The 72,089-nt window shown below is 39.7% G+C and overlaps 1 protein-coding gene and 1 pseudogene across 1 annotated transcript; both read left to right on the top strand.

Annotated features, from left to right (window-relative positions):
- Positions 1-28,069: 28,069 nt before the first annotated feature.
- On the top strand, positions 28,070-28,165 carry LOC123841019 (small nucleolar RNA U3; annotated as a pseudogene).
- A 20,848-nt stretch (positions 28,166-49,013) lies between these two features.
- Positions 49,014-58,221, top strand: OTOL1 (otolin 1). Its single transcript, XM_045863694.1, has 4 exons — positions 49,014-49,377; positions 53,263-53,352; positions 56,617-56,688; positions 57,323-58,221. The coding sequence occupies exons 1-4, from the start codon at positions 49,014-49,016 to the stop codon at positions 58,219-58,221; spliced, it is 1,425 nt and encodes a 474-aa protein (XP_045719650.1).
- The last annotated feature ends 13,868 nt before the right edge of the window (positions 58,222-72,089 follow it).

The following is a 72,089-nucleotide window of genomic DNA, read 5'->3' as shown; positions in this document are numbered from 1 at the left end:
ACTGAATGGTGGTAAAGGGGAGGGGAGGCCTGTCCATCAAACCACCCTCAGCCTCTAGGGAGGAGAGGGCTTTAACCTTTCCAGGGGATTATGTCAGGGTTTTGTGGGGGTGGGTGGAGGAATCACAAGAACCAAGGAGAGCCCACCCCAAAGCCACAGCAGTCAGTGTCAGACCGTCCCATGGTGCTTGGAAAGTCTGGAGAGGATTATGGGAGATATCACCAACAGTAAATATCCTAAGTAACCCTGATGACATCTAGAGGGGCAGGGGTCAGTGCCAACTCCTCTGTGACTTTAGTAAGGGAGGAAGGTGGGGGAGTGCTAGAGAGAGACTGTGAGTGTGCATAACCATAGTCTTTCTCACATCTTTAGGAAGATCGAAATTTCATCTGCTTCTAATGATTAAACTTTGTTAGTTGTTTTATAAATGGAAACAAAGGATTCTTCAATAAAGGAGATAGTGGTAATTTTTTTTTAAATTTAAATTTTACTGGGCACCTGGGTGGCTCAGTTGGTTAAGCAACTGCCTTCGGCTCAGGTCATGATCCTGGAGTCCCGGGATCGAGTCCCGCATCGGGCTCCCTGCTCAGTGGGGAGTCTGCTTCTCCCTCTGACCCTCCCCCCTCTCGTGCTCTCTCTATCTCATTCTCTCTCTCAAATAAATAAATAAAATCTTTAGAAAAAAAAATTTTACTTTAATCTCTTCTTACAAACTAGGCAGTCATATAGGCCTTTGGTCAGTTCCTAGAACTTTCCTGCCTCAAGGTCTTTGCTCAGGACATTTGCCCTACTTGGAACACTCTTTCCCCCACTTGGCAGAACTGGCTCTTTTTCATCCATTATGATGATATAAACGGTATATCATCAGACAGTATCTCCTTAACTACCTTATCTGATTAAGATCTTTGCGTCTGTTGTCGTTCTCCTATTCATCTCCTTTCCAGCATTTCTCAAAATCTGTAATTATTGTATCTATGTATTTCTTTTTTTTTTTAGTTTTTTTTTTTATTCTTATGTTAATCCCCATACATTACATCATTAGTTTTAGATGAAGTGTTCCATGATTCATTGTTTGTGCATAATACCCAGTGCTCCATGCAGAATGTGCCCTCCTCAATACCCACCACCAGGCTAACCCATCCTCCCTGTATCTATGTATTTCTTTTCTTCCTGTCTGTCCCATTGGAATGTAATATTCATGAGGGCAAGGATCTTGTCTGTCTTGTTTAACTTTTGTCTTTACTACTTAGCACAATGCTTGGCATGCGGAAAAAGAAAAATTGTTAATCAATGAACAAATGTAAGTCTGATACATTTACAACATTTAGTTGTGTTATAAGTGTTGGCAGGAAATTTTTGGAAAGGCAGCATCTCACTGGTTTCAAGAAACCTACCTCTTACCTGAATAGACATTTTTCTAAAGAAGACATAGAGATGCTCAACATCACTAATCATCAGGGAGATACAAATCAAAACCATAATGAGATATCACCTTATACCTGTCAGAATGGCAAAATAAAAAAGAAGAAATAACAAGTGTTGACGAGGAGGTGGAGAAAATGGAACTCTTGTGCACTATTGGTGGGAATGTAAATTGGTACAGGTATTATGGAAAACAGTATGGAGGTTTCTCAAAAAAATTAGAAATAGAAATACCATATATATGATCCAGTAATTCCACTACTGGGTGTTTGCCCAAAGGAAAAAAAAAAACAATTCAAAAAAATATTTACTCCCCTATATTTATTGCAGCATGATTTACAATAGCCAAGATATGGCAGCAACCTGTGTCCATTGATAGATAAAGAAGATGTGGTATATATGTACAATGGAATATTACACAGCCATACAAAAGGATGAGATCTTGCCATTTGCAACAACATGGATGGACTGTGAGGGTATTATACTAAGTGAAATAAGTCAGACTGAGAAGACAAATACCATATGGTTTCATTCCTATGTGGAATCTAAAAAACAAAACAAATGAATAAACAAACAGCAGAATCAGACTTATAAATACAGAGAACAAATTGATGATTGCCAGAGGGAAGTAGCTTGTGAGGATAGGCAAACGGGGTGAAGGGGAGTGGAAAATACAGGCTTCTAGTTATGGAATGAATAAGTCACAGGAATAGAAGGCACAGCGTAGGGAATATAGTCAATGATACTGTAATAGCGTTGTATGGTGATAGATGATAGCTACACTTGTCGTGAGTATAGCATAATGTATGAAGATGTTAAATCATTACGTTGTACACCTGAAACTAACATTGTGTGTCAACTATACAAAAAAACCCCACAGAACCTACCTCTTAATACAAAATTGTTGGAGAGATTTTGAAGTCATTCTTCTGGTGTACTCCCTTGTAAAAAAAATGAATCAATTATCAAGAGAAATCTCATTTTTGTCCAGACATTTTTTTTTATTGCCCTTCCTTCTTGACTATTTGCTAATGATTTTAAAAAGATGCTGCACTGTAGGATAATTCGACTAAGAAAAGAAGGTAGTATGTTTTAACATCTGCTACCCTAATGATCATTAGCATTGACCTCTTGATTTGGCCAGAGGGAGGATAGTACACTCAGTAAAGGGGCAACTTTCACAGGTGAAGGAAAGTCTTTCTTTGGTATAGGTATTGCTTCCCTAATATTTTTCCTAGTGTTGTTTCAAAAATCTAATGGCTGACTTTGTGGGAGACAATTCTTCATCAGTTTCTTGTGTTTCTGCGTGTTTTACATGAACTTTTGTTGCCAACTATTTTTTCAAGGATGTTTGTATGGCAAAGTCTTGGAAGATAGTGATGGTGTCTATCTTAAGGCAGGGGGCAGATTTGTTTGCTGTTCAGTATGATAAAGATGATCTCTCCCTCTGGAACAAAGGTTGAGCAGGTTTGCTTGCAGTGCCCTTTAAACTTTGGGATTTCCAAAAGTGTGGGGCTCCGAAGCTGGGATACAAACCCATTGTGTATGTAGTATCTAACGCTGGCTACTGGACCTTGACCTGTAGCACTTGAGGGGGAGGTAAGGAGAACTGAGGTCAACATGAACGTCATGCTCCCTGCTGTGCTGCAAGTAATGAAGTCCTTTGTCTTTGACTCACACGACACACGTCTTCTTATCTGGGAGTCCTCAGCCCCATGCTTGTCCTGTCCCCCTGAGTGGAAAGCTTGGGAGCTACGATTCCCAGACTTCCTTACAGTTGGCTTCCAGTGAGATCTTCTAATGGGAGGGAGTCTTATGTGATGAGAAGGTGGATGCCAGCGGAAGCCCTTGGACTTCTGGCTCTAGCAGCAGTGCGGAAGTGCAGTGGGACTGCCTGCTGGGTGTCAGCGTCAGAGCCAGCAGCTGCTGCAAATGTTGTCCCTCGGCTTTGGGCAGAACAGCATGGCCCCTTGGGGTTCCTGATGTGCTAATACCTCCTTCCCTTCTGATCGCCCCTCGGCCTTCCAACGATGTTACAGCCCCATTCCCTGCGTTTATGTCTTTTCTGTTCTAAGTAACCAGAGTGCTTTCTATTTTTCTGCTTGAATCCTGACTCCTCCCCCCCCCCCCCCCCCCCCATTTAGGGCTCTTCTGGCAAGCTCGTGTGGAGGACAGCAGAACTACCAAGGCCTAAAGGTCTCAGCAAACTTTTTTGAAACTAAGATGGGTGGATCTGAGGAGAAGATTTTGGCCAGACTTACCTTTCCAGTCTCAGGAGTAGCTGCTGGAACACAGAGACTGTTGTGGGGTTGCTCCAAAGACCCAGGGTCACATACATGTGCTAATTAGATGAGAGAAGCAAAATGGAAGGGAAGCATTGGAAAGTGGTTGCAAGCCTTTTGAGAAAAAGCAGCCTCGTCTGCTAATAAAACGTGGGCCAATGACCAGGTCTTCATTATCTTCCCCTCCTTATTGGAGGAAAAAGTGAGGGGAATGCATGGGAGCCCCCAGACTGCCTGGGGAGCTGGACACGTCTGCTTCTCAGTGAGCAGTGGTGGAAAGGGAGGCGGGAGAAGCTGTCCCCACTCTACAACCTAACACTCAACTCACTCTGTCAAGTCAAAGAGGAATGAGAAGGAGAAGCCCATATTTTGTAATTGAGACACTCACATGGGTAAAATGATGATGTGTATTTCATTTGCTTTCCCTTTTATCACCAACACAAAAGTTGGTGTGCTTCTTGTGCAGCTGAGTTCTTGCCAGTGAGATCCCAAATCCAGTAAAACCAGGGGATGCTTTGTGTTTATCCATTCCAAAACTCACTGGAAGTTTTCAGGAAGAAATCTTGATTTGAAAAGGTTAGGGGTTTATGAACGCTTGGATTTGACCTCAGACAAAACGCTTAAATCCTACTAGATTTATACTGGAAAAGGAAAGAAGCCACACACATCCAGAGAGGTCTTGATGAAAGTTTATGCCCTGGGAATGGTCAAGTTGGGAGTAGCTTGGAGCAGTGGAAGGTAATGGAAGCAGTATCTCTCCTCAATTATGTGATTCACTATGTAGCTGCTGACATTTCTCCCGATATTTCACAGCTGATCATGGAGCTGACACACCGGTTTCTTCAATAAAGCTAATGATGTTTTTCAGTGCAGCCAGCTCCTGTGTTTTGCCTGGTATGTGCATGCTGATGCCATCAAAGAAAAAGTCCCATTTCTTTTTTGGAAACTGGAAAGGTTGTCAGCAGCTTCAAAATGATGCCGTGCTTCTTAGCCAAGTAAAACTTGGCCTGAAAGAAAAATTGTGATACTCTGGGTACAGATGGGGTCTCTGGATGCTTGGCACCACACTTGACTTTACTGCCTGGTGACATGTCAGAGTGACTCACTGTTTTTGACATGGGCATGTGCTGGCATCGAGAATTCTGAAAGAAGTCGTGCTTACTGCTATGAAAAGTGTTAAATTCACAACTAGCTTCTTTTCAAGAGGTTTCGTTAAGAAAATGGGAGCTAGATACAAAGTTCTTCTCTATTCCACAATTTACTGGTTTTCCGAAAGCAAATCTTGGAACAAGTGGTTGGATAGCTGTTGGAAGTTTCCCTTTGTTGAGAGAAAAAGAAAGGAAATCTATTTTTAGGATAGTTTTGACATGGGAATAGCTCATTCATGGCCTGACTTATCTGGCAGATATTTTTAGTCACATACCTGAGTGAATCTTTCGATTCAAGGTTCTGCAGTGACAATTGGGGGTGCTATTGGAAAATCACAAGCTCTTTGGCCAAACTGCTGCTGGAGTTGGCCAAGTACGTATGTGAATTTTTTGTTGCTAGATAAAGATGTGTGGAAATGGGGATGCTGAAGAAGTAGCATTGTACAGATTCCTGGCAATATGGTAGAGTTTATTTGAAAGTTATTTTGCTTAGATAACCTTAAATAGGAATTTGTATTTGAAATGCCTTCCCTACTGACAAAGATGGCATCAATGATTCAGACTTTGCTAAAGATACTATGATGGTTAATTTTATGTGTCAATGTGACTGGACCATGGTGTGCCCAGGTATTTAGCCAGATATCATTCTGGGTGCTTCTGTGAGGGTATTTCTGGATGAGTTTAACATTTAAGTTGGTAGATTAATTAAAACAGATTGCCCTCCCTAATGTAGGTGGGCATTCAATCAGTTTGAAGGCCTGAATGGAATAAAAAGGCTGACCCTCCCTTGAGGAAGACAGAATTCTTCCTACTGCCTTTGAACTGGGATATTGGCCTTTTCCTGCCTTTGAACTTGAATGGAAACATTGTTACTTCCTGGGTCTCAAACCTGCTAGCCTTTGAATTGGAACTATACCACTGGACCTCCTGGAACACGCCAGCCTTCACAATCATGTGAGCCAATTTCTTACTCTCTCTCTCTATCTCTGTGTCTGTCTCTATGACTATATCCTTTTGGTTTTGTTTCTCTGGAGAAACTTGACTAACATAGATACCTTTGCTGATGTGAGGATAAAAGAGAGAATTTGACTTAGAGTCAGTTCAGAGTCCTAGAGAATCCTGGTGTTGTTTGATACAAGCTTAATTTGGCCAATCACATGATGGTAGTTTTGATTCCATTTACTGCAGAAAAATACTGTAACATTAAGGGCTGCCTCCAAATTCCTCTTAGAACTGTCTTTGTTGGGAATCGTACCTTGATAAATGTGTAACAGGGGTGGATTTTGTCAGTACTAAATTTTGCCTAGGTGCTGGAACCGGTGACTTGCACCTCCAGACTTTGGCAAATCCTGGGCTTTTGTGAAATGAAGAGTCTATATGACACATTTTGGATGTGGGGGAAGTCTAGATAGAAGTCCTCCTGGTGGACGATCCACGGGTAACAAGTCTTATGCCATCAGCAATGGGAGGATTGCTAACATACCCCTGTGGGATAGTTACTGAGCCAGCTGTGATTGTCACTGGAATAGCTGGGGATGGTGGGTGAGCATCAGCATAGCTTCCATCAGGCTCCCTGCAGAGGGTGCTTTAGAGATCTAGCTGCCCTTGATGGTGACTTTGCTCTTTCACTTGCTGTCCCCCGACTCCCCTTTGTGATTCAGCCCTTCCTCCCGCCTCCTCTCAGGTGATGCTCCAGTACACACTCTTGTCCCTGTCACCTCCTTACCCAAGGAACCCTCATTTAATTCCCATGGAGCTTTGAGGGTGGAATTGTCTCCTTCAGTTTTCTTTTTAACAAATTATTATAAATAAATTCCATGCTCTGTTTCCCTCAAGGCTTTCCTGTTCCCCACTTAACAGCCCATTGCAGATATAAACCAGAAATCCAAAGGTGAACAAAGAGCAGAAATCCAGCAAAAAGTGAAACCCTACATTAGGTTTTTTTTGCTTTTTGTATGCCTGCTTTTATGATTCTAATTCTTTTCAAGGCACATGGCTGCCTCTTACTGACTGGGTCAGTACAAAGAAGTGGTATAAGAACAACAAAAACAAGGTACAGTGATTATCACTGGGTCAAAGGGGAGCCCCCTTGAGGCCTGGACAGCAACGAGTCTCAAAGCTTCAGAGAATGGCCATAACTGCTTTGTCTAATAGAAAGATAAACATTTAGAGTCAGTAAAATAGTACAACATTGTTTGATGTGACCTTTCTGCACCCCCCTCCCTGAAAAAAGATGCAGTCAAATCTATTAATGTCACAAAACCTTGTGTGTGAGAAGGGCCTATGGTGGAATCAGTGTTGGGTGAGATAAGGCAGAATGTAAGGACTTCAGGGCTTAGAAGTGAGGTCGGGCAGATGCCAGATGGTACAGGATTAGCAGAAATCTTGAGATAGAGCTTTGGATTTCATGAGCTGTAGAATTATTGATTACAAGGAAATTTTACCTCAAGACCAAGGGGGCAGCGAGGCCTCCAGCTGCCTTGAGGGGTTATAATAATTCACATCTTTGCGATTAAGTACTTATTAGGAACCAGCAATGGAAATAAGGTGGATCTTAAAGCCGACAAGTGTGTTAGGTCAAAGAGCACTGTCATATGAACTTCTTATTCTTGCCAGATAACTTCAGAATTCTCATTTCTGAGCAGTCATCAAGCTTATTTTCATTTCATCTGAACAATTTTAATTTAGTTCACATTTTCAGGAAGTTGCCATGAATTTCTGTAAGAAAAAAAAAGAAAGTGCACCAGCCAGGGCTGATAAGACAGAAAAGGATTTTTCAGAAAGGCTATGGGATTGTTCCCAGAGTTTCCAGGAGGGCTGGCGAGGGAGCCTGGTGACGGTGGCAGGAACAGTTGCAGACTAGGAGAGCCGTGGCTGGGATGGCACCACAGAACCAAACTCAGGGAGGACCACTGCCGCTATTAGGGGCCCCGTATGTCTCAGTTTTTATCACTGTCACAGAAGGCGCTGAACAGTACACCTAGCTGCCACTTCCCCCAACACCATAACGGATTTGCTACTGTTACCTGCTTCTTTGTCCAAATTGAGAATGCCAGGCTGCTGCATTTAATGAACCCAATCTGTGCCAGGAGTCCATGTCCCAACTGTCAGAGGAGATGGGGAACAAGCTTCTGGGTTTTGTGGCTCCCATGGTGGGAAGTAAGTTTGAGCAGTGAACGGGGTTAATATGCCAGGAAGTCAAAAGAGAAATAGAAATTACAATCCTATGCAATATTGAGAGAAATGATTTTTTTTTTTAAGAATTTATTTTTAGGGGGGCTCCGGCAGGCTCCATTGGTAGAACATGTCACTCTTGATCTCAGGGTCATCTCTTTGTTCCCCACGTTGGGTGTGGAGCCTACTTAAAAAAATAAAATAAAATCCTTAAAAAATTTTTTTATTTTTAAGGAATCTCTACACCCAATGTGGGGATTGAACTCATAACCCTGAAAGCAAGAGCCGCAAGCTCCACTGACTGAGCTAGCTGGGTGCCCTGAGAGAAATGATTTTTTTTTAATAAAAATGGTTTCTTTTTCTGTGTTGCCTAGGTGAAAGCAGGAAACATTCAAAGCAATAATATAAATTGCATATAAAAATGAACTCAGTTTTTTTTTTTTTTTTTTTTACTTGAAGTAGAGTTGACATACAATGTTGTATCTGTTTCAGGTTTACAACATAGTGATTTGACAACTTAGTATATTACCCAGTGCTCACCAGGTAAGTGTAGTTACCATCTGTTACCATCTGTCACCATACAAAGTTATTATATTATTGACTATATTCCCTATGCTGTACTTTTCATCCGTGTGACTTATTTATTTTAAAGATTTTATTTTTATTTATTTGAGAGAGAGAGAATGAGAGAGAGAAAGCACATGAGAGGGGGGAGGGTCAGAGGGAGAAGCAGACTCCATGCCGAGCAGGGAGCCCGATGCGGGACTCGATCCGGGACTCCAGGATCATGACCTGAGCTGAAGGCAGTCGCTTAACCAACTGAGCCACCCAGGCACCCCTGACTTATTTATTTTATAACTGAAGGTTTGTACCTCTCAATCCGCTTCACTTATTTTGCCTATCCTCCCACCCTCTTTCCTCTGGCAACCATTGTTTTTTTCTGTGTATTAATGAGTTTGTTTCTATTTTGTTAGTTTCTTTTGCTTCTTAGATTCCACATATAAGTGAAATCATATGGTATTTGTCTTTCTCTGTCTAACTTAATTCACTTGGCATAATACCCTCTAGGTCCATTCATGTTGTCTCACATGACAAGATTTCAGTCTTTTTTATAGCTGGGAAATATTCCATTGTATATAGAGTTGATCCTTGAGCAACATGGGTTTGAACTGCATGTGTTCACTTGTAAGTTAATTTTTTTCAATGAATACAGTACTGTAAGTATATTTTCTCTTTTTTATGACTTTCTTAAAACCATTTTCTTTTCTCTGGCTTACTTTATTTTAAGAATACAGTATGTAATACATATAACATACTAAATATGTTTTCATTGACTATGTCATCACTAAATTTTCTGGTGAAGAGTAGGCTATTAGTAGCTAAGTTTTTCGGGAGTCAAAAGTTCTATGTGGATTTTAGACTGGACAAATGTCGGTCTCCCAACCCCCTCTGTTGTTTAAGGTCTACTATATATACCACTTCTTCTTTGTCCATTCGTCTACCATGACATAGGTTGCTTCCATATCTTGGCTATTGTAAATAATGCTTCAATAAACATAGGGGAACACATATTTTTTTGAATTAATGTTCTCGTTCTCTTTGGGTAAATACCCAGAAGTGGAATTACTGGGTTGTGTGGTATTTCTATTTTTAATTTTTTTGAGAAAACTCCACACTATTTTTCATGGTGGCTGCACCAATTTACTTTCCCACCAACGGTGCCCATGGGTCCCCTTTCTCCACATCCTCATCAGCACTTGTTATTTCTTGTCTTTTTGCTACTAGCCATTCTGACTGGTGTGAGGGGATACCTCATCGTAGTTTTAATTTGCATTTCCCTGATGATGACTGATGTTGAACATCTTTTCATGTGTCTTTTGGCCATCTGTGTGTCTTCTTTGGAAAAATGTCTATTCAGGTCTTCTGCTCATCTTTAATTGGATTATTATTATTTGGTGTTAAATTGTATGAGTTCTTTATAGATTTTGGATTTATATTGGATAATTTATTTGCAAATATCTTCTCTTACTCAGTAGGTTGCCTTTTCATTTTGTTGATGGTTTCCTTTGCTGTGCAAAAGATTCAGGTATTTTTAGATAAAAATTTTTTTGGAGTAGATCCATAGGTTTTATGAACTTTTCAAAAAGCCAATGTCTTCTCATACTTTTCCCCAGTGCCAAATTTTCTTTTTCAGCTTGAAAAGCTTGAATACATCATGCTCAAAGCTCAAAATGTCCCTTAAGTATATGAGAACTATGCTTAAATTATCTCATAATAAAAAAATACAAATTTAAATTACAGTAAAATACCATTTGTTGCCAATCAGATTGGCAAAACCTAGAAGTTTGATGTATAGTCTGTTAGTGAAGCTGTTTGGAAACTCTTTCTTACATTGCTAATGGGAATATAAAATTGTCTGACCTCTGTGGAGGAAACTTTGTGGCAATACATAGCAAAATTACACATGCATAATTCTTATAGGAATTTTTCTCAAATATAACCAGCAAAAATATAAAATAAAATAACATATACACAGAGCTTTCATTGTAGCATTGTTTTTTGTTTTGTTTTTAAAGTTTCATTAATTTATTTGAGTAATCTCCACACCCAACATGGGGTTCGAACTTACCACCCCAAGATCAAGAGTCACATGTTCCCACTGACTGAGCCAGCCAGGCATTATTTGTAATGCTAAATGTGGTAGACAGAATTCTAAGATAGACCTAAGATTCTCACCCCTACTCCATGTATACCTTGTATAATCCCCTCCTCTTGAGTGCAAGTAGAATTTGTGAATATGATAGGATAGCAATCTCAGGATTAGGCTACATTGTATGGCAAAGGTAAAGGAATCTTTCAGTCATAATTAAGGTCCCTAATCAGCTGACTTAGAGCTAGTCTAAAGGAAGATCATTCTGAGTAGGTCTGACCTAATCAGGTGAATCCTTAAAAAAGATTGTCTTGATGGCTTTGGAGAAGTAAACTCCCATATGTGAGAGGACCTCTGGAAAGGGTCTTGAGTACTATCATCCCAGCTGACAGCTAGCAAGAAAATGGGAACTTCACTTTAAAACCACAAATAACTGAATTCTGCTAACAACCAGTAAACTTGGAAGAGGACTCCAAGCTTCACGTGAGATCACAGACTTGGATAATACTTTGATTTCAGCCTGGTGTGATGCAGAGCAGTAGACCCAGATAACCTGTGTTCAGACTCTCAACCCACGGAAACTGTGAGATAATAATTTTTTTTATTAGGTTACTGAATTTGTGATAATTTGCTATACAGCAATAGAAAACTAATACACTGAAAAAATACTACCAAAATGTCCACCAACAGGGGACAGATTGAATAGACTATGGTACATCCACACAATGGAGTACTGTGTAGTTTAAAAAGGAATAAAGAAGATATAGGTGAGGAATGTTTTGTCCAAGTGCTATCTTTTATATAAGAAAAGGGGACTATGAATACTTATATGCCTATTCTTATATTTAAAAAAATGGCAGGATGATTAACCACAATAAGCAAAAATGGTTACTTAGAAGGAACTTTGGGGGGGGGCAAGGAGGAGGAGACAGGACCGATGATAGTCTTTTGTGAATATACCTTCTTATATTTTTTGACTTTGCTATGTTGGTTTACATAATTAAAAACAAAAATAAAAAAGAACCCTTAAACATTAAAAACTAATAGAAATAAATAAATCTATCTGCATGCATATTAATTTGATAGCATAATCACACACATGAATGAATGAATGAATGAGTGAATGAATGAATGAATGGAGTTTTTTAGGGGGAGGAGGGGCAGCGAGAGAGGGAGAGAGAGAACCCCAACCAGGCTCCATGCCCAGCACAGAGTCTGACCCAGGCCCGATCCCACAACCTTGAGATCATGACGGGAGCAGAAATCAAGAGTTAGATACTTAACCAACTGAGCTACCCAGGCACCCCAGAAATGAATTATTTAAAGATACTTTAGAACACAGTATTTTGACTGTTCCTTTCTAGTGAGATGGATTTTATCCTACTCAAGTAGGATAAACACAAAGAGGTCCACACCCAGACAAATCTTAGTAAAAATGGTGAAAGCCAAAACAGAGAAAAGTCTTGAAACAAGTGAGAGAAAAATGACTTTTCACATACAAGGAAACTCCAGTAGGATTAATGAATGACTTCTAATCAGAGACAATGTAGGCTGGAACATATTGGGATGACATATTCAAAGCTGAAAGAAAAAAATTACCAACTAATAATCTTACATTCTGCAAGAAAGTGAAGTAAAGACGTTCTCAGATAAACAAAAACTGAGACAATTCATTGCTAGGAGATCCACCTTACCTGAAATACTAAAGGAAGTGCTTCAGGCTGAAAGCAAATGATCCCAGACCTTAATTCAGTTGTACACTAGAAAACACAAAGCAGTGGTAAAGGTAAGTATGTAATTATAAGAGATAATATAAATGCACATTTCTTTTAAAAAAAATTTTTTTTAAAGATTTTATTTATTTATTTGAGAGAGTGAGCAAGAGACAGAGAGACAGGACAAAGGAGCAGGGGGAGGGGCAGAGGGAGAAGGAGAAGTGGACTCCTCACTGAGCAGGGAGCCTGACGTGGGGAATGAAAATGTTCTAAGAGTCATTGTGGTGATGGTTGCACAATTCTGGTGAATATAATAAAAATTGAATGGTATACCTTAAAAGGGTGAATTGTGTAATATGTGTTATATCTTAAAAAAATTTTTTTTAAGATTTTATTTATTTATTTGACAGAGAGAGACACAGCGAGAGAGGGAACACAAGCAGGGTGAGTGGGAGAGGGAGAAGCAAGCTTCCCACTGAGCAGGGAGCCCAATGCGGGGCTTGATCCCAGGACCCTGAGATCATGACCTGAGCCGAAGGCAGATGCTTAACCGACTGAGCCACCCAGGCGCCCCTTCCAAGGACTTTATTGTGTTTCTCCTTCTCCTAGTGGTAATGGAAACTTCTGTTTGGACCCATTATTGTTTTTCATCCCTATGGCAACAATCATCACTCCAAGATGTGAACATCTGATCTAAGGCAGACCACTTAGAATTTTTCCCCTCAGATTTTTTTTTTTTTCCCAAAGTAAAGCTGGGAGAGAAAAGCTCTCTTTTCTCTCTGGTGTGGGAGTATAAGGATGCAAGCCCCAGATGATTCTGGTCAGAGTTTCAGGTTTGAGTAGCCATTGATCTTTAGAAAATGAAGCCGATGTGAAAGGAGAAGGAAAAATGTGAGTGAGTGAGTGAGTGAAAGAGAGAGAGAGAGAGACAGATGGGAAAGGAGGAGAAGGAAGAGATGTTATTTGAGTTCTATTTAATATGCTCATCTTAAATAATTTTTTAAAAGAATTTATTTATTTATTTATTTAGAGAGTGAGCTGGGGGAGGGGCAGAGAGAGCGATTCCAAGCAGATTCTATACTGAGCACTGAGCCTGAAGCAGGGCTCAATTCCATGACCCTGTGTCCATGACCTGAGCAGAAAGAGTCAGACACTTAAGAAACTGAGCCACCCAGGTCCCCCTCATCTTAAATAGTTTTTGAGAGGATTAGACATAATATGTGTAAAACGGCTGACTTTTTAGAATTTTAATAAATGGCATTGTTTTTACTAAATAACAAATTACTTATTAAATCTCCTGCATTATTTAATTTCCTATATTTATATGACTTCTCTTACAACCAGATTGTCAATTACCTGAAGGCAAGAAACATGCATATTATACTTCCTTGTGTTCCAGAAAGCCTAGCATGGGCTAAGGTAATTTCTGTAAAAATGATATAGTTCATTGATAAGAACATGAAATTGAATTATTTGAGTATAGCACTAGAATGACCTTAGTACCTTCTAATGAAGGTAGACTTGTTTTCTGTCAATTTATCCCATGTTAGAAGTGGCATTTTAATGTAAGCTCTTCTGAGGAGTATTATTTTTTCAGTTAGTGGAAGAAGTATGGTTAGTCAGTTAAATTCTAAAAAGGGTTTTTCTTGGAAATTCATGGATGAGATGTTATTGCCCATGTAATTTAAGTTCTAATGTTGAATATTTAAGGCACATTTTTAGCTTAATTGCTGGAAAGCAATATTACCACAAGTTGAAATAGTTTTAAAATAGGGAAGACTTAAAATTATAGTGAACATGTCATTTAGAATAATTGGCATTCTAAACAAAATCTGAAAGAAGTCATTAGAGGTATTCAGAGCAATTAGCTGATGATTCTTAAAAGGCCCATGTAAGTTGAATTTATTTATTCTATACATTTAGAGGCTTTAGATATAAATTGCTGTCCTAGTTTTTAATAAGTAAAACTCTTTTATTTTTTTTCAAAACCAAATTGTTTAGAACCCTAAAAATATCTATTGCTATTTTGAATATAAAGCTTACTTACTTATAAAATATGATGTCTGGTCCATATTTCAAAATTTTAAAAATAAGAGTATGTCTTATTACAACATCTAGGTGACACATATCTTATAGCTTCCTCTTTTTAGCTAATGATAATTTTTAACAACTACTTCATTCTCAGGAAATGGTACAATTAAATAAAAAATTTGTTAGGGCACCTGGGTGGTTCATTCCGTTAAGCATCTTGGTTTTGGCTCAGGTTATGATCTCAGGGTCGTAAGACTGAGCCCCATGTTGGGCTCTGGGAGTCTACTTCCTCTCTCCCTCTCCTTCTATCTCTCTCCCCTGCCCCTGTTTGTGTGCACTCTCTCCAAAACTTATGAATGAATAAATAAATCTTTAGAAAAAAAATTGAAAATTTTTCATCTTAATATTTCCTTAGTTTTTCTTACATTAGTTTCAAAGGTAGAGTTCAGTGATTCATCAGTTGTATATAATACCCAGTGCTCATTACATCACATGCCCTCCTTAATGCCCATCACCTAGTTACCCCACCCCCCACCCACCTCTCCTCTAACAACCCTCAGTTTGTTTCCTAGAGTTAAGAATCTCTTACAGTTTATCTCCCTCTCTGATTTCATCTTATTTTATTTTTCCCTCCCCTCCCCTATGATCCTCTGTTTTGTTTCTTAAATTCCAAATATGAGTGAAATCATATGATAATTATCTTTCTCTGATTGACTTATTTTACTTAGCATCATAACCTCTAGTTCCATCCACATCACTGCAAATGGTAAGATATAATTTTTTTGATGGCTGAATAAGATTCCATTGTGTGTGTGTGTGTGTGTCTACATGCCACATCTTCTTTATCCATTCATCTGTCAGTGGACATCTGGGCTCTTTCCATAGTTTGGCTATTGTGGACATTGCTGCTATAAACATTGAGATGTAGATGCCCCTTTGCATCGCTATGTTTGTTTTCTTTGGGTGAATACCTAGTAGTGCAATTGCTGGGTCATAGGGGAAAATAGTTTCTTCTTGTGGTTTATGTAATATGTGAGCATAATTTTAATTATATAAGTCATAGAAAAAAACTGATGCTTTTGCTTGAGCTTAATATTTAATTTTATGTAAATATTTTAAAATTATATATATATTTTTAAATTTTATTATGTTATGTTAGTCACCATACAATACATCATTAGTTTTTGATGTAGTGATCCACGATCCATTGTTTTCATATAACACCCAGTGCTCCATGCAGTATGTGCCCTCCTTAATACCCATCACTGGGCTAACCAATCCCCCCTCCCCTCTAAAACCCTGTTTGTTTCTCAGGCCCATAGTCTCTCATGGTTCATCTCTCCCTCCAATTCCCCCCCCTCCATTTTTCCCTTCCTTCTCCTAATGTCCTCCATGTTATTCCTTATGTTCCATAAATAAGTGAAACCATATGATAATTGACTTTCTCTGCTTGACTTATTTCACTTAGCATAATCTCCTCCAGTCCCATGCATGTTGATGTAAAAGTTGGGTATTCATCTTTTCTGATGGCTGAGTAATATTCCATTGTATATATGGACCACATCTTCTTTATCCATTCATGTGTTGAAAGGCATCTTGGCTCTTTCCACAGTTTGGCTATTGTGGACATTGCTGCTATGAACATTGGGGTGCATATGGCCCTTCTTTTCACTACATCTGTGTCTTTGGGGTAAATACCCAGTAGTGCAATTGGTGGGTCATAGAGTAACTCTATTTTTAAATTTTTGAGGAACCTTCACACTGTTTTCCAAAGTGGCTGTACCAACTTGCATTCCCACCAACAGTGTAAGAGGGTTCCCCTTTCTCCACAACCTCTCCAACATTTGTTGTTTCTTTCCCTGTCCATTTTTGCCATTCTAACTGGTGTAAGGTGGTATCTCAGTGTGGTTTTGATTTGGATTTCCCTGATGGCTAATGATGATGAACACTTTTTCATATGTCTGTTAGCCATTTGTATGTCTTCTTCAGAGAAGTGTCTTTTCATATCTTCTGCCCACTTTTTGACTTGATTATTTGTTTTTTGGGTGTTGATTCTGAGAAGTTCTTTATAGATTTTGGATACCAGCCCTTTATCTGTAGTGTCATTTGCAAATATCTTCTCCCATTCTGTGGCTTGCCTCTTTGTTTTGTTGACTGTTTCCTTTGCTGTGCAGAAGCTTTTTATCTTGATGAAGTCCCAAAAGTTCATTTTTGCTTTTGTTTCACTAGCTTTTGGAGATGTATCTTGAAAGAAGTTGCTGTGGCTGATGTCAAAGAAGTTACTGCCTATGTTGTCCTCTAGGATTTTGATGGATTCCTGTCTCACATTGAGGTCTTTCATCCACTTTGAGTTTATTTTTGTGAATGGTGTTAGAGAATGGTCGAGTTTCATTCTTCTGCATGTGGCTGTCCAATTTTCCCAGCACCATTTATTGAAGAGACTTTTTTTCCATTGCATGTTTTTTTCTGCTTTGTCAAAGATTATTTGACCATAGAGTTGAGGGTCCATATCTGGGTTCTCTATTCTGTTCCATTGGTCTGTATGTCTGTTTTTGTGCCAGTACCATGCTGTCTTGGTGATCACAGCTTTGTAATATAGCTTAAAATCGGGCAACGTGTTGCCTCCAGCTTTATTTTTCTTTTTCAACATTTCCTTGGTGATTCGGGGTCTTTTCTGATTCCATACAAATTTTAGGATTGTTTGTTCCAGCACTTTGAAAAATGTCATTGGAATTTTGATTGGGATAGCATTGAAGGTATAGATTGCTCTGGGTAACATAGACATTTTAACAATGTTTATTCTTCTGATCCATGAGCATGGAATATTTTTCCATCTTTTTGTGTCTTCTTCAATTTCTAAAATTATATTCTTGACTGCCATTTTTGTTCATGATGAATTAACCACGGATGAGATTTATCTTAAACAACTAAATAACCAGACAAAAGATATGAAACAATGGTTTTCAGATATTGGGCAACAGGCAGTATAGAAAAGTGATCGTTGAGAGAAGGGCACAAGCCAGGTGAGCCCAATGATTATCCAAGCTACAGGCTAATGGGAGTTTCTAGGCTTCAGTGCAGGGAGGAGAGCCCAACCAGAAACTGGCACTCTCTCTTGATTGAGGAGATAGAGTGCAGAATTCATGGAGGCCAAGGCACTTAAAATGGAAAAGGCAGAGTACTGGAGAGAAGACAGTGCCCAGTGAGAGAGTTCTGGAGACGTGGCTCTCAGATATTTATTCAGAAAGGATCAGGCAGAACATCCCATGGAACTCACATGATGCCAGAAACGGCTTTTGTTTCCACCAGTAAGAGTGGAAAGGCCTTTTTATTCCCAAGGAATTTAGTGAAGAGTCAAATTAGCCCTGGATGAAGGGTAGAAAACTATGGCATGCAGGTCAAATCTGGCCTTTTTTGTGCAACTAGGGATGGTTTTACTTTTTTATTTTTATTTAAATTCCAGTTAACATATGGTGTAATATTAGTTTCAGGTGTACAATTTAGTGATTCAACACTTACATATAACACCTGATGCTCATCACAAGTGCAATCCTTAATCCCCGTCATCTATTTAAACTGTCCCCCCACCACCCAGCTCCCTGGTTTTACTTTTTAAAAGGGTTGTTGAAGGCAAGTAAAGAAGAGTATGCAACAGGTTATATGTGGCCCACAAAGCCTAGCTATTAACGATGTGGTCTTTACAAAAAGTTTTCTGAGCCCTGCCCTAGACTAATGGCTGTTTAAACCTGCCTAATAAAGCTTAGAAGAAAATCTCAAAATATCTGTTTTCAAGTAAATTAACCACATCTTGGAACAGAGCCTAAAAATATGTAAAGAGAAAAAACTAGTATTCATTTCCAAGAAAATTTCTGCATCCCTGAAAAATGTCCAAAAATATTTAAAGGAATACAAAGCACCCAGTATCCAACAGTGTAAAAACCACAATGCTGGCATCTGATAAAAAATTACTAGGCATTCAAAGAGATAGTAAAATATCCATAATGAAGACAAAAGTCAATTAATAGAAACATAAATGGTGGAATTAGATAGATGATAGAATTAGTAGAAAAGGACAATAAGTCAGCTATTATACTCCATATTTTGAAAAAGGCAGAGAAAGGCATGAGCATGATGAAGAGAGAGATGAAAGATATAAATAGACCTAAATTGAATTTCTAGAGATGAAACATATGATGTTTGAGATAAAAATACACTGAATGGAATTAAACAGTTGATCATACACTATAGAAGGAAAAATTAGAGAACTTGAAGACACAGTAATGGAAACTATCCTAAATGAAACACTGAGAGAAAAAAAAGAACAGTGAACAGAACCCTAGTAAAGTGTGGGAGACCGTCAGTATCTTTACATGCATGCCGTTGGAGTCTCAGAAGGAAAAAAGAGAGATGGGAGGAAGGCGGAAAAAAATGTCTGAAGAAATAATGGCTGAAATATTACCCAACTTGAGAAAACAGTAAACCCCATCAATATAAAAAGCTTAACAAACCCCAGTCAGAGGACACATGAAGAAAACCATACAAAGGAGATAATTAAATTGCTTAAAAGCAGGAATAACAGAACATAATTAAATCAGTCAAAGGAAAATGACATATTACATACAGAAAAACAAAAATACATATGACAGAGTGCAAACCAGAAAGTAGTAGAGCATCAAGTTTAAAGTACCAAATGATATAATCCCTATTATTTTAGAAATCTACACCCAGCTGAAATATATTTGAAAAATGGAGGTAAAATCAAAGTATTTTCCAGACATACAAAAGTTGCTAGAATTTATTACCGGCAGAGCAGTACTACAAGAAATGTCATAGGGGCACCTGAGTGACTCAGTTAGGTGTCTGACTCTTGATTTTGGCTCAGGCTATGCTCTCAGGGTTGTGAGATCAAGTCATGTGTTGGGCTCTGTGCTGGGCATGGAACCTGCTTAAGATTCTCTCTCTCTCTCCCTCTGCCCCCCCACCCATGCTCTCTCTCTCTCTCTAAAAAAAATAATAATGATAAAAAAATAAAAAGAAAAAGCATTTGACAAAATTCAGCATAGCTTCCTGATACAACTCTCAGAAAACTAAGAACACAAGGGATTTTCCCACCTGATAAAGAATAGCTATTAAAAACTTACAGCCGGGGCGCCTGGGTGGCTCAGTTGTTAAGCATCTGCCTTCGGCTCGGGTCATGATCCCAGGGTCCTGGGATGGAGTCCCACATCGGGCTCCCTGCTCCGCGGGAAGCCTGCTTCTCCCTCTCCCACTCCCCTTGCTTGTGTTCCCTCTCTCGCTGTGTCTCTCTCTCAAATAAAGAAATAAAATCTTTAAAAAAAAAAAAAACTTACAGCCAACATCGTATCTAATGATTAAAGACTGATGATGTCCTTTTAACATTGGAATCAAGGCAAAATGTTTACTGTCACTACTTTATTTAGCCTTAGAATAAATGCCCTAGCCAGCAAAATAAGGTAAGAAAAATAAAAGTCATACAGATTGGAAAAAAATGTAAAACTGTCTTTATTCACAGAAAACATAATAGTCTATGTAGAAAATCCCAGTGAATCTATAAAAAGCAACTAGAAGTGATAAGTGAGCTTAGCAACTTATAGGATACTAAATCAATATACAAAATACAAGAATTTAAATTAAATAAACAATACTCTTCACATTTGCACCAGCATATGAGATATTTAGGGATATATTTGACAAAAGATGTTCAAGACCTGTATACTAAATACAACAAAACATTGTTGAGAAAATTATAAAGAAGACATAAATAAGTGGAGGGATATATGCCAGGCTCATAGATTGGAAGAGTCAATATTGTTAAAATGTCAATTCTACACAAATAAATTGACGTTTAACTCAATCCCAATCCAAATCCTTGAAGAAATTTTTAGTAGAAATTGATAAGCTGATTCTAAAATTTATGTGAAAATACAATGATCCCAGATAGCCAAAACAATTTTAAAAAGGAATAAAGCTTTTTTGTGCTACTGGATTTCAAGAATTTTTATATGGCTTCAGTAATAGTGTCTAAAACTGTCTTGTTAAATAAAGGCACTATGCTGTCCAGTAAATCTCTAGGATTTATTCATCTTGAAAAACTGAAATTTTGTATTCTTTGACTAATCCTCTTGTTTCCCCCTCTTCCCAGGCCCTGGCAACCATTCATCTATTCTCTGCTTCTATTAGTATGACTATGTTAGATTCCTCATTAATAATATTGTATTATATACTTAAAATTTTGCTGAGAGGATAGATCTTATATTAAATGTTCTAATCACACACACAATAAATAAAGACAACAGGAGGAAACTTTTGTAGGTGATGGATTAAAAAAAAATTTATAGACGGATATGTGTAAAGCATAGATTGTGGTTATGGTATTATGGATATATACTTATCTCTAAACTCTTCAAGTTGTATACATTAAATATGCACAGATTTTTTTCCCCCAAACACCAGCCTTTTAAAAAAATTTTCACGGAATTCTCGAATTATAGTTTTACTCCCAGGTTTATTGAGGTATAATTGGCAAATAAAACTATAAGATATTTAAAGTAAAATATGTACAGAGTTTTGTATGCCAATCATACCTTCCTTGATAAAATACTTAAAAAGAAGGACAGTGTCATTTGGCATAATGATAGATACACTTATAGATCAATGGGACACACTGGAGAGTCCAGAAATAGATCTACCCATACATATAATTGGATTTTTTCTCTTTATCCTTTAACCCTGGTTTTTATTTTTCTTCATAGCATTCATCCTTGCCTAACATTTCAGATATTTTTTTGATAATTGTCCCTCCCAGCTAAATATTTTTTATTGTGGTAAAAAAATCACATGAAGTCTCTCTTTTTCAAAAATTTTAAGTGTACAGCACAGTATTGTTAACTAGCAGCATACTGTTGTATGGCAGATCTCTAGAACTTTTTCATCCTGCATGAATGTGGCTCTCTATGCATTGAACAACAGCTTTCCATTTTCCCCTCACTTCAGCTCCTGACAACCAACCTTCTACATTCTGTTTCTATGACTTTGATTACAACTTTAGATACCTCATATAACTGGAATCATACCACATTTGTCCTTTTGTTATTGACTTATTTCATTTAGCATAATAAAATTGTATCCTCGCAGTTCATTTTTGTAGCATTAACAGGATTTCTTTCTTTTTTATGGTTGAATAGTATTCCTCTGTGTGTGTGTGTGTGTGTGTACACACTACATTTTCTTTATTTATTAATCTGTTGATGCACATTTAGGTTGCTTCCACCTCTTGGCTATTGTGAATAATGCTGTCATGAACATGGGTATGCAAATATCTCTTTGAGATCCAGATAAAGGATAAAGAGAAAAAATCCAATTATATGTATGGGTAGATCTATTTCTGGGAAGAGGAAGAAAAGTGAAAGAGCCTACTTGATGGTAAGGTAGCAGATCAAAATAATTATAAGGACTAGACAAAAATACAGAAACTGCCACACCACAGAATCTCAACATGTGGAAAGTTGTAAATGAAGGAGAAGAAGTTGACTCAAGAGACTTCCAAAGAAGTATTATGCTGGCATTGATTCTTCTACAACCTCTAGAGGGAATTATAAAATATTGCAAAGAGTGGTTGTTTTTGAGAAGTCAAATGGGGTGGGAGAGAAATCTACTTTGGATATTTTGAATTTTAGATCATCTGCAGGTAGTACTTTTCAAAAAATACATGTATAAAACAATTTAAAAAGGCTTTAAAATGATTTTTTTAGGTAAGAAAGCATTGTTTTTAGTTGTTTTTAGATTAAAAAAACTACCCAGAAGGATTTTACCTTTTAAAAGATTTACTGAGGAAACTATTCTTTTCAAGGTGGCTGGCAATTTGGCTTTATGGAGGTAAAAATGTCTTTACCTTTGGAATGGACTCTCTTTGTTAAGGAAGTTCTTCAGAATAGGCTCTTTCATTCTGGGTCAGTAAGATCAGGGAACACCCACCCATTGCTCTCAGATAAAGGTATGAGGTTACCTTGAATCTGAGAATGCACACATTGTGTTCTATTTAGTAAATATCAATTAGATGTACATATTTTACTTCTAAAAGAGGGGATAGAAATAGTTTTCCTAAAAGATATTCAATCAGGACTATTAGTGTCCTTGATTGGATTTGTTAAGGATTGAATACCTAAGAATTTGAGATGGGTCTCTTCCGGAGCATAGAGTTTGCTTTTTAGTTATCCTTCTGAAAAGTCAACAAGGTGAGTCTGGCCGGGCTTAGAGCAATCCTAAGAGAGGCTGGTTCTGGGTGCAAAATGTGGCTCATACTTGAACATCTCTGGCCTAGCACTGACAGAACTACAATAACAACAGCAGATGGGCCATTTGTATGGGTGGTCCTTTTGTTTTGTTTTGTTTTTAAAGATTTATTTATTTATTTGTCAGAGAGAGAGAGAGAGCACAAGCAGGGGAAGAAGCAGAGGGAGAGGGAAAAGCAGGCTCCCCATTGAGCAAGGAGCCTGATGCGGGGCTCGATCCCAGGACCATGGGATCATGACCTGAGCCAAAGGCAGACGCTTAACCAACTGAACGACCCAGGTGCCCTGTCTGGGTGGTTGTGACTCCTATTGGAAGAAACTGCCAGGGCTGTTGGGCTGTCTGACGAGGCTCAGATAATTATAAATGGGAATTAACTCTTTAAGTAAACAATACTGGAGGTCCTTGGGAATCTCAGTAGAACCTGGAGAAAAAGATGGGGGACCTCTTGCAATTGTAGGATGGGGCTTGGAATTGTTCTAGTAGTGAAAAGACCTTTTTTTGTGATTCTAAAATGTTGAAATGGAATGTTTTCATTATTTGATTATTTGCTTAAACATGTTTAAACTTGTTAGAATATGCTCATTCGTTGGTAATTTAATCATTAAGATATTAATAAAGTAGGGACTCAGGCTTGAGTCTAAGTGGGGTTTGAGTGTGACTAGAGTGAAATTATGGGGTAGGCCCACCACATACCTATATGTAGGAGCCTTGAGGGATCTTATTTGGGGAAGAATAAGCCAGTTTTGCTGAAAATACCCAATGGAAAAAACTTAGTCATCAATCAGGAAGACATACTCTGAATAGAGTGTAGTCACTATTGGGTTCATGTTTGAGTCCCGGGTAACTCGGAAAGGCTGTGAGAAACATAGGAAGAGCTGTTGCAGTGAAAGCTTCGTAGAATATTGAGGCTGCTACTAGGAGCACTCTGGAATCCTGCTAACAAAGGCGAACAGAAATAAGAGACTCTTTGTCTCTCACTTTGATCTCTTCATAGATTAAGTCTCTGAGAAAGCCGTACAGTTCTGCTGTAAGCCTTGCCACCACGTTGCGTTGTGTGCAGAACTCTTTTCTCAAGTTGCTCACTTCCAAATTGAAGTCTCACTGTAAACAACATATTGGTAAAATCTAGGTCACATGTTCGAGCCTTAGCTACAAGGGAGGCTGAGTTTCCTGGGTTCTACCTTGAAGATACAAGACTCTGAAGCTTAAAAACTTGCCAAAAAAAGAAAGTTTTCAGTCAGAAAACACACAAATGTCTACTACAACATGCATCTCGAAAGCTAAGTTATGAAAGTTGGAAGTTTTTATTTTAATATGCAAATAGTAGTTTTGAAAATGTTTTGGTCAAATGTACATAGTACTTTATTTATTTATTTTTAAAATGTTTTATTTTTAAGTCATCTCTATACCCAACATGGGGCTTGAACTTACAGCCCCACAATCAAGAGTGGCATGCTCTACTGACTGAGCCAGCCAGGTGCCCCTATGTATTACTTTGGATGCAGGTAATCACTGGGTCTTATATTTAAAGTGGGATCCAGATATTTCTGGAGTCAAGTGGAAAATGTTGGGTTAGCCCTAAGGGATGGGAAGCTGATAAGCATAAGGACTAAGAACTCCTCCAGGAGAAGAATTCATTCTTGCCATATAAGTTGCCACTTGGAAAGGGGAATTCTAATGCAACCTGTCTGTGTTATTTAGATTTATCTCACAGGCTATCCCTCTTTGGTCTCATGTGTAAGTTCTATGTGGGCCAGGAGAAACAGGAAAGGATTTTCACTTAAATTTCTCTAAGACATCAAGAGAATAAGCAAACATCCAAGTGGGTGTATACAGTGGGGAGAGGTATCCCCCAGCTTCACAATGTACCGTCACCCTCCATTGCTGGAGGAGGAGCAGATGTAGAGTCCAGTAGAGCCTTGAGGAGAAGTGGGGCACAGTGGATTATGCAGAGCTTGTGGGCTATCTGGCAAACACCCATGGGGAATCCTAGAAATACTTAGGGGAGGGTCTTAGATGAAAAAGTCAGTAAAGTTTGAGTAATTACTTTTTAGGTGACCTGGAACTTGGAGAAAGATCAGGTCATACACGTATTTCAGTTTTAATTTATCAGTATATTGTTGGGGTTGTTTTGCGGCTAACTAGGACTGTTCCCATATGCATAGAGTCACTGCTCTGACAGAATTCAAAGAACTGAAAAAGGATTTAATTTTAATTGGCACCTTACTGTGTATTTAAAACAAACACTGAGATATTAGTGTATATTAGTAATGGATGCCTATTAGCAAAAATTAATTGGTTTTATAGAGGGAAGTATAAATCTATCAGACCTTAAGAAAATGTATAGTAGGGCGCCTGGGTGGCTCAGTTGGTTAAGCGACTGCCTTTGGCTCAGGTCATGATCCTGGAGTCCCGGGATCGAGTCCCGCATCGGGCTCCCTGCTCGGCGGGGAGTCTGCTTCTCCCTCTGACCCTCCTCCCTCATGCTCTCTGCCTCTCATTCTCTCTGTCTCAAATAAATAAATAAAATCTTTAAAAAAAATGTATAGTATAAAAGAAACTATTTTTAGTTTAAATTGAATTGCTGATATATTGCAATATTTCAAAAGTCCCTGGTGAGAGATTTGCCTATATTCTTGAACTCCACTTTATTGAAAAAAAGTCCTAATGTTATAAAACTTGAATATTTTCAGGAAGCAAAAAGCATTTTCAAATATAAGATGTTCAAGGAACATCAGGTCTCTTATTGCTTGAATCAATGGGAACAAAGTTAAATGGTTTTATAAAAAGGTTTGAAGCAAACAAAAAGATAATCTTTCTTTTCTTCTGGTAGTCAATTTGAATGATGAACAAGTGTAGTGAAATGACTAGTTGTTAAGATTTGACTTTATTTACACATTAAATTACAAAATAGAAGGAAGCTCTCTGCCATTTAAATTTTCCACTATAAGGTTTAGCATTTTACCAGAGCTGAAAACAAATGAATATTTTTGCAATAAGATTCTCAATAAGAGGAAGGATGAAACAAAACTTCATAGCAATTAAAATCTTAATTTTAAAGTATAAAATTAATTTCAAACTGGAACTTTCAGAACTCCATGCTACTGGTGAAACTAATTTTTCAATAGGTAAGTTTAAGGGAAATATTATTAAAAACAAAAGGCTCTGAAATATGAGGATTTCCTGTTGTTTGCTTAGTAAGGGAAGCTTTCTCCTTTAACTCCTTTCTCTTCTGTGTTTGATCAAAGTGGTCAGGGCCAAGTGCACAGACATGTTACATGAGATACACATCTGGGGAGTAAAGGTCAGTAAAAGATGAGGTGAGCTAAAGCAGAGAGGCTTTCTGGACTGAAGCCCAGCAGGGCTGATGTACTGGGAAAGTAAGCTGACAAACTCCTTCAATTCAGGGTCAGGAATATAATCTGCTTGGTGATGTAGCTGTTTTATAAAAGGAGCTTTATTCTGGGCCTTCATTGTTTTCCTCTTAATAAGTTATTTTGATTATAAATGCTACCCTGAAGAGGAACACAAAATTTTTTATGAATTCGTTTGGCTTTTTTTTTTTAAAGATTATTTATTTATTTATTTATTTGAGAGAGAGAGAATGAGAGAGAGCACATGAGGGGGGGAGGGTCAGAGGGAGAAGCAGACTCCCCGCCGAGCAGGGAGCCCGATGCGGGACTCGATCCCGGGACTCCAGGATCATGACCTGAGCCGAAGGCAGTCGCTCAACCGACTGAGCCACCCAGGCACCCTCGTTTGGTTTTTAATATATATATTTATAAATATATTTATATTGACATATGAAATATATGCTATGATATATATCATATGTAAGTATATATCAATATCAATGTTTATATATTTGATTTTATACTGCTCATAATTTAAATTTCACCTGGACACATCGCTGTTTCAAAATTTAATATACAGAAAAGACCCCTTTAAGTGATCGTGATGGCCATTAAGAAAAAGTTAGTACTTAGAGACTGCATTAGTACAAGAAATGCTGATTTTCAGGGTAATTTGTTCAGTGTCGGGGAAGTACAATTAATTGTGAAAGAAGTCGAAGTCCAAAGCACAGCTCAAGGTTGAATTTTATCCCAGAGTTCCTCCTGGGTATCTGGCTGCAGAGACAGTGAATCAGGGCAGTTGTCTGGGATCTGGCTGGTGGTATTCAAAAAGCCACCCCCTTGTTAAAATCACTTCACATACCCCATTATCAAGCAAAGTGAAAAAAGCGTTTATCCACCTTTATGACTCCATGTGCTTTGTAACATGACTTCTTCAGTGAGGCCTCCTTTGATCTTTCAAAATTGACTTTAAAAAAAAAAATCATGTTGTATTAGGTATAAATACCCTCTTCCTCTTCTTTTTTTTTTTTTTTTTTAAAGATTTTATTTATTTATTTGAGAGAGAGAGAATGAGAGACAGAGAGCATGAGAGGGAGGAGGGTCAGAGGGAGAAGCAGACTCCCTGCTGAGCAGGGAGCCCGATGCGGGACTTGATCCCGGGACTCCAGGATCATGACCTGAGCCGAAGGCAGTCGCTTAACCAACTGAGCCACCCAGGCGCCCCTTCCTCTTCTTTCTCTGATATTTGTCCCCATTGAGCTTTTTGATATTTCAGAAATGTTTCCTCTGTGCTAGATTGTATTACTTGTCATCAATTCTTTCTTTTCTCCCCATACTTGCTATGTTCATGTGAGTATAATATGCTTTCTAGACCTATTGAGGTTGGGCTTGACCATGTCTTGATATGACTAGTGGGATATGGGAAGAAATGGCTATTGTGATTCCAATCTGAAGAAACACGGTATGTTTCTCTTAACTGCTTGGACTCTTTCATCTGCTACAAGATGAGCATATGCTGGGTAGCTACCTGTCTCACTACAGGGGTCTGTAGAGCAGAAATAAACTCGACCTACATCTTAAAGCGGAGCTGACTAGCCAATTTGTAAGCCTGTGGATGAGAAATCAATGAAAGCTTTTTGTTGTAAACTGCTGAGATTCTGGAGCTGTTTGTTATACAACAATGGCACAGCAGAATCTGACTGATACACTTCCAACTTTTCCTTTTTCAAACTGAAATCTACAGAAAAATACAAGAAGAATGGAATGAGTACCTGTATGCTCTTCACTGAAATTCAACAATTGTTAACATTTTATAAATTTATCTCTCTATAAGTTTTTCAGGGACCATTGAAATTAAGTTGTAGGCATCCCGATACTTCACTAAAACTAAATGCTTAAGCTTTTCATTCTAAGAATAAGGACATTCTTCCATTCAACTAAATTTGAACTAAGTTACAAATAAAAAAATTTTTGTGTGTTAAAGACTATACTTTCAGGGATCATTTCTATAGTTTGTTAATTTTATCTTCAAAGAAATTCATAAAATGACCAAAACAAAGTGATCTAATGCTATTGTCTTAGTCAACTTAGGCTGCCATAACAGAATATTAGAGCCTGTGTGGCTTAAACAAAAGAAATTTATTTTCTTATGGTTCTGGAGGTTGGTGGACTGACATCCGGGTGCCAGAGCTTGGCAGGGTTCTGGTGAGAACTCTTCCTGGTTTGCAAATGGCTGCCTTCTTGCTATGTCTTCCCATGACAGACAGCTCTCTGGTCCTGTCATGAGGGCTCCACCCTTATGAACTCATCTGAGGCTAATTAATTACCTCCCAAAGTTCCCAGATATCATCACATTACGGGGTAGGGCTTCAACATATGAATTTTGAGGGGAGGGCACAATTCAGTCCATGGTAACTATGTAAAAGGTGATCTAGTATAGAGATACAGGGCATAGAAAGCAACTATAGCCCGTCCATTTTAGTGAGTTGCAACTGTCCAACAACCTCTTGGAAAACATTATTTTCAATTTCTAAAATGTAAGTAAAGGTAATGATTTATAAGTGCAGCTACATATATTTTATCAGCATTACCGAGGGCTTAGGCAGTGAGGTGTTTTAAGCTATCTAAGTTTAGTGGTACATAAATCCATCTGGTGCTAGCATGCCAGAGAGTGTAAAGAATTATAGGCTGGCATGAATTCCTAATGTGACTCAGCATAATGTGTGATGCCTGCTGAACACTTCCAAATGAATTGATGAAGATTTCTGTAGGCCACACTCCTTTAAACTTCATGCTCAAGGTTGTTTCTTATACTTCGGCAATGAAGTCCTCCATAACTGTCCAGAAAGGGGGCAGGATAAAAGTCACAGACACATGGATTAGAGATGAAAAACAGTATAAAGCAGGCTTGTGAGTTGCGCTTTGGCAGCAGTCAGACCTGGGTTTGAATGCTGGGTCTACCTTTCCCTGGTTAGTGATCTTGGGTAAATTTCTTCACATTTCTGTGCTCAGTTTTCTTATCTATAAAATGCAGATAACAGTACCTACCTTTCAAGGTTAATGGGAAAGTCTTAACTGAATATAATTATTAATATATTAATATTTATGGCTTTTTCTGCTCTGTGATCTTCTAAGCACAATGGACATGGGTCTTTGCTCATTTAGCTTCCCTTTCCTCTCCTGTTGTCTAAGGAGAAAGGCTTTTCTGGAAGATTTGGTAGTGACAGAGGGAAAATAAGAGGAAAACCGAACTGTTGGAGCAGCAAGCCAGTCTCCCTCTGGCACGATCCAGAGCTCATCAGAGCACACGCTGGGAGGGAGCAGTGGTGGAAACAGACCTGGATGGAAGGGATAGTCACAGGGGTGGGAAGTGGAGGTGAAAGGTAACTCTTCTGGGGGTGTACTGGGTGTGAAGCACTGTGTCCATGGGTTCTCATGTATTTTCTTACACTTAACTCTGGATTGGAATCCAGATGTAACTGCCACCCAGCTCTGGTCCTGGATGGTGGGAGTTACGATTCAACAAGATCATATGTGTCAAGCTCCTAATGCGGTGCCTTGCACATGGAAGTGGTTGGTAGGTGAGCATGTTAGTACATTTTTGGAGACAGCATCAGAGCCGCATGGTCTAGGAGTTCTCCCACTTTACTGTGCAAACCACCTAAAGGGTTTAAAGCATAGCTTCTGGCTCCCACATCCATGAATTCTGGCTCGGAAGGTCTGAGATGGGACCAAGAAAGCTGCCTTCTTTTTTTCTTATGTATTTCTTTCTCTATTTTTAATAAACACTCTTTTTTTTTTTTTAAGATTTATTATATTATTTTTTTTGACAGAGAGAGAGACAGTGAGAGCGGGAACACAAGCAAGGAGGTGGGAGAGGGAGAAGCAAGCTTCCCGCGGAGCAGGGGGCCTGATCCGGGGCTCGATCCCAGGACTCTGGGATCATGACCTGAGCTGAAGGCAGATGCTTAACAACTGAGCCACCCAGGCGTGCCAATAAACACTCTTATGATTCAGGTGGTCTAGGGACTAGAACTTGAGTCTAGACTCAGATGCCATCATTTGGTAGTTCCTCTTCCTGGAGCTATTCTAGCTACTCTCTTTTATTTGCACAATAAAGCATGAGCAAGGATATTTACTGCAACGTTTTGTAGAGGATAAACATTAGAAAAAGTCTAAATAGCCCCCACTTGATGAATAGTGAACAAATGTAGAGTGTAGTCATATAATGGAATATTATGCAACAATTAGAGACTAAGGGAGAGCTGTATGTTCTGATATGGAAAAATCTCCAAGATATAATGCTTAGTGAAAACAAATTACAGAGCAGGATATGCAATGTGGAACCATTTATTAAACATAAAGTGAACAACACTATATTTTATAAGTAGCTATATGTATGTAGACATACATAAATGCTTAAAGATTTGGAAGGATTCATATGTGATAACAGTGCTCACCTTGGGGCAGCAGAAGCAGGACACAACAATTGGGGTGTTGTTTCCTCTAATGTTTTATGCACTTACGGAGAAAATGCATTAATATATTCCTTGTGTCATTAAAAATCAATGAAAAAAGCCCTAGCCCAACTCCTCCATTTTATAGATGAGGACACTGATATTTGCTTTCCAAGGATCTCAGATAGCATGATAAACTCAAAGATGGACTTCAGTGAGCTTGATTGCTTGTTCAGAGCATGAACTTTCTTCATCATGCCCAGTTGAACTTACCAGGCATTTTTGATGAAGATGTGGTAGCTCCAGACATATATATATATCCTAAGCATCAGGAGACAGTGGCTGCTAAGGAAAGGCCAGTTAGAACTTGGCTGGGCTACTCTAGATGGAGGCTTGATTAGATGTGTGTTTTTGGGGTCCAGCAGTGATCAGGACCCCAGAAACACTAAAATGAGGAGGAGGCAGACAGATTTCATCAGGCCCATTAATTCACAAGGAGAAATAGAACCATGTGGGCTGCTGTACTTGTATCAGTTTGTCCATAGCATTTTCTCCAAACCAGCAAGTTACAGGGGGAACCAAATGATGATTAGAAACCCACATTGTATATAGCCCGGAGCAATCACCGTGTCGAATTATTTGAAGTCTTATGAGAGCATATTTTCTCTGAGGGCAGAATCAGGAAGCACTTGGTAAGTGTGGAATCAGAATGAGAGTATTTACATTAATCAAATATTTCATGCTTCTGGTTAAGCTAATCAGCTGCATCCAGTTCATAATGGGGATCAACTTACTAATGGGACTGTGATACTTAAATCCCATTGGCTTAGGCTCCTTGGGACTGTCTGGATGGGTTCTAATTCTTTTTGTGCCTCACAGACTCCATTTTCTATGTTTTGTTGATTGAATAGTCCTCGTCTATGGATCCAGTCTTACATGTGTTAAGATACTTAATCATAGCACCATCTTGCTTGTCTGGGATTTAATTTGGTTTTCTTTGGATCTGTGTTCTGATGCATTTTGTGTCCCTCTGACAGTCTAATGCTTGTTGCCATCTCGGAGTCTCTCCATTTGGGATGCTCTTGCCCATCCTCGGGTTTCCTCCGCCTCCACGGTTCTTTTTCAGATTGCAGCAGTTTCTTTCTTTCTTTTTTTTTTTTTTAAAGATTTTATTTATTTATTTGACAGAGAGAGACACAGTGAGAGAGGGAACACAAGCAGGGGGAGTGGGAGAGGGAGAAGCAGGCTCCCCACTGAGCAGGGAGCCCGATGCGGGGCTCGATCCCAGGACCCTGAGATCATGACCTGAGCCGAAGGCGGATGCTTAACGACTGAGCCACCCAGGCACCCCCAGATTGCAGCAGTTTCAATGCCAGCTTCTCAGAAAGGTCTTCCCTGAGCTTCCAGTTTAAAGAAGCCAGTTGGTCCTCTCCATTACTTCATTTTATTTTAGCTTGTGCATAATGCTTACTAGCTTATTAGTATTTGATATTTACTGTTTGCATCTCTTTGCTTTAAATATTGTCTCTTCCATTAAGATATAAACTCCACGAAAGTAGGAACCCTGTCAGTCTTTCTCCTGCTCTGTGCCCAGCATCTAGAGCAGGCACTTGGCAGGCTCTCGTGAATGCTCGCTTGCTTGCATGCTTGCTTGCCGAATGAGTGATCTATCAAGATGCCGATAGTGCTTTTGTAATTTATAAATTCTTGGGGACATCTTATTATAGTCCCGAACAAGATGACAAGGATATCTTCCTAGAAATGGACCTGGCCAGGAATCTACAAGTCTTGGTCAATTCTCAATGGGTGGAAAGTCCATGCAGTAAAAGGCGGGGTGGTGGTAGGGAGTGTGTGTGTTCAGAAATGTCACCCAAGCGGTTGTTCTCCTGCATTCAGGGTTCACTCAGCAACGGAAGCAGATGCTTCTGAATACCCAAATGCTGCCTGAATAACAGATTCCAGTGGAGATCCTTCAGAAAAGTATAGTATTTACTAAACAGGAGAGTTGCTTGACATTATGATGTCATGACCTTAAAGTATTAGGATGAAAGATAATCCCTCAAGCTGAGGGAATTGGCAGAAAAGGTCAGGCCAGTGAACAGCTAAGACTCAGTATTCCCAAGTCATTTGCCTTTCATCGGATTTCAGAACCTTTCTTCAGAGTCAGAAAAAGTCACCACTCCCCTCATCAAGGGCACTCACCTCTCATTGGGTAGGGGCAGATCTTGAAAGAAATAAAACAGACCCCTGTCTAATGATAAATGAGATTGAATTTTCCAATGTGTCTTCTAGGAGAGGGATTACTGATAAGGAAACATCCATAAGGTAGGTGATGATTACCAACATTGATTTATTTTATCTTCCATCAGGCCTTTTGCAATAAGATCCCAGGCTTAAAAAAGTCCTGTTGATATAATTTGCCTCAAGGAAATAAGAATATGAATAGATATGATAAAAGCATGCAATTGATAGAAGGCAGTCTTTCCTCTATGGTATTAAATCTATTTTTTGTATTGATTTTTGAAATGTGGAAGGTTGTGGTATGGAGTATAGAATCATTTTTAATTTTAAAGTCACTAAGTTTATGAATATCTGTGAGATAAGCAGAATAAATAAATTCTAAAGGCAGATTGTAATATATTGAATTTACTGGGATAGAACTACATATTTTGGTTCCATGCAATATTTAATCCCCTTTCAGAGATGATGTGCAATGAAGGTCTTAAAAATCAGCTTTTGTTTAGGTTATAATAGTGTGGTATATCTTCAGTTGAGATGATGTAGGTAGTCACATGAAAAATATGGTTTCTATTGTAACAATTATCTGGTAAGGAGAAAAGACATTTTGCTTTAAAAATGTGTTATGGCTGTGGTATTTTATAGAACAATTATGAATAAAAACACAAATTCAACATGCATTTAGCTTTTTATGATAGAATTAGTGGAACATTACATTTCTAGATCTATTAGTCATTTTATTTTCCCTCTCTTCTCTAAAGGATCTATAATTCATGAATAAAAATTAACTGCTTGCTTAAACTTGACTTGAGGGTTTTCAGGACAGAAACTGATTTTTATATATCATGTTCTTTCTTTTTTTTTTTTTTTTTAAGATTTTATTTATTTATTTGACAGAGAGAGACAGCAAGAGAGGGAACACAAGCAGGGGGAGAGGGAGAGGGAGAAGCAGGCTCTCCGCTAAGCAGGGAGCCCGATGCAGGGCTTGATCCCAGGACCCCGGGATCATGACCTGAGCCGAAGGCAGACGTTTAAGGACTGAGCCACCCAGGCACCCCATATATCATGTTCTTTCTGACAGTGTTTAGGAAAAGTCACTACTGGATGCAAAATGCTATTTGCATTTTTTGAAATTTCATAAAGAACACCATTATTTATTTTCTATTTTGAAGAAGTCAATTTTTCGGATGACGTATCTGCACATACACAAAAAAAGAAATGCTGTGCTTCTGTGGGAATGAAGTCAGACAAGTCATTAAACAGAGAAATCTTATCTAAAGATCTTTCTGAGAAATAATTTGCTTTCTGAAATTCACATTTTACCCATTCCTCTTCTAATCTCCCTGCGTAAGGTCCATTGGCAGAAATCCAAATTAAAACTAATAGCTATATTTTTTAATCTTTAAAAAACAATTAACTGGAGATATACAAAGTATTACTTAATTAGACCAAAGGTAGGAAAGAAGCTATTCAATTCAAACATGACATCCTTGATCTCATTTCCTTTATTGTTGAATCAAGACTAGACACTTCGCCACTCTTTTCAATTTCTGGCATTTATGAGATATTAAGCAAGAGTCCATATTAGAAAAACTTTATTTTCATTTATGGGATACCTACTGCAGTGATATGACATTTACTATAATTTAGTCTTACTGGGTAGTTTATAAGATTTGAAATCTAAGGGCTTTGCATAATTTCCTTCCAAGTGTTTTAATTGACATTCTGCTATAATGAACCCCACAGACCATTACCTGGCTAATTGCTTGAGTTACAGAGCTTATACAATGCCGTTCTTTGTCCTTGGTCTTTTGGGTATTAAATAGCAAGGCTGTCCTGAAAGAGAAAGTGACTGCTGGTTTTGATGTGAAGCATTAACATCTTGGTAGCTTTTTTGGGGACAGATTCCCTTCTGTTCTTCCCTGGGCTGATACCAAACCTGATGCTTATCAGAGATACCGTTATTCTGGGATTCTCAATTCTCCCTGGGAGAGCCCTTGACCTCTAGAGGGTCTTCTGGAACCAGGTAGAGCTTTCCATGACCTAATTCTGAAGTCCTAGAATAGGCCCCGGAACAAGGGACAAAATGAAGATATAATACTATTTAATTACCGAGTGCTGTGATTAGGCAGAATTTATTGGGAAAAGAGTCTCACTACTTTAGAACTAGAAAAGGCTTTATTTCTGGCTCATCTAGTCCAAACTTACTGTTTTTAATATAGGGACACTGAGCCCTAGTGGCAAAGCGACTTACTCCACATCTCATGCAGTTGCTAATGACCCAGGCTCAGGGCTCCCTCTCATGGAGTTAACAGAGCCCAGATCCACAATGAAGTCTTGGAGCCTAATGCCAAATTACAGAGTTTGAGCAAAGCAGGAAGTTGCTAGGATCAGCATATCAGCACAACCCGGATACATACGGTGTGGCCTATATCCTTCAATGCTTCTGCCTTTTTAAAATGATGGTACAGGTCAGTGATAATGGCCTTTTGAGTGGTGAGGAGCAACTAAGGATTTTTCAAGAATTTTTTGAGAACTGGAGACAGGGTAGGAACTAACTCTAAAACCTACAGGCCTGGATTGATTTCTCTTGGTAACTTCTGATTAAAATGTTTCTATGGTGCCTTCTCTAAGCTTGATTTCAATTGTTTAATGGCTCGGGAACTAGTTCAGATTCCATTGGGCAGGATAGGGACTGATATATTTTGGAATGTACACAATGTCTGTTGACAAACTTCTGCCTTTCCAAATGTCTGTTTATGAGACGGTCAGAGCACTGGAGTAGGTTCAGAATCCTGGGTTGAAAAAAAAGGGGGGGAAGGATCTTACACACTGCAGAAATTAAAGACAAGCAGAAGTTTGGTAATTGGAAATATTTTTGTAATAAAGCACTTCTTTCATGCCATATTTGTAGTAGTTTTACTTCGTATTTGAGTTCCCTACATCTGAGCATGTGAGTAGGCTGATGAAAGGAGCAACACACATCTTTCAACACCAAGGAGCAAGACTATCAACGGAAGGTAAGCTGCTAGTGATGAAATTCTGTGTCTAGCATGTCATCCAAAAACCACGTTTTCCTTCAAAGACCAACTCCTTTTCTTTAAAACCCTCCAATCTGTTAGATTCTGTTTCCTGAAGCTTCCCCAGAACCTCCCCTTAGGGAACCTCTGCCTAATTGTTGATGGACCCAATAGAGCAGGAGTGAGGACCTACTACTCCTTTACCATCGTGATTCCCTGCAGAGGAATACCTTACAGCAGCCATTCTCCTTGGTCTCCAGAAAGGTAAAGTGGTTTGCTTAGGTTTGTGTGTACTTATTTCATGGGTATATAAATCATTTATGGCAAGGGAGTAGGAAAGTCTCAGTGAAATCTCTGCTTCATGGAGAAAGTTTCTAACATGGAACTCAGTTTGGCTTCATCAGAGATTTAGTAACATGCCATAATTCCTTTATTAACAAAAAGTATTCTGAGCACATGTCAACTTTAAATTTCAGTTTTTCAACAGTAACTTTGATAGATTATTAACTGCTACCAGGACCAACTAATAAACAAATAAGTGAACAATTCAATCATGTTCTGACTCCATTGCTTTTTTCCTTTTTTTCAATGAATGGACTTTATTGTTTAGATGAGTTGTGGGTTTACAGAAAAATGGAGCAGGAAGTATAGCCAGTTGGCATCTCCTCCACGTCCTCCACCTTTCACACACATTCCCCCTACCTTTCACACATAGACCCCACACCTTTCACACACAGCTCCCCCCACCTTTCACACACAGTTCCCCCCCACCTTTCACACACAGCCCCCCACCTTTCACACACAGCCCCCCCACCTTTCATACACAGCTCCCCCCCCTTTCACACACAGCCCCTCCCACCTTTCACACACAGCCCCCTCACCTTTCACACACAGTTCCCCCCACCTTTCACACACAGTTCCCCCCCACCTTTCACACACAGACCCCCCACCTTTCACACACTGCCCCCCCACCTTTCACACACAGTCCTCCCCACCTTTCACACACAGCCTACCCCTACCTTTCACACACAGCCCACCCCCTTTGACACACAGCTCCCCACCCCCCACCTTTCACACACAGCTCCCCCTGGCTGTCTTACAACCAGCGGACTGCATCAGCCCGAAAATTATCAAAAGCTGCACACGTGGACGTTCACACTGTGCTCTCCCCACCTCCTTTCTCCCTATCCCTAAAGTAGGAAAACTCCTTTGGCGGACACTTGGAATCCCTGTGAAGAAAATGAAAAAAGATGAAATTTGAGTTGTAATAATTTTGTTCTTGGCTTTGCCTAACCCCATGCTTAAAACTTTCGTTTATGTTTTGGATATGTGGCGTGAGGGTTTATTTTTATGTCTAAATTTAATGTATATTTTTAACCTGTCTACTCACCCATGTGGGTGAGTTTGCATTTCCACCAACCAGTCACCTGAATTATTACTTTGTCCTGCCCTGTTTTGATTGCTCCCAGCTCTGCTGAGTGCAGTTCCTTTTCTGCACCCAATCCTGTGCCACAGGCCTCACTTGCCATTTGGAACATTCTGCTTCCTGTCATACTGCCTTGATTTAAGACAGGGTGGAAGGAGAAGAGGAGTAACTGAGAAAGTGGTGGCATGCATTGACGGAAAAAACCAGTATCCACACTTGCTGCTGGACTTTTTTTTTTTTTTTTTAGTGTTAGATTCTGAACCAAAACCAATCCCTTTATCTAACAGAAAAATGCTGAAAAGGTTTTTATTTTACCGCACCCTTGTTAAATACAAGAAACATTTAACTTGGTGAAATGTAATATGATATTCAATGTGCTTAATAAAATTGTAATGGATTCACTTATTTAGACACTCTGGGAGAAGTAGTATCTTCTGGATAATAGAAATTATGGTGCTTTTGCTGCATCTATCAACACAAAGGGATGAGCAAAGCTTATCAGAGCTGATTACAATCACTCTGGAGTTGCCCTTAAAAAATCAAGTGAGAAATAAGAATCTGCCATTACAAAATTTCTCCTTCTTCCCTTTGATGGCGTTACATTTGTGAATGAGCTCAAAATCTGAGCTTTAGAAGGCCCGTCTGAGTTCCCAGGAAGAATGGGGCGGAAGGAAACAGCTGATCAGAAATCCTCCCTCGAGGTTGCTTAGCCTTGAGAGCTCAACACCAGGCATGTTACAAAGGAAAGGAGAATAAGATCGGTCAATGGATGGATGTAGCTCTCCACCAGAGAAGGAAGTCACGGCAGCAACTGTCCTTCCCCATTTTCCTTTTCCTCCTTGTTCTGGACCTTCCGCCTGAGGGTGACCACACAGGAAGTGGGTGTGACGGTAGTGATCCCTCGTAGCTGCTGCCCCTAACTCTCCACTCTACATTGGATTATTCCTGAAGCAGGAAATTCATGGGGGAGGCCGACATCCCTGCAGGATGAACAAGCCCTGAGGTCATCCCCATGTCTTGACTGGAGCTCAGGCATCTTAGAACCCTGCCTCTTTTCCTTCCATAACTGAGCACAGGGAAAGCCTCTCAGCCCAACCCAGTTCATCCCACTCAAGCTAGTTATATCAGCAGTTGGGGCTAAGATCTCACTTTTTTCCTAAAATCCACTCAGAGCAGCTAGGGGTTCATTACTCTGGTCTTAGGGAGACAAAAGTTAACGAGAATCATTCCTATGCAAACATTTGTGTGTCTAGGTTGTGCTGCCTAGTGCAAAATTATCTCAGATTCATTGTGTATTTTAAACTAAAACCTTGACCAATGACTAAACCTCATCTCATATTCCTAAGGGAAAGTAATTATTAATCATAGTCTTCTAGAATTTTCCCACATGTAGACTCCTACTGTGGTCTCTTATCTTCATTTTCTCAAGGTGATATATATTAACGCCACAATCTAAGAAACCTTCTAGACACAAACTGTAAAGTTAAATTCCAATTTAACTAAGTTGCAAATGCACTTTTCAGATAGATATTAAATGCAATAATGATTATTTTCTGGAAGGGGTTGATTTTTTAATTTATGAAATAATGGCAACAAAAATGTGAGCCTCTGTGTCTCTTACCGCCTGGACTACAGCAGCTCCCACTTGCTTTTACTGCTTCCTGTTTTGTCTCATCTGCAACCACCCTCCACACAGCAGCCAGGGTCTCTCAACTGCTCGAACATTCAGTGACTTCTTGTAGCCTGTAGAACAAAGCCCAAATCCTTATGGGACGGTCTATAGCAGCTACTCGGTGTGTCCTGGGGAAACCATGCCAGGCTCTCTCTCCCTCTCTCACCCCAGACATGCAGAGCCTCTGGCCTTCCTGCTCTCTGTGTGACAGGGCACACTGGGCTCCAGCTGCTTGGAAAGCTCTTCTTGCTCCTCCTGTGACTAGCTCCTTCTGATTTGTCAGTGCTCTTTCCTCAGGCCTTCCTATCAGCTTAAGGCCTACTTCCTCCAATAGGCTTTCTCTAAGAACCTGTCTGAAACAATCTTTCTCTGTCACTCTTTATTAAATACCCCTATTTATTTCCTCCATCGTGCTTATTACAGTCTGAAATATTGATCATTTTTGCCATCTGATATTTATCACTGCCGTTAAAATATAAGCTTTCTGACAGCAGATATTTTTTGCTCTAACTCCTGCCTATAATACAATGTCTGACTCAGAGTAAGTGTTTAATAAACATTTGTTGATGGAAAGAATGAAAGAATGATGTGCAACTTGGGTATGAAAAGGAGCACAGCATGGAATATCGGTTATAATGAAATGTGAAAAATTAAAAGTAACTATTAAGATAGGAAAAGAATGCTATATACATAAAAGTCCATCTTAGAATCTTATATAACTATACAGAGGTCAGAGGGGGAAGATTGCTCTGTATAAAGTCAGAAAAGGTCATCATTTTTGTAGCCTGACAACCGATCCACATATATCCACGAGCCTTAAATTATTTCAAAGTCTTTATTTATTTATTTATTTATTTATTTATTTATTTAATTTGAGAGAGAGAATGAGTGAGAGAGCACATGAGAGGGGGGAGGGTCAGAGGGAGAAGCAGACTCCCTGTGGAGCAGGGAGCCCGATGCGGGACTCGATCCAGGGACTCCAGGATCATGACCTGAGCCGAAGGCAGTTGCTTAACCAACTGAGCCACCCAGGTGCCCTTTCAAAGTCTTTATATTTATACTTCGATCAGCATTCAAGAATGCACCTGAAATTACTGGCACAAAAACAGACACATAGATCAATGGAACAGAATAGAGAGCCCAGAAATGGACCCTCAACTCTATGGTCAACTCATCTTTGACAAAGCAGGAAAGAATGTCCAATGGAAAAAAGACAGTCTCTTCAACAAATGGTGTTGGGAAAATTGGATAGCCACATGCAGAAGAATGAAACGGGACCATTTCCTTACACCACACACAAAAATAGACTCCAAATGGTTGAAAGACCTCAATGTGAGACAGGAGTCCATCAAAATCCTAAAGGAGAACACAGGCAGCAACCTCTTCGACCTCAGCCGCAGCAACTTCTTCCTGGAAACATCGCCAAAGGCAAGGGAAGCAAAGGCAAAAATGAACTATTGGGACTTCATCAAGATAAAAAGCTTTTGCAAAGCAAACAGTCAACAAAACCAAAAGACAACTGACAGAATGGGAGAAGATATTTGCAAATGACATATCAGGTAAAGGGCTAGTATCCAAAATCTATAAAGAACTTATCAAACTCAACACCCAAAGAACAATGAATCCAATCAAGAAATGGGCAGAAGACATGAAAAGACATTTTTCCAAAGAAGACATCCAAATGGCCAACAGACACATGAAAAAGTGCCCAATATCGCTCGGCATCAGGGAAATCTAAATCAAAACCTCAATGAGATACCACCTCACACCAGTCAGAATGGCTAAAATTAACAAGTCAGGAAATGACAGATGTTGGCGGGGATGCAGAGAAAGGGGAACCCTCCTACACTGTTGGTGGGCATGCAAGCTGGTGCAGCCACTCTGGAAAACAGTATGGTGGTTCCTCAAAAAGTTGAAAATAGAGCTACCATATGATCCAGCAATTGCACTACTGGGTATTTACCCCAAAGATACAAAAGTAGGGATCCGAAAGGGTACGTGCACCCCAATGTTTATAGCAGCAATGTCCACAATAGCCAAACTGTGGAAAGAGCCAAGATATCCATCGACAGATGAATGGATAAAGAAGATGTGGTATATATACACAATGGAATATTATGCAGCCATCAAAAGGAATGAGATCTTGCCATTTGCAACAACGTGGATGGAACTGGAAGGTATTATGCTGAGTGAAATAAGTCAAGCAGAGAAAGACATGTATCATATGACCTCACTGATATGAGGAATTCTTAATCTCAGGAAAGAAACTGAGGGTTGCTGGAGTGGGGGGTGGGGTGGGAGGGATGGGTTGACTGGGTGATAGACACTGGAGAGGGTATGTGCTCTGGTAAGTGCTGTGAATTGTGCAAGACTGTTGAATCTCAGATCTGTGCCTCTGAAACAAATAATGCAATATATGTTAAGAAAAAAAAAGAAGAAGGAGATAGCAGGAAGGGAAGAATGAAGGGTGGGAAATCAGAGGGGTAGATGAACCATGAGAGACGATGGACTCTGAAAAACAAACTGAGGGTTCTAGAGGGGCAGGTGGTGGGAGGATGGGTTAGCCTGGTGATGGGTATTGAGGAGGGCACGTTCTACATGGAGCACTGGGTGTTATGCACAAACAATGAATCATGGAACACTACATCTAAAACTAATGATGTAATGTATGGGGATTAACATAACAATAAAAAAATTAAAAAAAAAAAAAGAATGCACCTGAAATACAACATTGGTGTAGATTATACATTTGTAGGCTCAAAACATTGTGGGAGGATCTTTTTTAAAAGATTTTAATTTTTTATTTTAGAGTGGGGGGGAGGGGCAGAGGGAGAGAGAGAATCTCAAGCAGACTCCCCACTGAGCATGGAGCCCGATGCAGGGCTCGATCTCATAACCCTGAGATCATGACCTGAGCCAAAATCAAGAGTGAGATGCTTAACCCATTGATCCACCCAGGCTCCCCTGTGCAAAGACCTTTTGACAAAACTTTTTGGGACATAATTGGATCCAGTTAGTTTCTAATGGATTAAGATGTTATGGGTGGCCAAGGAGTGGGTGGGGTAAGAAGAAAGAGAATATAGGATTGGATATGAGATAGGATAAGACAGGCTGGGAGTTTATAATAAAGGGAATAGAGATAAAGTGAATTGAAAAGAAGAATAATACAGGATTCAAGATTAAGTACAGGATTAAATCTGGGATTTAGTATAGGTAATTGGGTACTAATGCAGTCATTGAAGAGGGGAGGGGCACAGGGCTGCCACTAGCTGCCAGGTTTGCCTCTAGCCTTCGGAGAATTGGGACTGTTCCCAATTGGGACTGTTTTTTTTTTTTTTTTTAAGATTTTATTCATTTATTTGACAGAGAGAGACATAGCGAGAGAGGGAACACAAGCAGGGGGAGTGGGAGAGGGAGAAGCAGGCTTCCCTCAGAGCAGGGAGCCCGATGTGGGGCTCGATCCCAGGACCTTGGGATCATGACCTGAGCCGAAGGCAGACGCTTAACGACTGAGCCACCCAGGTGCCCCTGGGACTTTGTTCTTGATGCCCAGGGTAGAAACTGCAGAAAACTGCTGCCCGTGGTCACAGCCACCCACAGAGCCAAGACAGGAAATGATGTTGGTGTGCCAAACTTCAGTTCTGCCCAAGTCCATGCATTCCAACTGTGGCCAGCAGAAGAATAATGGCTTCTGCTATTTTTCTGTCTTCTATGTCTTATGAAAATGTCTCTCAATGTCAGAAACTAAACTGGAACCCTGATGACAAGAGATTCTGGGAAAAGTATTTCTCAGGCTTTGAGTCCTTGAGATAGAGAGGAGTACATAAAAGAAGGTGGAAATGGGGCCAGATGGCAGTCTGACACAATATGAGAATAGGAAATACCTGTCACGGCTTTGAAATACTATTTCTGGCTAGTTAATTTCATTAGATCTAATCCTCACTAAAAATAATAGCCCATAGTTACTAAGGGCACTATGTTAAGAGCTATTCATGCATTATCTCATTAAGTTTCACAACCACACAAAATGAAGCTACTATTATCTCCATTTTAGAATTGAGGAACCAAGACTTAGAGACATAGAGTAACCTGCTCCAAATGAAACAACTAGTAAGTAGAAGAGCTGAACCTTACTCATGACTATCTACAAAGCCAGTGGCTTTGTATAGTACTTGCTAGTCAGTTATTAAATTTCTTTTTTTTTCATGGTTTCAATGTAAATTTATTTATTTTTATTAACATATAATATATTATTTGTTTCAGGGGTACAGGTCTGTGATTCATCAGTCTTACACAATTCACGCGCTCACCATAGCACATACCCTCTCTAATGTCCATCCCCCAGCCACCCCATCCCTCCCACCCCCCACCACTCCAGCAACCCTCAGTTTGTTTCCTGAGATTAGGAGTCTCTTATGGCTTGTTTCCCTCTCTGGTTTCGTCTTGTTTCATTTTTCCTCCCCTTCCCCTATGTTCCTCTGCCTTGTTTGTCAAGTTCCCCATATCAGTGAGATCATATGATAATTGTCTTTCTCTGATTGACTCATTTCACTTAGCATAATACCCTAAATTTCTTTATAATCCATGGCCCTAGACTCAGCATGAAACTTGCCAAGTCATTTTACAAATGTAGACTTTTAAGTCCGTGTAAATACCTACCTTTATTGGGAAAAGAACTAACAGATCTTCAAAGAATGTTCTCCCAAGCATGGGCTCTATCTTAATGAGAGAGAAAGGTTTATCAGTAGAAGAAATGTAATGTCTCCTATATTTAGAGTGAAATTTTATGTTATGAGAAATTTTCACTTATTGATGAAATATCTACTGTTATAAAACCACATCATAGAATCTCAAGGTTAGAAGGGGCATTCAAGGTTGAAGAATCTTCAAGATCCCTTCTGATAGCATCTCAACAAGGGTTGGCCCAGCTTCTGTTCAGGAACTGTGAATGGGTGCAACTTCCAGGACTATGGGAGCTGATGGATGAGAAGGAGGAGCACACAGGAGGTCTGCTGCTGGGTAAAGATAAAATGGTGCTGCCTGGAGTCTGCTTAGTCAGTTTTGTCTCAATGACAGCAAATATGATGTTAGGCCAGAGGCTGGAACTATTGGTATTAGTTAGCCTTTGCTGCCAACATTGTCAAAACTCTATGGCTTACAAATTATAGCTTGAGTGTCTGTGGTGGATTCAAGATGGCCAGAGATTGTTTGGCACTCCTCCTATTGAGAATGAGAGCCGATGCCCCTTCCTTTTGAGTCTGGCTGGCCTCTGTGAGTGCTGTGACTAATAGAACTTAATGAAAGTGTCTTTTGTGCCATTCTCAGGTATAGCCTAAATGGATTGGCCACTTCCATGTTCTTGGAATACTCTCTTTGGGAGCCCTAAGGCATGACTGAAGAAATTTGACAATCTTGAGATTGGCATGCTAGAGAGACTGGGTGGTTGAAGAGCCCAGTTTTTTTCCATTTCTCTCAAGGTACTGGACTTGTAGTGAAACCTTTCCAGACTAGCCCATGCACTAGCTGAACACTGCTACGTGATCCTAAGTTGATGTCTCATGGATCCTAAGCCCGATGTCTCAGGCCCAATTCCTGACCCATGAAATTGTGCGCTATGATAAAATGGTTATTTTCAGCCACTGAATTTCAGGTAGTTTGTTGCACCATGGTAGATAACTGGCATATGTCTGTGGGATTCATGAGGGCTGTCTGATCTAGACTGGCCTCAGCTGGTCTCACCTGGGCTCATCATGTGTCTGTGGATCAGTTGGGGACTGTTACCCAGATTGTGCTTGGCTAGGGCAGCTTACCTGAGGCGGCTCTGCTCCACGTGTCTCTCATCCTTCTCTGTGACCAGCAAGCTTGGCCATGTACATCCTTCTCATGGAAATGACCAAAAAGTGCAAGAGAGCAAGTGGAAACACATAAAGGCTCTTGAGACCTAGGCTTGGAAATGGCACCCTGTCACTTATCCTCATTCTATTGGCTGAAGTCCCATCATGGCTGAACTCAAAGTCAAGAGTATGGAGTATAGACCTCATTTCTTTTGTGGAAGATGATGCAAAATCAAAGAGTGTGAATACAGGGAGGAGTGGAAAACTGGAGAATATAATGCAATCTACTACATTTACTTCATTTTGGTTCAGCAAACTTTTATGGGATATGTATAATTGGCAAACATTATGCACTGGGAACACACACACGTGCGCACACACACACACAAAGAGAGAGAGAAAGAGACCTAATTTCCTGCTCTTGAAATGCTTATAGCCCAGCCGATCTTCAGGATGAGTAAAAAGGCTTACTGTATTTGTGTTTATCAGGGACTTCAACCTCCTTTTAAATCTTTACTTCTAATCTCTCTGTTAAGGTTTATACCTGTATTAAACTTCAGACTTAGCATTTGAGTTATGTTTTACTGTTACTGTGACTTAAAATTTGGTCAGAAGTCCTTACGTGCTTAACTCGCTGTGGAAGTTTTCTTTGGTTAGGTTTTTATGTATTTGTATAAACATGAAAAAATTCCAATTAAAAAGAAATATATATATGTACCGTCAGCTTGCTATCAACTTTTGCTTTGCTGTTTTTCAAAGGGCTTTATGTTTTCCTCATCTCTGATTCCTGGGAAGCTTCATCATAGTCTTAAGGTACCAACTATATTATCCTTTAACATCTATATTTAAATTGGGAAGCAGGAAGTCACAATGCAAGGAAAACATATATGAGGACAATTCACACTCTCAAATAGGGACACTGAGCACTTTCCTTATATTAGTTGCTCTGCTCATTTTTTTCTGTAGCTCTTTAGTTTCTGGTTGAATGTTTCCCTCTGTAACTTTGTTTGCTCCACACTAATACATTCCACTGTCAGAACCAGATTTCTCATCTCTCTTCTTCATATCTCCCATTTTTAAGTTCCTGTTTCTTCTCTGTGGGAAACCACTTTCTTCTACTGAAGGGCCTAGAGGTGAGCTCCATGAAGGGTTCAACTTAGTTCCTTCTGCAGGCTCAATAATCACACATTAATCCCCAGGCAGTGTGGCACAGTGGAAAGTGCATGGGCTGATTTGGAGTCATATGGGCCTAGATGTTAATTGTAACTCTATTGCTTACTCACACTGTGATCTCGGGCAAGCTACTTAACTTCTCTGTGCCTGAGTTTTTAAGTTTTTATTTAAATTCCACTTAGTTAACATACAGTATAATATTAGTTTCAGGTGTACAATATAGTGATTCAACATTTACATACATCACCCTGTGCTCATCACAACAAATGCACTCCCTAATCCCCATCATCTATTTCACCCATCTCCCCCCCGCCCCCCACCTCCTCTCTGGTAACCAGCAGTTTGTTCTCTATAGTCTTGGTCTATCTGTCTGTCTGTCTGTCTCTTTTTACCCCTTTGCTCATTTCTTTTGTTTCTTAAATTCTACATATGGGTGAAATCATACAGTATTTGTCTTTCTCTGACTAGCTTATTTCACTTAGCAGAATACTCTCGAGCTCCATGTTGTTGCAAATGGCAAGATTTCATTCTTTGTTATGACTAATATTCCATTCTATCTATCACCTACCTATCTATCTATCTATCTATCTATCTATCTATCTATCTATCTATCTAACCTATCTATCTCATATCTTCTTTATCCATTCATCAGTTGATGGACACTTGGGCTATTTCCATAATATGGCTATTGTAGATAATGCTGCTATAAACATTGGGGTGTGTGTATCTTTTTGAATTAGTATTTTTATATCCTTTGGGTAAATAAGGTAGTTCTATTCTCAACTTTTTGTGAACCTCCATACTGTTCTCCAGAGTGGCTGCACCAGTTTGCATTCTCATCAACAACGCAAGAGGGTTCCCCTTTCTCCACATCCTCACCAACACCTGTTGTTTCTTGTGTTGTTGATTTTAGCCATTCTGACAAGTGTGAGGTGGTATCTTATTGTAGTTTTGATTTGCATTTCCCTGATGATGAGTGATGTTGAGCATCTTTGGTCTGTTGGCTGTCTGTATGTCTTCTTTGGAAAAATATCTATTCTATCTTCTGCCCATTTTTAACTGGATTATTTTTTGGGGTGTGTGTGTATATTGTATGTTTTGTATATTTTGGATACTAACCCTTTGTCAAATATGTCATTTGCAAATACTTTCTCCCATTCTGTAGGTTGCCTTTTAGTTTTATTGATTGTTTCCTTTACCGTGCAGAAACTTTATTTTGATGTAGTCCCAATAATTTATTTTTGCTTTTGTTTCCCTGCCTCAAGAGACATATCTAGAAAGAAGTTGCTATGGCCAGTGTCAAAGAAATTACTGCCTGTGTTCTCTTCTAAGATTTTTATGGTTTCAGGTCTGACATTTAGGTCTTTAATCCATTTTGAGTTTATTTTTATGTATGCTGTAAGAAAGTGGTCCAGTTTCATTCTTTTTTTTTTTTTTTAAGATTTATTTATTTATTTTGAGACAGAGAGTTGGATAGATATGTTTGGTAACCGTGGTTTATGTGCTCACTCTTGCAGGGGCCTGGGGGGAGAAAGGGGCATGGGATCTATATTTGGGGAAATGCAGTGTGATCATTCGCCCTTCATACTTTCCTCTTTGCTTTTGTTCTTTTTCATCTTTACTGGTAGACTGTACACTCCCTGAGGACAGAGGTCATAGCTTATGTTTGTTTCTCAGTGCCTGTGACATTGTTGATATTCAGTAAATATTGGCTGAGTGGATGAATATGATAGCAAAGATAGCTTGAAGGAAAGTAAGCATTTTTGGATTTTTATATGATTTTAGAAATGTAGCATCCTATCATTGTCCATTCTCATCTGTTCTGATTTATTCTGTCTCCTCTCTAGCTCTTCCATTGATCCTATGCTTGGATTTATTGTTCTTTAATCTCATCCTTATAAATGCCACGTGATTCGTGGGAAAGGGTTGAGGCTTTGAAGTTAAACAGACCTGGATTTCAGTTCTGAATTCACAACTTCCTGATTGTGTGATCTTGAGTGAGGCATTTAACCTCTTGGTCCCTGTGTCCTTATTCGTGAAGGCGATCAATGGTGTGTCTTCTACCTGGCAGAGCTGTTTTGAGAACTGATTGGATTGATGAATGTAAGGCTCCGACTCATAGTAGGAGCTCTGTACATACTAGGTGTTATCACTGTCCTTATTTCTGTTTTCTTTACCCTTGCACTCTTCCTTTTTCCAACCAGAAAACATGCATTTCTAACCCTGGCCATCTGTTAGCAGCCTCTGGACTGCTGAGAGTTGCTGGGTACCACACCACTAAGAACTTCACAATTTCACTTCATTGGGAACTGTATATCATATCCCTCTGGTTAATAAAAGCCTTAATAAGAAGAGTCACTCTTTGCCCCACTAAAGTAATACAAGGATAAATGTGACTTTTCAGAAAAACTCCTCAAATTATAAAGCAAAGAATTGGAGAGTTAAATGACATGTGAAGAATCTAAGGACATAGCATATTTTCAAGTTTATGATATTTTATTCTCTCTCTCTCTCCATTTATTACAGTAGAGTCTAAAAAATTATTCTTAGAACAGGACCATTAGCCCTAGTAGATTTAAGGACTCTTTCACCAGTATTTTTTCTTGAAATAATTGAGTTTGCTGGAATAAACTACTCAGCTCAGTATTTTTCATCTCCCTCTAATACAAATGTATTTGATTCCTATAAATCTGAGTGAGGTCAGTCAGGAAATTATACATATTTGTTCTCCACAGGGTGTATAAGCTATTAAGTCATGTTGCATTTATTATAGATCATGTTTACTAGTTGGCGAGATAATTTGAAGTATTAAGAACAATATTTTAGAACATGTAATGCTAGGAAAACAACCAGAAAGGAGAATTGAAGCAAAATGTTCCTTATAATAAATACTTTAAGTAAATAAAATATCCTGTTGTGCTTCAAGCATATATTTGCATTAAAATACATTAAAAATATCGTTCAATATTATGCATAACATTTATTCTTATGTTTCATATATGAATCTATATTTCCTTCTTATATGTTTATATCACTTACTAATTGCATTGGATCTCATGTAATAGGTGTATTTATTCCCATTATATCTTTCTTCCAGCCTCAAATATGTGGATGTTTTCTTGGCTTTGTGCCATTTTAATTATTTTGGCGATCGCTGGTATGGACCCAGTAGCAAAGACCACACCACATACCAAATTTACGAAGAAATCTGAGGGAAAAGAGATGCCGAAGGGTCTCAAGCCGTCCAGTGGCCCAGCTCCAGAAGAAGAGGAAATTCCTTTCATGGAAGTGGCTGAACTGGCAGAACCGACCCCAAGCCCCCTCGCCCTAGACTCTGCCTTTGGTGCTGCCAGTCTCTTCCCCTTTGAAAACTTCACTCTTGACACGGCCGATTTCTTTTTGAACTGCTGTGATTGTTGTTCATTTGTACCAGGGCAAAAGGGAGAACCCGGAGAGACTGGGAAGCCAGGTACTTGACAATACCCAAAGCCATATTTGTTACCTGTGTATCCTTGGAGTTGAGAGGTGGGTTGGAGGCAGAATTGCCCAGAGGGTTTCTGCGTGTCCTACAAATGGTGACAGGCCTAGGTGTAACATGGTGACAAATGCAAATGGGTGCTGTGTTGCCTGTTAGCCACATGTGTGGCTATTAATAAAAATAAACATAAAGATTACTATTAAACATTCAGTTCCTCAGTCACACTAGCCACATTTCAAATGCTCAGTGGTGACGTGTGGCCAATGACTGCTATATTGGGCTGTTCGGATACAAGCACTTCCATTGTTGCAGAAAGTTCTATTGGAAAGTGCTGGTGAGAGCAGAAACTGGGCTACCAACCCAAGTGCTGGCACACGGTTCTTCAAATTATGCATTTCCTAGCAGTACAGTTATCTCATTAATGGCCGATATAAAAAGGGTAAGTGAAAATTCTGCTGTCTAGTTAGAGTGTGTGCTGACTGATGGGTTTCTGGAGTGCTTTTTGTAGTTCGGATTAGAAATGGCATGTCTGTGAGGTGGAGAATAAGGGGCAGGATTCAGTTTGCTCTTCATTGAAATTCCAGGGCAACACTGTATCCTTGCCCCACAGTTTTCTCCATTGAAGATCATGGTTACGTATTTCAAAATTCCAGATACCTTTAATATATACATGATGCATATGCTGAGTTTTACTGTAATACATTTCAGCTTTTACATGTCATATAGCAGATAACTCAGGTAAAATTGAGATCAGAATGTCAATTTCAAATTTGCTATCCCCTGGGGGAAAAATGACTATATAGATATATTTGTTGTGTCTTGCCAAAAGAACTTAAAGTTATAAAATCAGAAATTGTGTATCTTCGTTTAAGCTTTTCATTCATTTTATCTTATAATAGGAACCTTTTGGGGAATGTGATCAATATTCATGCAGAGCTGGAATTAAAGGGTACGGTTGTTGGGCAGTGGTCAGGGCACAGAGATTTCTGGGTTGCTGAAACATTATTGGAAATGCAATGATACTGAGAAAATTACATTTACCAGAATTTCTCTTAGTATCGTATCTGTCTGGGGAGCTGCTTGGGGGGTGAAGACCCCCAAGGGCATGGTCAAGTAAACACAGCTGGTTGCTAAACTGTCTTCTAAGGCCATGGGTCTGTCGCATCAGAGCTTTTGTTTTACCGATCAGTGGATTAGCTGGGCTGTTCTCAGAGCTCAGTCTCTCCTTTAAATACATAGGACAAATATTTTGGAGACATGCCAAATTCTTTGCCTGCCTCGGGTGCTCATGCATTTTAGTCTGACTGGTTCTGCACAGAGCGTAGTGTTTAAAAGCTCAGAATGTCTTGTCTCTCACAGTCCTACCTTGGGGAAGCTTCATTACCTATTGTATTCAGTTTTCAAAATAGTAAAATGGGATGAGAATAATACCAACTTCATGGGGTCATCAAGAGACGGAATGAGGTAATAGATATAGAAAGGCTCAGTGCAGTACCTGGGATAGGATAAATGCTCAATAAACTGTGTTTCTTTTTCCAGTAGTAGGAGCCTTTTCCTATCTTGGGAAGTAGCCCGACAGGGTCTTGTTTCTGAGATTCATAGACATTTGTTCTAGCTTTTCCAGTGTTTCAAAAATACTGTTTTGTTAAAAAAATTAGAGATCTAGCATAAGAGGGACATTAATCAAACTTGAAAATGAAAATGAACCTACTCAAACACAACTATTTTAATTTTTTCTTCATTATCTTTCAGTTCTTGGCCACATGAACACACACACACAACACATTGCATACATGACATTCACATTATCCACTATAATCCACTATACTGTAGATACTAATTATAGACTTTAAAAGTCACAAGCCTAATAGTTTCTGAATGTAAATGTCTTAAAGTGTACAGATACAGCTAATAGATAGCAAAGGTAAGATTCTGTGTGAAATTTTATCTCCAGCTTCTCTCATTTGGTTCAGTTATAATTGTAGTTACCTACTATGCGCCAAGAACCATTAAGCACTTTTTACTGTGTCTAATCTTGCACAAACTGTTAAAAATATTATTGCATTTTAGTGAATGATTTAATCACATTTCCAAGAGTTTTAGGTAATTCTAGAGGTTATACTGCCTCTCAGTGTCGAACGTGGAGTCAGATTTGTGCACCATCAAGCCCCTGCTCTTCCTGTATGTCCAGCCTTACAGTATTTATACCAATCTCACCCACATGCATGTGTCACCTAGATGGATGAGGGAGGGATGCTGCCCCTTGTGCCCTCCCATGTGGTTTCCATGTGCTCCCTGTGCCAACCTGGATGCTGCCCTTTATCATTTCCCTCAGGAGTATAACCACACCAGGCATTTGGGACTCGTGAGGAAGGGGGACATTGCACAGTGGACCGCAACTGGCCATCTTGCTTGCTTCTGCCTGCACTGCCCATTCCTTCACTCCTTTCCTCTCTGCTCTCCTTTTTTTTTTCTACACAGAACTTAATCACCACCTTTGCTTATTTGAGTTTGCCTTTGGCTTTAACCTCCATCACAAGCACTTTCTTCCAAACAAATGTAGTGTTTTTTCAAAGAAAAATTCTGTTGAATATAATTTTCTCCACTCCATTGGCCTTAGTGACAAAAATTAAGATGAAATAGTACAATTTTATTGAGCTCACTTATCTCTATAGTTAACTTCCAATGAACCTGGCCATAAAATATTCCAGTCAGGGGTTGTGAAAGAATTCCTATGGCTCGAACAAGGCTGGGTGTGCAGGAAGGGTAATTATCCTAGGTTCAGGGTCCCTGTGTGGCCCAGGTAAGTGGAAAGGACCTGCACTGCCTGGATGAGACAGGACACCCAATGACGTCTGAGCCCTGCACCGTGTGACCCTAGCCTGCCTCTCAGCCTCCTTCATCTGATCATTAGCTCTACCCACTCTGCTCTTCTTTCAGTTTCTTGAAAACACTGTGGTCTTTTCCATACTTGTTTTTCCTGAAATACTCATCTATGGTTTTTTTTGCTTCAGAAAATCCTAATTTGTTCATTGGATCTTAGCTTAATGCCATTTTTTCAGGGATGTCTCCTCTGCTCCCATAAATTAGTTCTCTTACCACAATCTATACTAGGATCTTCCTATTTTCTTTGACATCACTAACTACAATGTGATACCTTCCTCAGCTCCATGGGGGAAAGGACAGCTGGGATGTCGATGGCTGATGCCGAGCACCTGGCAGGGTACTGGTGTACGGCTGGCTGCCTCAGCAATAGTTCCTGAAGAATTGCATAAGCGAGTGAATGGGAAAACCAAAAGTGCTAGGTATTGTGGTTTTACTTCCAATTTGAAAGTGTGGTCCACATGAGGTGAAGAGCCAGATAATCATTTTGTTCTTGTTGTTCGATATGGCACTGCTTCCCTGAATCATTTGATTGCTGCCACGAATCCAGTGACAAGTACTGATGGGCTCAATTTATCTATTCAGGTAGTACGAAATTACAAATCAGACAAAAATATTGTCCTGAGAGTTATGTAGTAGTTTATTCTTACCCATATATATATTTTTAAAGATTTTATTTATTTATTTGACAGAGAGACACAGCGAGAGAGGGAAGCAGGGGGAGTGGGAGAGGGAGAAGCAGGCTTCCTGCTGAGCAGGGAGCCTGATGTGGGGCTCGATCCCAGGACCTTGGGATCATGACCTGAGCCAAAGGCAGATGCTTAATGACTGAGCCACCCAGGTGCCCCTATTCTTACCAAGATTTTATTATTAGGACACTGACAGTCATTGGTCTCAATAAAATGACTGCTTAAAAAAAATTTTTTTTTCAGAACTAATGCATTTCAAAAGAGAATTTTTTTTATCCTGATGATTTTTAAATCTCATTTCCAGGTCTTAAGGGAGAGGCTGGTGATATGGGGATCCCAGGGCCACCAGGAATTGTCGGACCCCAAGGTCCAAAAGGCCAAAAAGGAGAGAAGGGTAGGTAATTATATTGATTTCATGTCAAAACTCAAGATGTGTTCTGCATCATTTTTCAGGCAAGCAACTTGCAAAGTAAATACCATATTCTTGCAGATAAAACAATTTTTTAAAAAGATTTATTTATTTATTTGAGAGAGAGAGCATGGACAGGGGGGAGTGGCAGAGGGAGAGGGAGAAGCAGGCTTCCCGCTGAGCAGGGAGCCCGATGCGGGACTCCATCCCAGGACCCTGGGATCGTGACCTGAGTGGAAGGCAGACGTTTAACTGACTGAGCCACACAGGTGTCCTGTAGGTGGAACCACTTTTAAAAATGCAAAAACTTGGTAAAGCATGTTGTAAGTTACATTCAATATAAAAAGGTTAACTTTATATATAGCCCATTGAAAAATTTTACACTTTCCTGGTAACATTTCTCTCTTTCTCTCCATCTCCCTCCCCCTGCATACACGGAGGCTCTCACACATCTTTTCTGTCTCTCATTGGCCACACAGCTGACCTAGTGACTGGGAGCCACAGGGCGTAGTCTCTGGGGGGGCGTGTCCTTTCTTATATACTACTGAGTGAGCTCTTACTTATGAGGCAAATTAATTTTGTATTAGATAGAACTAACTAGAGCAGGCAATCCTATAGAACATTCTGTTTAGGTGGGTAGCATCTCTGCTAAGGAGAATAGGACATGGCCTTTGGCTCGCTCAAATCTAGGCAATGCCTATGGTGGGAAGAGGACTGAATTAAAATGAAAGAAATTGAGCTTGTAAGAATGACCTTGGACTTTTACCTTATCTGGAAACCAAGGGGGAATAGTCTAGATATTTACTTATACCCTGTTTATTATCAAAGAAGATTTGTGGTTATGTGTGCTTTCATAGATCTTTTCCAGCTCAGCAATTCTATAATTCCATAGATGCATCAGCCAGGAGGGTGTCCTGCCCTGGGAAATCCCTGGTTCTCTAAGTGCTTCAAGACACTGAGGGAAGGTTACAGATTCACTGGGACATTTAGAAATTCCTCAGTGAAAACTGCCAGCCTGTAGGAATACCATCTATCCCTCAAGTTAAATGTTTTAGCCTCAGTGTCACATGTCAAAAGACCTAATATCATCTATACATCACCCTCCACATGGCTCAGAAACTGTCTAACTCATTTCTGGTAGAACATTCAGTGAAGTAATTACTCAAAAAAGATGCTAAGGTGAGAGAGCTACTTCACACTTGTCAGTTATGCGATTTTCACTCTCAGAAACATTTAATCCTTTTGTGGCTGAATTATGTTAGCAGAAAACCCTGTGAAATAAAGATGAGTGATGAACCTCCCCAGTGATTCATACTTTTTGGAAGCTAGACTTCTGGAAGTAGAAGAAAAAACAGGGAAGTATCATAAGATAAGGTTCTTAAGAATATGCTTTGATGAAGGATCAAAAGTAGAAATTCATTCAGCCAGTCTCTATAAAGTGGCAACTTTACTTTCCTTTTACTTCCAGACTTAGCTTGGACTCTTGGTTAAGATTGAAAGTTAGAAAAATAAATGAGTTGAATGACTGCAATTCTGGTTGACCACAACCTGATTAAGTACATCCAGTGTAAGCAGTTAAATTCCTTAAATGAATTTGAGAACCAGAGTAACTGTGCAGTGATGGTTGGCATATGAGTATTGACAAGCATGGGCAATAGAATTGTCCTTCACTTCCAGTCAGAGTTCAGTTCTCTCCAAAGGGATCCGGACATTTTCCTGATGGCCTATGGGTTAATTTCCAAATTGTAAATTTTATGTGGAATGGTAATGGGAGGGGATTAGCTACTTAGGAAACTGCTGAGCAGCTTATGGTGGAATTTCTCTAGTTCGTCTTGTGAAATCTGGGGGAGTCTCTTCTCATGACTTGTAACTTGACTTAGGAGATCTTTTTCCCTAGCAAAATAAAACAAAAAGAGTTAGTTATATCATAAATAACATGGTTGGCAAATTGATGCCAACCAATGTTATATGCAGTCATATTTGACTCTGCAAATTTGTAAACTTTCATAACTCAGGTTTTTTTTTTAAGATTTTATTTATTTGAGAGACAGAGAGTGAGAGAGCACAAGCAGGGAGAGTGGCAGAGGGAGAGGGAGAAGCAGGCTCTCCACTGAGCAGGGAGGCCAACGTGGGGCTCAGTCCCAGGACCCCGGGATCACGACCTGAGCTGAAGGCAGACGCTTAACCAACTGAGCCACCCAGGTGCCCCTCATGCCTCAGTTTTTTTCTGTGATAAAAAAATCTGCTCTACCTTTTGTGAAGGGAGATGCTATACATTTTTGTAAGTGAAAAATGTTCCAATTAATGACATGTGCTCTATTATATGAGCCTCCCTGTTATACAAGAGGCTGTATTAATATCAAATAAGAATTCATTTTGAATTTAAAAGGCTGGATTAAATTTTAAAAAATCATGTTAAGAGCTTGGAACATTACCTGGTACAAAGGAAATGCTCAATAAGAGTTAACTATTATTTTACTATGATTATTTATAATTAAAATAAATTCAGTGTGACTGTACTATAACAGGATGGGCCTTTAGCCAGGCCCAATATGAAAAGCCACTTTGTGGTATCCTGGCAAATATCTAAAAACCTGCATGTTTAGATTTCTTTTCAAACATAAATTCTCACAGTTCTACGATTTGTCTAAAGTGTGTATGAAAAATTTTCCAAACAAAATGAAAATTGGTTTCTCGTTTATGTTCTATGTCAAGGACTTTATATTTATATTTGTATCTATATTTATATTTACTTTCCTGGAAAGGTTTTTTGATATGATTAGTTTTAGCTAACTGCAGAATATTGTGCTCTTTGTTTAAACTTACATGGTGGTGACACTGTTTTTTTAGGCATTGTGGGGAATATAAAGAAGGGGTTGTTTTCAGTGTCATTCAAAATTCATAAGAAGAAAAACACAAGCACATACATAAATAACACAAGGCAAAATGTCATGAATTTCATGAGAGATTTGAAGAGCTATGTGAATGTGGCGGGGCGGGGGGGGGGGGGTTGGAAAAGCTGAATTCTGTTTGAAGAGATTGGCACTATCCCCAAATCTCTTTTAAATGTTTTACCATCAACTGGGACAAAATATTCCTAATGATGCTCAATATATCATTTTTCCATGTGGTTTTACCTTTATGCATTTTGGTAAGGGAAGCATTGGAATGTGACATGGTTGGGAAATGGATCTTAGTTACATCATAGCTACCGTAGTTGGAAGAAAGGTAATCTTGGTATCATTTCAGGATTAAAAGGAGAACGTGGGGACCAAGGAACAAGTGGAGTTCCAGGATACCCAGGAAAACCTGGAGAACCAGGTAGAGCATAAACTGTATCTATCCTGTACAGTCATGTGCACAGCATAGCTCCTAATTTTCTTCCTGCTTGTGCTTAAAGTTATCCGGGAGGTAAGATGAAATATGAATTGCTATTATTCTAATAATTCAGTGTACTACTGATTGCCGGAGTGTAGCAAGTACTGGTCTGGTAGTTTGGAGACTAGATATAAGCATCTGAACTCGTGACCTCAGTCTAGCTGTCCTTGGGAAAAAGATCCCTGAATCTTTGTGGGTTTCCGTTTCTTTGCCAGTAAGATTTTGGGTTTGGAAGGGCGTAATGGAGATTTAGGAGAATACTTGGGTGGGGCCAAAATGCAAAGTGTAATGGACCATAATGGGCCACTATAGTTCGAAACTCTTTATTGCCTTAAAAGTGAAAGAAAGATAGAACCAGATTTATGAGCTCTAAATGGAAGCCCTGGCTTCTTGGTGGCATTAACTCTTCCCCGTGTGAGAGAGCAGCGTGATCTGAACGGCACAGACGTGGCTGCGGCGAAAGTCAGGTTTCCAGTCCCAGGCATGAGGTTTCGTTTCTGTTCCGTGAGCTCGGTGATGATAGGGTTCTGTTCATAGTCTATGTGATCCTTAAACATTATTTTAACTTCCGTTTCAGGTGGCCTTGGTCCTAAGGGGGATAGAGGAAACATCGGACTGGCGGGAGTGAAAGGACAAAAAGGCTCCAAGGGGGACACGTGTGCAAATGGTACCCAAGGAGATAAAGGAGACCGGGGGGCTGTGGGCTCACCAGGCTTGAATGGAGAGCCTGGGGCCAAGGGCGAGAAGGGCGAGATGGGGGATAAGGGCTACTGCGGAGAGTCTGGGGAGAGGGGACGAAAAGGAGAAAAAGGGGAGGAGGGTCTGAAAGGAGAAAAAGGTAGCAAAGGAGATACTGGAACGGAAGGCAAAGGTGGCCCAGATGGCCTGCCCGGGGCCCCAGGGGACCCAGGGGTTAAAGGAGAAAAGGGAGAGTTAGGTCCCCCTGGTCTTGTGGGACCTGCAGGGCCAAAAGGTGAGCTTGGGAGCAAAGGAATCCGAGGATCTATTGGCAAAAAGGGCTCTCGGGGCCTCAAAGGCTCCAAGGGGGAGGTAGCCAGAGTCCAGCGGTCAGCTTTCAGTGCTGCTTTATCAAAGCCTTTCCCTCCTCCCAACATCCCTATCAAATTTGACAAGGTTCTCTACAATGACCAAGGGAATTACAGCCCCATCACCGGCAAATTTAACTGTAGTATTCCTGGGGCATATGTTTTCTCCTACCACGTCACTGTGAGGGGCCGACCCGCTCACATCAGCCTGGTGGCCTGGAATAGGAAGAGGTTCAAATCCAGAGAAACGCTCTATGGTCATGAAATAGACCAGGCCTCTTTCCTCATCATCCTGAAATTAAATGCAGGGGACCAAGTCTGGCTGGAAGTTTCAAAAGATTGGAACGGGGTATATGTCAGCCCTGAGGATGACAGCATTTTTACTGGGTTCCTTTTGTACCCAGAGGAAAATTCTGGAATTTCACCATAAACTTGTGTCTCTAACACTGTAGTTTAGGTTCAGTGGAATAAGTCAGGCAACATAAGGTAGCACGATTAAAAAGAGTAACTCATTATTTTTTTTGTAATTATAAAAATAATGCAGAAAAAGTAAGAAGAAATTATATCCCCTAGAGTCAATTATTATGCCTATTTTAAGACATCACCTTTTCTTAAAAATTAAAAAAAAATTTTTTTAGCAAGCAAGAGAGGGAGAATGGGACAGGGGCAGAGGGAGAGGGAGAGGGAAAGAAACTTAAGCAGGCTCCACACTCAGCACAGAGCCTTAGGTGGGGCTTGATCTCACAACCCTGAGATTGTGACCTGAGTAGAGACCAAGAGCTGGATGCTTAACCAACTGAGCCACCAGGTGTCCCTTAAGACATCACCTTTTTAAAATAATATATTTATATGTATTTGAAAGTACGTATCTATTAACTTTGTAGCTAGCTTTTTTTTTTCATTTAGCATTATAATGGCATTTCTCATGCCATTTAGATAATACCTGTATGGAAATATGATTGATGTCTGTAATTAATAAATATATTCTTACTGAATATCTTCTATATCTCATATCAATGTGTGCAACTCTTTTCTGTGTGAGTGTAAGGCTAACAAGTGACACATGATGGGTGGGTGTCTCTCAAATGTTTAGAAACTGTTAGGATTGCCTTCCAACAAAATGGAGCTATTCCCATGTTAGTAGAATTCAGGGAGAATACACAGAAAGAATGCTAAAGACTAGCTAAACTGTCTTTAAAATGAGTCACTGTAAAGGTTTGCCCATAAAAAAACCCTGTATTAGATAGACTTGTATGTTGGGTAAAAGATGAAAAGAAAGTTGATAAAGATATTGCTCAGTCATAGCAAAGATCCAGCCATTCATCAGATTATTGTATTTAGAAAAACTAAATGTCCCCCAAAGATACAAGAGTAAAATTAAATCACTATTGATCTAAAATTTCAGCCTTCTTTCCTTCATGGAAGGACATTTAATTTGGATAAATTCTTTGGCTTCATTATCATCATGTCTATAATAATTAATTCTGGTTATTCAGTGAACAGGTGAGTATTTGGGAATTCACTTGTGGTATGAATATTTAATGATTGTGAATATATAATAATTTGGCGGCCTCATTTTTAAAAGAAACTAATTTATTGACTCCAAATTGAACTTGGTTCAATGAAGGCATATAGTTACATACATTTGCAAGCCTTAGTGAGTTAAATTGGGAAATGGATGATGGTCTTGCTCTGCCGGACAAATAAACTTTGAAAACATGATTCCCTTTTGAGATTTATATATACATTTAAAATATACTTATTTAAAATATGTTCTATCCTCTTGCTTTAATGTATATTTTTATGTTGAAAAAGTGAAAGAAAAAGCTATAGTTTTTATGACTGACAGTTAATGAAACATCAAATATGACTACCTTACTATTGTGTGTGTCTGGCGGGTGATATTTGGATGAGTTGTAAGAGAAAGATGTTAATTGATGAATTACTATATCTTTATCTTCTAGATGTTATTTTTAAAACTTAGTTTTAGCAAAATGCATGTTTTCATGATCAAGATTCCACATAATTCATGTTCTATTGATACTTTGATCAAATTAGACCACTTTTGTTGAATCATTGTATTTAAAAAATTAACTTTTAAAAGTTAATTTCAATTTGGTGAACATTTGTTTAGCTGAGTTAGCCATAAGGTCTGGAAATGAACCACAAATTGTACATATCATGTTCAGAAATTGTAATTGGGGTTGTGCATAATGCATTATCACTATTGTAAACAGGGTTGCAAATATTTAAATTTTATCATATAAACGGCGGTCACTTCTATTGCCATTTTCGCCGTCTCTTAACACAATATTCTAGAATCTAGATCCATCATGAATTTTCTGTCTGGACCTGCATAAATACAAATTTAGGGCGATGCGAATATTTAATATTTCCAGCCACTAAGCATGCAACTGTTGCAAACACCAAGCAATTTTCAAGAATGATAAACTGGAACACAAAGAGAGCAAGGAAATGGATGCTCAGCACAACTGAGATATAATCTTAGGAAGTTGATAAGTTGTACTTCTCTTAATTAAGCACATTCACTGCTCAAACTCTGCGCACACCCCAAAGCAGTGTCCATCTCCTATGTTCGCAGCAGTACAACCCATTAGCCTTGATGGTATTTGGAGATGGTCATTTTTTATTTGATGCACATTAGGTTAGAGGTGCGGAGAAGAGTTTCCCCAGGGTCTGCAAGTGGTAGTATTAGAAATACATATTTAAGACTGCAGGCTGTGCTGTGCTAGAATTGAGCCTTGATCTCTAAAAATGGTGCCTTGGGCACTATCGTAAATTTACATGTTGTGTGTTTGTTTTATGCAGAACCCTCTAAAGCATGGGGCCTGGGGCAGGCACCACTCTTGCTTGGGTCTAAAGGCAGTATCCCCCATTTCTGCCCTTGACTCCTTCTAACAAAGCAATCCTGTTAAAAAAAAAGTTGGATCATCTTACTTCTCTCTGCTCACAGCCTCTTCAGGCTCCTGTCTCATCTGGAGTCAAAGCTGAATCCTTACTATGATCAGAGAGGTCTCATGTGACGTGGCCCCCACTTTTTCTCGAACTTTCCTGCCATCTACTCCACACTTGCTCTGGGTGTTGCCTTCAGCTCTAATTCCTCAAATTTGCCCAGCATGTGTCCACTTATGGCCTTGTGTATGCCTTTCTATCTACACGGCTCTTATCCCAGGTAACTGGATGACTGGCCCCTGCCTTTCTCTCAAGCCTTTGTTCAAATACCACCTTTTCCGTAAGGCCTTCTTTGGCCATGATATTTATTTATTTATTTATTTATTTATTTATTTATTTATTTATTTATTTATTTATTTATTTATTTATTTATTCTTATGTTAATCCCCATACATTACATCATTAGTTTTAGATGTAGTGTTCCATGATTCATTGTCTGTGTATAACACCCAGTGCTCCATGCAGTACGTGCCCTCTTTAATACCCATCACCAGGCTAACCCATCCTCCCACCACCCACCCCTCTAGAACCCTCAGTTTGTTTTTCAGAGTCCATCGTCTCTCCTGGTTCATCTACCCCTCTGATTTCCCCCCCTTCATTCTTCCCCTCCTCCTATCTTCTTCTTTTTTTTTTCTTAACATATATTGCATTATTTGTTTCAGAGGTACAGATCTGAGATTCAACAGTCTTGCACAATTCACAGCGCTTACCAGAGCACATACCCTCCCCAGTGTCTATCACCCAGTCACCCCATCCCTCCCACCCCACCCCCCACTCCAGCGGCCCTGAAATTTTAAATTGCAGTCCCCATACCCTGACCTGCCCCGCTTTGTTTTTCTCCACGGCACTCAGCACCCTCTAATATATCATGTATTCCCATGTATTTCACTTACTGATCTTGTTTATTTTCTGTCTTCCACTAGAAACTAAGCTCCATGAACCCAGGGACTTTTGTCTGTTTATCGCTCTCTCCCCAGCACCGGCACCTTAAATACGCGTTCAGTGAATAAAGATTGATGTGGTTGTTGTAGATCTCTCCACAAGGTGGTGCTCACAGATTATTTTTGCTTTTGGATTGCACCTTCAAAAACAACAGTTGCAAAGTAAATAAAATGATGACTTGGATTTCTTAAGAAACTGGCTTCCTGAAATACCATGTTTTATGTTTCATCTTGTTTCAGAGAACTACACATTTTCTTTCCCTGTTGGGACGTAGGACTCTGGGATGATCTCTGGGATTGCAGTGAGAGACTTAAAACTCTGGAAGGGGGAGCATGTCTCCTGTCGTCTCCATGTGACGCTCCTTCTGAGTGGGCGCCCAATCCATTTTTATCTTCCACTCCAGCCCCAAAGGACTCCATTTTGAGTCCTGGGCATTAATATATTCTACAGCTGTAGACTTACAAAAGGGTTTAAAATGAGGCAAGGAGACTATAAACTTGAAGGATTTATTCATTTATTAAATTTTAAAAGAAGATTTACTTATTTTAGAGAGAGAAAGCTCATGAGCAGGGGGAGGGGCAGAGGGAGAGAGAGAATTTCAAGCAGACTCCTTGCTGAATGTGGAACCCGCCGCCAGGCTTGATCTCAGGACCCTGCGCCAAAATCAAGAGTCGGATGCTTAACTGACTGAGCCACCCAGGCACCCCTAAACTAGAAGGTTTAAGAATGCTGTAAGACCTGGAAGAAGGACACAGGGAGAAGGAAAAATTGAGAGTGGTGCTGCTGCCAATGACCAAGATGAGTGGGGGCAGGCAGGAGAGAGAAATGTTGGGAATTATGGAGCCATAATAACCACTGTTTCCTAGGTCCTATCAATGTGCCAAGCACAGAGCTTTATGGGTCTACAGTGCCTTAAGTGATGTGTACCCCATGAGGAGACTAAGCATGGGCTGATTAGGCCATGTCCCAAAGGGCACCCATCTGTTAGGTGGGGGATCCATGAAGCCACTCTTAACCAATGGAGCAGGGTAGTTTCCTAAAAAGCTTGGCTAGTGGAACCTGGTATAATGGGAAAAAGAATGGTAGTAGCTTAGTTTCTCAAGGCTAGCACCCCAGGTGGAAAAGGGAATGAGGAGGGGGACAAAAATCTACTGACATCTCAGCAGGGGGTAAAAGAGTGGGCTTCTTATAAAACTGCAGGTGAAACCAAGGGCTTTACTGATAATTGAGACTGTAGTTGGGTGTTCTGATCAGCCTAGTGTCTCCGTGTGAATTTGGTGGAAAAATTTAGTGGGAGTGTTTGATTGTTCTAGGAATTTAGGATTAAAGCATCCTTATTGTTGATTGAATTATAAGAATTATGTTGCATCTAATAGAGATGGTATGAGAGCTTTGTATATTCAGGGTCCTTCCTTCTGAGGTAGGAAAATGCATGGAATCCTCTCTTGTCCTGAGCTTGTGGAAAGAGCTGACGAGGCAGAAGGCTCACATGCTCTTGTGTAGTCATTCATTTGTTTAGGGTTTCTGTGTGCCTGGCTAAGGTACTGAGGATAAGTCAGTGAGCACAACAGGGAGAAAATACTACTCTGTCTTCACAGAACTTATGATGATAAAGAATGAAAAATTGATAAGCTACTAGTTATCTAGTATGTCAGAAGCTGATAAATTCTAGGGAGGAAAACGGGGCAGGATGGAGGACTGGGAGTATTACAATCGGGTGGTAGCAGGGAGAAAGATTTAAAATAGAGGTCAGAAAAGACCTCATTGAAATGTACTATTTGAGCCAAGATATAAAGAAGGCAAAAGAGCATGTCATGAGTATCTGAGAAAGCAGAGGGAGTGCAGGGAGAAAATCCCGAAGGTAGGAGCTTGCTCGGTGAGGAGGCCAGTGGGACTGCACAAAGTAGGGGGTGAGGTCAGAGAAGTAATGGAGTCACATAGTGTGTAGGACTTTTAGGCTGTTGTGATGCGTTAAGCTTTTCCTCTGAGTTTGGTAGACATAGAGGTGCACCCCCCAGATCCTCATCAAGGAAGGATTAGATGCCCCGCTAAGGGGACTATGTTCAGGATCAGGTTCCGGCTGTCAGCTCCTTCAGGGTCTGCTTGAGCTACAGAACTCCCTCTTTTGAGGTTATGCCTTTCCCAGGGCAGTTCAAATCTGGTCACCAAGCAAGGTGGGTGAGCCCTTCATGGCCGCCAGGATGCGCCAAACTCTATCCAGAGCTTTCTGTAGGTGACTGAGGCTTTGCTGGGTCTTCATGATGTTTCGGCTCTTCCCTGCCCAGTTTGATTTTCTTTTCCTTTCCTTCACAGGTGTTGATTCCTAAACATCTTGCACTCAAACTTTCTCTGCACATCTGGTTCTAGAGACCCAACTGGTGACCCTGAGATGTAAACTGTGAGAGCAAGTGGTAGAGGACAAAATTTTGTGGGCCACTTGGTCATTGTGCACTCACACATGAGCATAACACACACTGCATACTTTTCTCCTGTGTTCTGGGCCAGGGCTGCAGAATTATTTAGTTAATTAACACTGTGGAGCACTATTGAAAGCGTTGGGCCTGACATTTAGGTCCAAAGAATCTCTGCTGGCTGACTATAGTGATTAAGTGCATGGACTCAGGAACTGGAGGTGCTGGGTTAGAATTTCATTTACTAGCCATGTGACCTTGGGCAAGATACTTAGTCTGTGCCTTGGTTTTCTCCTCTCTAAAATGGGGTTTTGAGGTTATAAATGAATTTATAGTTGTAAAACTTTTAGAACTGTCTCTGGCACATAGAAAGCCTGCTCTATTAAAGTCAAATGTGAGAGGGCATATTTTGTGTATGGTTCAGTGTTCAGACTCCTTTTTACGGTCAGAAATGTATTGGTTTTTCAGGTGATGGGTTTATGAGTAGAAGGGGGGGTGAAATCAGGGCTGGTTTGGGTTCAGTGTACTATCAGAGGTCATAGTGTTGACTGAATTGGAGCTACGCATTTAATTAAGGCCTTCCGATGAAATACCTGAGTTTTTAAAATACATACCAAAAAACTGTGTTTTATAAAGGATACATAACAATAAAATGTTTTTCCTTTGAAATGAGATTGAGTTTCACCCTTTCTTCAAAATCACTATTAAAAGAGTTAACATACCAAAATGCATGGATTTACCTTCATATTGAGGCACCCAGGACCATTGTTTTGGATTGTCATGCTGACCATGAACTTCCTATACACCTGAACAAGGCACTGAAGGAGGGTCCAACTAAAGATGGATGTTTTGCTGATCTGAAAGGTAATGACAATGACAAATGAGAACTCCTAGTGGACCATAGTGAGAGTTAGTGGCAGGAAATTGCATCGGCTCAGTGATTAAGGCAACATCAGCCGTCAGAAGACAGCAGCAGGGCAGGTGGCCTTGGTCTTGTTGCTGCCTCATCTGATTCATCTTGCAGGGTGATGAGTCTGAGATGTGTCTGCCAGGCCCACAAACACGATCCTCCCTTGCTTCCTTTTTTTTTTTTTTTTTTTTCCTCTGAGGATAAATGAACAACAAGAAATTTGGAACATCCAGATTATTCAATGTCAGAGGTATTGCCAAAGGAGCACGCCCACTGTCCTTGGATGTTGAATGCAAGTTAAAATTGCCTCTGGCAAAAGGTTTTGTGAAGGTCTTATTCATTCATTTTAATTTAAGAAAAATTAATGAGCACCTACTATGTACCAGGCACTGGGCTCCATGCCAGGGATACGAAGACGAATGAGATAATTTCTTGTCTTCAAGGAAGTCACAGTCAAACGGAAGAGGCGACTAAGTGAGGACAATGGATGTTCCATCTTTTTTGTCTCAGGAATGGACAAGGACCTAAATGTCAGGGCTATTATAGGGGAAATTGAGAAAACACTTCATCCAGCAAGTTGGTTGATTGATGTTCTTATTTAACTACTGCACAGAGTACTAGGTAAGCAATTTATTTCAGAAGGTTCAGCCTCAGCAGGAGAAAAATATAAACAAAAAAAAAAATCCAAGAACAACATTTTCACAATTGGGTGTTACCATGTGGGATCCTAAATCTTGTTTCTAAATCCTTGGATTGACAAGCAAGAGAGGACTAAAAGAACTCTCTGGGGAAATCAGAAGTGGACCTGGCAAACTAAAAAAACAAAACAAAACAAAGACATCAGAGGCATTTACTTGAGCTTACTTAGAAGGACTCTCAATAATCATGTCACCAGCTTCTCTTGAGGGAAAGAGTCCTAAACCTGGATTCCGTAACTCAAAACATGTGACCCAAGGATCCACAGATTATAGCATTCACATTCCAACCAAAGTCTTCTGATTTAAAACAGAAAAAAAAATTATTGGGATATGATATGCCTGCAGAAAAGTGCACACATGTGGAATGTATGGCTTGATGAACTTCGACAGATGGGTAATTATGAATCTGCCACCATGTCATGATATGGAAAATTTCCAGCACCTGGCAGGCTTCCTTGTTCCTGCTTCTGGTCACATCACTTCACCAACATAACCGCTACCCTAATTTTTATTGCCATAGATTAATTTTGCATGTTCCTGGACTACATATAAATGGAATCACATAGTTTGTAGTCTTTCATGTTTGGCTTTTTACCTCAACATCCTGTCTGGGAGATTATCCATGCTGCTGTGTGTATCAGTAACACCTAAAATGTGGAACATATTTGCATGTGATGACTGGCCATTTGTATGTACTCTCTTGTGAAGTGCTTGTTCAATTTTTTTTTTTTTTGCCAAATTTTAGTAGGTTATCCGTAGGACTTCTTTTCTTTTCTTTTCTTTCCTTTTCTTTTCTTTCTTTTTTTTTAAGAGAGAGAGAAAGAGAGAGAGGGAGAGAGAGAGGCAGGGAGGAGCAGAGGGAGAGAGAGAATCTTAAGCAGGCTCCATGCCCACAACCCTGAGATCATGGCCTGAGCCAGACACTTAAGTGACTGAACCACCCAGGTGCTCCTGTAGGAGTTCTTTAGATGGTTTGCATACAAGACTCTTGAGTTTTAATTGACTTCTTTTTTTCTACAAGTGGGTCAGTTTGTTTTCTGAGCCCCCTCCTCTCTTTTATTCATTCCTCTTAGGTTTCTCAAACTCGCAAAAGTAAGCTCCCCTGATGGTTCTCTGTCTTTGTAGGACTAAAATTTTCTCCAAAAAACCAAATTAATGCTCAGGTGCAAATGACTAAAAGTACTTTGTTACTTTTGCCCCTAGATATTTATCTCTTCAAAGGAAATGAAGCCAACCAACAGAATTTCTAATAGTAGAATTTTAGAAACGAGAAAGTTGATGGGGAATTTTTTGGAGGGAGACTGGGGGACAAGAATGACCAATGAGATGCACTTTTTCATTTCTGAAATCCAACAATGCTACCATTTCTTAATATTTTCTTTGAATTTGGGCCAAATAGCTTTAAGGAATGTTGGACAAAGGAAAAAAGAAATTTATCAACAAAGAATTGCTTCATTAAAAGATAAAGAATTAAAATATGTGGGGCTATACCTGGATCACTGGTTTCAGGCCTGTCAAAGATTGACATCAGTGGCTGATTGCCAGTCTAGCAACCTTACGGTCTGGTGTTTCAGGGACACTGTTTTCTCAGAAACCAGTGCTAACATTGCAACAATGATTTTCCAGGAGATTCCAAAGCACGCTTATGAAGTTAGTGACATTAGATTGGGAAGTGGAGTCTAACACCTTATAGGGAGGAGAATGATTTAACATGACCTTGAAAATAAGGGTAAAAAAACAGAAAAAAAAAAAGACATATCAATGAAGGCTATTTATGTGATGTGAAAGAGGGACCAAAAGCACTGAAAAGAAATTTAGAAAAGGGTGTGCGTGTGTGTGTGTGTGGGGGGGGTTTTCCCTAATTGGCGCAGTCAATTAAGCATCAGACTCTTGGTTTTAGCTCATTTTGTGATCTCAGGGTCATGCAATGGAGCCCCACATCAGGCTCCACACTCAGGGTGGAGTCTGCTTGGGATTCTCTCTCCCTCTGCCTCTGACCTACCCTCCCTCCATGCTTGCATGTGCTGTCTCTCTTTCCCTAAAATAAATAAATTCATCTTAAACAAAACAAAACAAAACAAAACAAAACAAAACGGTGTGGTCCCAAGCAGTCTTTGCCCATCCTCAAGGTAAGACTATGCTGGAAAAGAAAGCATGGTTCTGAGATGTCCAACCTAAGCAAACTGAACTATTTAATATCTCCCTGTAGATCTAGTTCTCAGTTATATATGCTAAAAACAGAATGGGGGCACACATTTGAGAATCCATCTGTTTCTGCCATAAAGATTTCACTCCTCAAATATTTATTGATCACTTATTGTCAGGTGCTCTGATAATCATCATACAATTTTGTAAATTCTTTAAAGTATTTATTAATTAGAACAGAAAAGAGGTTGGAAGCAGTCTGTGAGGATTAGGGGAGCTTTTGCATTAATTTATTTCTCCATACAGTAAGTATTTATTGAGCATCCACCTCATGCCCGGCATCATGTTAGATGCCGAGGATACAGCTTTCAGCGAGAAAGCAGAGTCTTTGCCTTCATGGAGCTGGCGGTTTAGTGGGAAAGAGAGCAGAGATGTCATTAAACTATGTCTTTAAATACTTCTGGTGAAAAAGGGAGGAAGGCAATTCCTGGCAGAGGCTCCTAGAGATAGAACTGCAGAGTTTAGAAAGAGGTCTGTGAATTTGGAGAACTACAAATAGTGGAATGTGGCTGCAATCATGTGGAGTGCATTTGATGAGAATCCAGTGAAGTAGATTCTCCCAAAAATGTTGCAGCTAAAATCTACCACAGGCTGGGATAGCTAGATCAATTACTCTGTCTGTCTGTCTGTCTATTTGTCATCTTATCTATGTAAGTAAGTAAGACCTATTCTGCAGGATGGTAATTAAAAGTAAGACCTATTCTGTGGATGGTAATTAAAAACCCTGGGGGGATACAAATGGAGATGAATATGACACGGTCCCTATCTTATCCTTAAAAATTCTTCTAATTGAATATAGGAATGTCATTTACAAATGGTATTAAGGTGAGAGAAACAGGTGGATTTAGATGGAAGGAGTTAGGCTCATGGTTCAATTCGGCTTCATTCTATCTATCATAATTAAGATAGAATTATGACCTTTCAATAGGGATTTCCCTTCCTTTATCCTCAGGTGTTCAAAGACTTGTGTAGTGATTTTGGGCTATTCAGCTCTACTGAGAAGTGTCAGAGCAGACAAAAGATAAACCTATTAAAGTGTCAAGAAGAAAATGGCCCTTTGGATTTCTAATGACTATTTTCTGGTCAAATAACTTGTAAGTATCAGGTTCAAAAGGGCCAATTAATTTTTTTTAACATTTTATTTATTTATTTGAAAGATTGGGATGGAGTGGGAGAGATAGTGAATCTTTTACAGTGTAGATTGAGCTATATGTAATTACTATGTTACTGATAGAGTCTTTATGTTTTGTTTAGTTGAAGAGTGTGCCTCCCAACTGATTTTCCCTGCAAAACCAGGTGGTATATCGCCATTTCTGCTCTAACGAATGACAGAAGTAGTCATTTTTCCTGTGTGTGGGAAAAGCATAAATCAGTTTTTATAATGGGACTATAAATCTCTGTCTGAGGTATGAACTCATGAGTTAAACTTGGTTATAGAATGGATTAAAACTTAGAAGAGCTTAAATGCAGTGTATTTTGTGCGAATATTGAAGTGACTGTAGGACCTTTCATAGTGTGTTGGAAACAGCACATTTTCTGTTCCTCCTTGTACTTTTATATTTTGTGCTGATATTAGGTGTTGTTCTTAGTGTGCAATGATAATGATTTTAGATTATTATTCACACTTCTGCAGCTTCAGTGACCACTACTTAAAACTGAGCCATTGAGAAATTTCAATAGATGTAGAGATCACAATGAACCTCTCTAAGAAATATCATTGTGTACCATGCTTAGAGTAACTCGCAATTCAGCACAAGGCAGCCCATCCTGTTATGTGGATCAAATCAGTTTTTTTTTTTTTAAAGATTTTATTTATTTATTTGAGAGAGAATGAGAGAAAGCACATGAGAGGGGGGAGGGCCAGAGGCAGAAGCAGACTCCCTGCCGAGCAGGGAGCCCGATGCGGGACTCGATCCTGGGACTCCAGGATCATGACCTGAGCCGAAGGCAGTCGCTTAACCAACTGAGCCACCCAGGCGCCCTCAGTTTTGTTTTTAAATACAGATGACACAAAACGTTCCTGTAGAAAACTACTTGTTAGTATTATTTAAAAATTTTTTTTTAAATTTTTGAATTCAAGTGCAGGGCTTGAATTCACGGCCCTGAGATCAAGACCTGAGCTGACATCAATCATCAGACATTTAACTGACTGAGCCACCAGATGACCCTACTTGTTAGTATTCTTGAAGCCATGAAGATGTGTTGAGGGGATAGAGTAAAAAACCAGTAAAGAAGTTTGATCTTACACCTAAAGAGAGAGATTAAAACCCTCATTAAATGAGGGTCATTGGGGTTATGAGGTCATTGGGGTGCAATTGCTTCTCTCCTTCCCTCCTCCTTTTATCTTTTGACCATTATAGTAGTTGGGTCCTTTCAGCTGCTACAAATGGGAAGGCTAATTCAACCAATAAAGAAATTTATTAGCTCATGTAACAGGTGGTCAAGAGGTAGTGTGGGCCCGTCATGGAAAGACTAGGATACTCAATGTATTTCTGTTGTTTTCTTGGATCTTTGTTCTGCTGTGCATCATCTCTATGCTCAAGCTGGTGTCTCTCATTGTGATAACATGGTTGCCAGTAACATCCAAGGAAACATGCTACCGTGATCCTGTTCCAATGAAAATAATGCTCCCCCAATATGTCAGACACTTTAGTTGTTATCCAATATCTATTCTCCCTTGTCACATACTGTGGTGGTTAATTTTATGTGTCAACTTGACTAGGCCAGGAGATGCCCACATAGCTGGTAAAACGTTATTTCTGGGTGTGTCTGTGAGGATGTTTCTGGAAGAGATTAGCATTGATTCAGTAGACTGAGTAAAGTAAATCATCTTCAGTGCAGGTGAGCATCATTCAATCTGTTGAGGGTCTAAAGAGAATAAAAAGGAGGAGGAAGGGCAGATTTGCTCTTTGCCTGAGCTGGGCTGCCCTAAGACATTGGTGCTCCTGTTTCTTGAGACTACAAACTCAGACCGGGACTTACACAGTTGCACCCCTTCCATTTTTGGACTTTTGGACTCGTACTGGGACTTACACCATTGACCTCCCTGGTTATTAGGGCTTTGGACTCCATTGAATTGAACCATTGTTCTCCAGCTTGCAGATGGCAGATCGTGGGACTTTGTGGCCTTCATAATCATGTAAGTCAATTTCTATGATAAATCTCATATATGTAGTGGAGTGAGGGCTTGTTGGTGGGCTTAGTCCTTGAGACGGAGGTCTGCTATGGAAAAAGGCAGAATGGTAAAGTAGAAGAAAAGAGCTGGGACATTTGACAGCTTTGCGGAGGAAAGCTACCTTACCAGCTTGAATTTTTTTTGGAGAATAATAAACTAGCAGTTTTACTTCAAGTTTTTGTGAATAAATTTCCTGAACTGATGTCTTCACCAATAGAAGAGTGGAATAAAGTCCACTCTTCAGGATTCTATATCCCTTTAGGTCATGTACTCATCCCTGGGCCAGAAATGGTCTCCACGGGAACCAAGAGAGTGTATTAATTGAATTAAACCTAGGTTGCTGAATTAATCACTGGAAAAGAGGGATAGGATTACAATGATTTGTTAGGATTATTCAGGAGCCACTCCTGGAGCAAGAACCTAATGGGGTCACTGGAGGGTTAGGTCATATTGGGGCTTCTATTAGGAAGATGGAAGGAATGGTTGATCCAGCAAGATCCATTAGAAGTGTGTCTCTTCTCAATGGAATAGCTAACATAGTGGTCTGAGAAAATAAGAGTTGACTAATTTAGTCCACTCTTATGATATAGTCCTGGGGGCATTCTCCTTCTTAGATTGCCTGGGCTGGAGATTATAGCCTAAATGTTGGATGTTATTTCAGATTTAGCATGTTTGTTTTTCATTTATTCACATGTGTGTTTGCATGTGGCTGTTGAGGGGGGTGATCCATGTTACATATGGTTGGGATGGGCAAAGTTCTCCTTCCTCTGGATCTTGGCATCTGAGAAAAGCTTGTTTGATTTGTTAACTGAGAGTTAGTTAGAACTGTTGCCACCAGGCTTCAGGAATATAAAAGAAATCATCTCCAATAGTTGATCAGTCCACTAACAGCCTAAATAGTTTAAGAGCTCATCAACTGACCTACTACCCACCAGTGCTTTCACTATTCTGACTTCTGAGAGTAAGGTAGAGAGTGTTATCTAG

The sequence above is a fragment of the Mirounga angustirostris genome, unplaced genomic scaffold (genome assembly GCF_029215605.1).
Source record: "Mirounga angustirostris isolate CCGP_5_RB_7025 unplaced genomic scaffold, mMirAng1.0.hap1 SCAF_1, whole genome shotgun sequence".
Classification (NCBI taxonomy): Eukaryota; Metazoa; Chordata; class Mammalia; order Carnivora; family Phocidae; genus Mirounga; species Mirounga angustirostris.
Note: the sequence above shows the minus strand (reverse complement) of the source record. Positions and strands in the feature narration are given on the sequence as shown.

Excerpts from the sequence above, each read along its gene's own strand:
- OTOL1 (XM_045863694.1), top strand. The coding sequence starts at position 49,014 with ATGTGGATGTTTTCTTGGCTTTGTGCCATTTTAATTATTTTGGCGATC. Across the intron at positions 49,378-53,262 it reads CGGAGAGACTGGGAAGCCAG|GTCTTAAGGGAGAGGCTGGT; the intron begins GTACTTGACAAT and ends TCTCATTTCCAG. Across the intron at positions 56,689-57,322 it reads AGGAAAACCTGGAGAACCAG|GTGGCCTTGGTCCTAAGGGG; the intron begins GTAGAGCATAAA and ends CTTCCGTTTCAG.